The sequence below is a fragment of the Hylaeus volcanicus genome, chromosome 5, assembly GCF_026283585.1.
Source record: "Hylaeus volcanicus isolate JK05 chromosome 5, UHH_iyHylVolc1.0_haploid, whole genome shotgun sequence".
NCBI classification, from domain to species: domain Eukaryota; kingdom Metazoa; phylum Arthropoda; class Insecta; order Hymenoptera; family Colletidae; genus Hylaeus; species Hylaeus volcanicus.
Window position 1 is genome coordinate 4,156,915 of NC_071980.1, and position 71,833 is coordinate 4,228,747.

The following is a 71,833-nucleotide window of genomic DNA, read 5'->3' on the forward strand; positions in this document are numbered from 1 at the left end:
CTATACGATTTTTCTTCTCTGTGTCCGACCAGGTGTGTGTAGGTGCGCGAACCCTTTGCCCTGGCGCCCTTGCTTTAATTTCAAACAGCGTGTCGGTAATTCCCGCATCGCGGATGCCTGAAAAGTCTGAACCGTGAAATGTCTCTTTCCTTTTTTACCTTCTCGGCTCATTCCCTCTCTTTTTTTCACCACCACCGCCCCAACCCACAGGCCGCCGTCGCTCTTTCTCGCCGGTTGCAGCGACGCGCCGTTGCGCCGGCGGATCTTGAAAATTCACAGTTCCGGTGTCGAAGAGAGAATTCTCGCAAGGCAACGGTGGATTAAGGGATTAAAGGATGCGTGGCAGGCTTTGACGTTCTCGTTTCTCACTTCTCTCAGCGTTTTACGACAGGAGCATCGCTTTCCCGAATACCTCTTTCCTTTCTTCGCTCGCTATCCCCGATCTCCTCTCGCGGCCCTCATCCATCCTTCCCCCGTTAACCCCTCAGTTTTCCCTAGTTCCTCCACCTTTCGGCCCCGCGACGTTCCTTCGTTCCCCTTTGAGCCCGCTTTTTCTCGAATTGCCTTTGCTCGTTTCGCGTTAATGTTCGCCCCGAAATGGGATGCGCCCAGGAGGCGAGTTTCAAGCCCCGATTCAACGCGCGTCAGCTAGTACTGCTGTCGGTCGATGAAGGGATCGACGATCGGATGAAAGGCCGAATCGTTTGAGACCGCTAGCGAGTCGACGAACCGATGCTCTCTACTTGCAAAGCGATTGCTGATCGCGCCAGCAGACGCTAAAGGAATCGCAGACTTTATATGCATTGAGAAAGACATCAAATAAGTTTTTAAACATGGCGCTTGGGGTAGCCTCCCGCGAATGAGGATTTGGTTAACGAGGACTAATTAAAGGTTATCGAGGATCAACGTTATATTTAGAAATATATACTACTCGTTAATGTTTAATTCGATAACTACGTGAATCGTAAATCGACGTATTTACTTTTTCTGATAGGATAGGTAATTTGAGCTGCGAGGTTTTCCTCATAATCGATTCTTTTTTAATAGGTACATTGTTCTCTATCTCGGAAGCGCCGAGTGCTAAAGCGATTGCTAATCGCGCTAACAAACGCGAAAGGAATTGCAGATTCGCAGACACGCGACATCTCTCTGGCTCCTCTTTCGACGTGTCCCCGCCGTGACAAGGGCCAATAAGCCGCTACTGTGCAAGGCGTCGCTTGTGAAACTTTCCCGTCGAATCTTTTCAATAAGATTAATCAATTCGCGGACGAGTGGCCCTGATGTGCAAGGTTTCCAGGACGTCAAAGTCTCTCTGGCCATCCGCGACACTTCTTACGCGACATCTTCTCCGCTAACAATCGCCCCTTCCTTTCATCCTCGATAATTACCCCTGTTAATTACCACCCCCGTCACTGAACTTTCCAATCAGCAATCCTGGACACTGGGATATTGCGGCCGGAATATGGAAACCGATCTTACGAATACGACTTCACAGAGGATCGACGTTCCGCGATCAAAGGCACGGTAAACGCGACGGACACGGATGCAATTCTGTTAACGAAGCGCAAATTGCTGTTATTCTTTTCGATATTGCAGTTCTATCGAGAAGAAAGGCGGAAGCAAAGGCGGATTTAAAAGTATTTCAACGCCATCGTTGATACGTTCCCTTTGCAGCTGGGAGATAAAAGTGACAAAGTTCACCGAGGGATAGTTACAGATGGACCGAAGGAACGACTGACTTGAGAGATCTTCCTCTATTCCCCGATGGAGGAAATGTTTCTCTCGGTTCATCGAAGAATGGAGGGCAAGGAAATAACATCGAAACTTGATCGAAAAGCGTTTGGTTGCTGCCGGACAGTTGCCTATTATACTACCAACAATATCTGTTTTAAACTTGACGACTCACGCTCTTTTCTCTCGAGACGAAAGGCGACCAACAACTGAGCGACTAATCGAGTTCGATCGAGACGAACGATCGACAACGAGAGAATTGAGCATGAAATAATTAGGAAATTCATTCGATTGATTCAATGACAAGGAATTTGCTTCGGCTGATCACGCAATTAGACGTTTAATCGCGTTTACAAGATTGCTAATCTAGACGAACCTTTTCGAAGCTCTAGCTGTTTCCGACTGAGAAATATTTCATCTGGATTTTCCAGCATTCGATAAATTCGCTTCTTCCACGAGCTGGAAGGCAAAGGTGAGAAAGTTAACCGAGAGATAATTAGCGAACGGTTCCAGTCAGCCGTCGAGGCGAACTCGTATTAACGGTCGGTTGGCTAAATACCTGGCTTTGTCGAGCGTGGTAGGAAACGTGTGCGTCTGTACGTGCACAGGTCGTATTACTATCTGCGGTCTGGGAATAGTGGTAGATGTGGGATCCAATCGGGACATGGCCTGGGGGTAACGAGGGGATCCCCTCGATCGAGGAGGCGTCAGTCGTGAACCGTTTCATTGGTTCCTGACACACGTGCAGACGCGTGCATATGCGATACACGCGGATCGATTCCCGCGTTTGTGCGGAAAGCCATCTCGCCAAGTATCGAACGCGTTTTATGGGGTCTTCTAATTTGGAAGATCAAAAAATTCATAACTCATTTAACCCACGCGAAATACCTCCTAATAAGCTAGAAAGAGAGGTCAAAGAGGTCCCTTCGATGCGGCAACTGGCGAGATGTCTCGCAAATGGATTCGCTCACTTGCCATGCCTTAGCTACATTGCATATTCGGAATAACAGAATGACATTAGGTTGGTAAGAAATGAATGTCGGTTTTCAAACTTTCGATGATGAAAAGATGATCGAAGAAGTTTCTCGTGTTAGACGAGGCACATATACGCGCGAGAGCAGCGGTCAACTTTGACGCAATGAATATGAATGAGAGAGCAGCGACGCGCGACGACGTTCTTGAAATTGCAACGGTGAAATTTGAACGCCGCTAGGGGTGGCTCCGTGTCGACGAGCCCCTGGTTTGCGAGTGCCCATGGGAGAGGGTGCTTGTCGAACGCCTCATACCTTCGCCGATATGCCAAATCGAATGTGACGTTATAATGGAACCGGCATTAGCGGTTTTGCCGGCACGATCCAGACTTGAGTCGCCCTGGGAAAACGTCGCTGGAAATTGCTGAACTGGTTTCGTGCGAAAACGAGCGGGAGAACATGGTCGACAGTTCCTTGGAAAAGCGTGAGAATTCTGTCAGGACATCTCGGGGGTGAGCTGCGGGATTTCGATAGACTTGCTGGAAGAATTTTCAAAGGAATCGAGTATGGGCGATCATGCGTGTTGTAAGTTACGACTTGTAACATCAACTCGCTAACCATAAGACATACATTTTGAGCGAGATGTACGACAATTAAAACCAGGCTAGGGTCTATGCCGCGAACTCAGACTGCGAGGGAATTACCGAAAGGGTTGCCTGACTATTTACACAAGGGTGAAAGCAGCAATTCCATGGAAGGAACCGAACGAAAATTTCATGCTCCGCTGCGGAATAATGAAATCCGTAACGAACGATGGGCTCATCCTCTGCGAACACGAGACGATCGCCACGAGAGCACCGGCGGAATATTGGAGTATTAAGAAGAGAATAAACGTTCCCATTACCACCGTCGGGGATCATAATTGTGCCGGTATTCAGCGTAGTCGCGGAAGTACGTTCGAAATCGACAAGAAATAACGATCTTGTAGACACAATGCATCCGCGGGAACCCCTGAGAGAAATTCTTTCGATTCTCCCCTCGGGTAATTGGTCGCCGCGGGTGGTGAACTTGCTCTTCGTTACCGTTCCGACTAGTCGTTACACGTTTCGACGACTCGAGGACCGACAGGACCACGTAGGTCGAGCAGTTGCCAGCTACCAGCGGCGAGAACGATTTCCCTCGGCCTTTATGACGTTAGTTGGCAATCGGATCGAGCGCGAAACACAACCGTTCGCAGAGGCGATGACAACGTAGGGGAAAGCGACGGACGCACGTGTGAGCAGTCGCAAATTAAAAGAAAGCAATAAGAGTCACTTTAGCCCCGGAGACGGGGCACGATTGAAGCTTCCAGAGGACTGGCAGGCTAGGGGACAGGCGACCAACTCGACAAAAATCCAATTCTCCGCTGTTAGGAATCGAATGACTCATTTGTCGCTCGATTCGTCACGACGTGTCTAATCCTCTTCATCGTTCCCAATAAATTCTTTCGTACGAGGTGACAGGAGCCCCCCTTCGTTGCGTCGTCGATGTCGAGACACTGCAATGACTGTTTTCGGGGGAACATCTGCCGAGAACGTTAAGATACCATTCGAGTAATTTATCGAGGGATCTGGGCTCCGGGTGTTTTCTAAGTTTCTGTCGATCATGAGCACTGCCACAATCTCGGCGCTTTGTGTTTGATAGCGATTGATGAGCTTGGACTAAAAAACTAAACCTAACTACAGTTCTATTGACCCAAGTCCTCTCATTCGAGATAGGTATTCGACCAGGGTGAACGCGAAGTTGCCTAGTTGCGGTGGTTATTTCATCGCAGGCCATCGATATATCCGTTTTTTGTACGAGTGCGTGTCACAGAGTGACACAACCGGCCACGGACGAGGAAAAAAACGCAGAGCCAGTGGCTCGTCTACGCGGCGCGAGTTTCCATTGTCGTGAAACGTTCGTTCCCGTGTCTCGCTCGCTTCTCTCCATTGACAGTTCGAACAGAGGCGAAGTGTCGGCGATGGTCGGGGCGGCGATTCGAATCTCGTACTCAAACGCGGACCCCATTCATGGAAGCATAATGGGGTACGAAGGAGAATGGAGGGACCACGCACACAGCGTACGCGTTCGTGACAGCGGAGGCTCTTGCACCAGCCTCGCCACGGGATAGCTCAGCAGATACAGCCGTCCGCGAACGTGACTGTGTACGCGAGAAAACGGAAACCTGCGCCGATACACGCTCGCGTTCCGTGCATTGAATTTCCTGTTTACGTCTGCTGATAAATCCTTCATTGAACGTCGCGAATAGGTGATGCGGCTTTCGCGCCGAAAATTAAGCCATTCGGTCGACGTCTAACCAATGAGTCGCTCAATTTTAGTTTCTTCTCGTGGAATAATGAAAATAAAAGAAGCGTAGATGCAACGAACGCACGTGCAACGAGCTTTCAGTTCTATTTCAGTTCACGGAAAATGTAAAATGATTGAAACTGTTTTCCTGAAAATGGAAACGCATCCAATCAGCGCGAAACGGAATAAAATTTACTGGGTTTGATAAAGAACAAGTAACGAGCACGCTACACTGCGGGCGATTGTTTTGCTAAAAAATTACACGAGTAACGGTTGTCGACTGTTTGCTCGCCTATAATAAACGCGTTCGTCAGTCGCGAGAACAAGTTATTATTCATCGTTTTTAGCCGTCGCGCATTATCCGCGCAATATTTTCCCCAGGTGACGCTTTACACGTCGCGATCCGTTCGTACGCTAATGAAATAAAATCCCGTATTCCCGTAAAATTAATTTCACTCTTTTCCTCCGTTCGTTCTGGGAGAGCCGCCACGTCGAAATGAATTCGTAGCCAGGACCAGTTTATAACGAATTTACGCTCGATCGCTTGATTTCGCTCGCCGATTGCCCGCGTATCGAATCGGTCCCGATGTATAATAAATTGTCCGTCCGGATACCGCTGCATAAATTCGCGCGCCGCGTTAAACGTTTACGTTTCGCCCGTTGATTTGCGCGGTTGATAAATTTTCGATGCCGCAACGCGTCAACTTTTCCCCCCCCTTGAACATCCACGCGAACCCCTGGCCGCGGTTTCACGCGATTGCCTAACTCGAAAATGTAGAAAAGATCCCGCGAGGGAGACGAGGGGTGAGTGGGTAAATTTAAAAGGCTGACATTTAATGAAATCTAAAAAGAATAATAAAGCAACGAGATTCGAAGAAGAATATCGCGAACCACTTGCAAGGATTTAGAGAGAAAACTGAATCCACAAAGGTGGGAGAAACGGCTGAACCAGCGATCTCCGCGTCCACAAGGGACTTTTCGAAGTTGTCAAAGTATAAATTTTACTTGGTGCGGCGGTGGTGGGTGTGAATTAGGCTACTCTCCTGATGGCGGACGGGGACACACGGTCGGTACATGAAACGGCACAAAGTGGACGGTTTCTGAAAAGATAATGGAGCGGACGGGATACGTGAATGTAAGTGGAGTTGCAGGAAAGCGTGTCGAGCATTGTTCCGCGTATTACACATTCCCTGTGTCGCGTCTTTAGAAAAAACCCTCCGCCGGCGTTCGTAAGGCAAGATAGGTTGTGTACACGACGGAAGGTCCGCAATACGCTTTCCCTATCTCTCTTCCGTGATGCGAGTTTTGTGTTTACACCACGCAAAAACTGCTAGGGGAATGATGCTGCCGCTGGCACAAGGTGAATAGGATGCACGAGTTCTCGGTTCGACTACCATGTAACTGCTTGAAAAACCTGCAGCCTCGGCTTCTGGATTCAATTCACCCGCGTAAAATAGAGGATAGCGATCTTCAGTGGGCATGCTTTTATCGCGCGACTGATATCGCAACGTGTGCTCGACTCGGTAAATGAATTCGAGATCGACGAGCGAAAGTGGCCGTGAGGATCGTTTTGGGGTAAAGAGCAAGCATTTTATCTTTCGGGTTGATCTCGCGTAAAAGCGCGCGTTGAACGTCGACCTTCCTTCCGGACCTGTTTCTTTCTTTTTTTTTTCTTTTTTTTGTAAATAAAATGTCTCACATTTCCAGCCACGAGTCACCTGAAAGCGTAGACCTTGGTGGTGAATATGATACATGTGACAAAGTGATGCACGTTCGAGGCGGAGAGATTTATTAAGATTTTAGTAGGATAACAAATTAGGAGTAGTTTTCTAAGAAATCGACGTATTGCGTTCGAGCTTGGGAAATTGAAATGAAAAGTTTGTAATTTTGATCTTCGCCCTGGCGATACAAATTTGCGATGTCCGGCTTCAAACTTTTAATATTTTCGTCAGTACTGGGTGTCAGAAACGTGAAATATCTGTCTGTGTAGTATATTTCTATAGTTCTGTATAATACCGATCGACTATCCGTCTCTATTATCCGTCATCGTTGGGGCGAGGGGCTATTTCTTGAACCGTGGAATACGATCTTGGATCCGCCGGAGCGACTTAATAATCCTTAACAGGCAGGTCCCTGGTCAGCGACAATGGCGTTGCTAATAATTACTGTTTACAATTGATATTGAATCGCGGCGTCAATTTACTTACCAGCGACTCGCCAACCGTGCATTTTCCATAGATCCGCGGAACCTTTTCAGTTGGAGCCTTGGCGAAGGGGTGCAAAAGGGGGACGGAATGAAAGTAGTTTACAGAAATGCTTCCACCGTCAGGGTCAATTTACGCGAAACAGCGGCGAGGGGGATGGGTTCGCGTCTCCTTCATCCGAGACCCTTTATTCACGGTTAGCGAAATGAGGCTCGCTCGGCAAGAAAACTCTTTCGTCTGTGACACCGTTGCGCGAATAAGAACATCTGATCCGGTCAGCCGCGTTAATTAAGTGCCCATTTTGTACTGTGATAATTAATTTTCGTTTTCTTTTAGCTACGCGCATATATCACGGCTCCGTTATCGTCGAGGGATCGATGCGTCGCGGGAAGCAAGCCAACGGGGAGGAACAAAATTTCCTCAGACGAGGGTTCGATGTATGGAGACACGATTAGATCAAGAATCTCTAGAATGTAGATTTTTGAGGCTACTTTGTGTGTAGAGATGATTTATTTAGAAACCACATTTTTTTTTTCTTAGGAGCCAACGACAGGCAACATAAGTAAAATATGTTTTGCTCGAGGATATCACCAAGAAAGTATAATAATACCCGCGACTGGTATTATACATTTCGAACTCATAAAAATGAAACATCCCTTGAGTCATCTTCTCACTCCCGGGATCTCAAGAAATTCGTCTCGGGACGTCGAAGTACCGATTCCCCTCGACTACCAGACAGGAACCGTGTCTGTTTTTGACATCTCAGACGCGAGGACATTTTGAAGCTGGAAATACGATTTCACGTGGCGAACAGCGTCGCGCCGAATTATACCACAAAACGATGCGCAGCGTGCCATCGACGTCGCTATCGATCATCTAAATGACGCCGATCCAACTTTTTCTCGACTTTTCATTTCTATCGTCGAGCGACAATTTGCAAGATCGCAGAGGCAACATTTTCGACGTGGTCTCGACTGAAAACTCGCGAAGGCAATTTCGCGAGGGCAGGCGACGGAGCGAAGGGACAGGAGGGGAGGAATATTTGCAGTGGTCGACTGGGAAATTTCAATTACGCGTGTACCCGGGCTGATTCGATTATCGAGACCGGCTTGATTACCGATTCAATTGTTGAAACGAGTACACCGAGGAATTTGTTCCTGTTTGCGCTACGACGCAATCTATTATGCACCGCGATCCCCAAATCTGCTTGTTCGCACTCTTCGACACCTTCCCCAGGTGTACGCAGTCTGATAAATAACTAGACTCAATTTCTGTTATCGTGCATAAATTTAGACAAAAAGTGTCGTATGCACTATAGATCCATTTTATATCGTTAATCAGTTACAATGTTCTCCGAGTGTCACAGCTGATACGTGAGTCACTTATCAACAATAATTGAAAATAAATGCTGTCATTATCTTCACAGTCCATCTCATTCTCAATTTTATAAATGCGAACCACTTCGACAACGACCAGGGTCATATTTCAAACGAAGAGAAAGATTGATGCCAATACGACCATTGTTTCGTATTTCACAGAGTCAGTTGTTTATCAGACGAAATGTATATTATGGCACGGCGTCGGATCGTTCCATCGTCGCGGACGTCCCGTGCAATTTTCCCATCCCTGTTCTCGTCACTTTTCACCGCGGTCCTGTTCTTCCTCTAACTTTTATTCTCTTCCCGGCCCCAATGCGCCGTATTTCCGAGGACGTTAAACGACGTAATGCGGCAATTTCGTTAGGCGGTTGCAGCAAATTTCGCGGAGGTGCGAACGACGGCTGGCTCTTACACCGTAGGGCCATTAAGTGATCTTTCGCCGATTATTGCCGCTCAGCCGAGATTCCATTTCAACGCTGGAAAAAACTGGCGGGTATATTAACGGCAGGGAAACACGCGCCCCATCGCCCGTGAGAAGACACTTCGCGCGTTAATGTGCATGGTATTACACGGAATTGTGTACGATCCGCGGTAACAGCGAATTTTCGCGACCACTGTTGCGAAACATTACCCTGAAAACAGAGCGAAGGTGTCGTGGAATCCACGAACGAGAGGAATTTTTCGAAATAAATTTGAAAAGGAAGATAAATTGTGAAAAAAAGCGGGACAAAATTGTGAACTTAACGCATTGGATAGATTCTGCTTATTTACGATACCGAGAATGTAAACTAATGAAAAACTATATTAATATTTTCTTAATTAATTATCTCCTAAATAATACAATGAGGAAATTCAATTTCATTATATCGACAAGCAAATATCGACGTTTTCAGTATTCGATCTATACCGTGATCGCTAGATCAACGATCGATACATGTGCACCCACAGAGCAACGCTTCTGCCTTACCATCGATCGGTTCTACGCTACTCGAAATCGACGATACTGTACCGTGGATCGATACATTTCCTAAAGTCATTTCCAACTTGGTACCTGTAGTTTATCGTTCTCATTGGGTGACTCGCGATACAATGCGGAGGAAGTTAAATGAGAAACATAGAAAGCTACAGCTCATCCCGTAGGAACAGCAGTGGGAAACAACATTACAAATTCCATAGACCCGCGTCAAATTCCGAGGTAATTGCGTACCTTGAATAGAAAATATCCTCGACGAGATTTAGTTATTACTAGTTGATGAGAACTAGTTTTCTAAAGATAGGTCGATTTTCAGAACTCCGATGCTCGGCTAACCCCTTTAAACTTATCAAATTCGCCTTCCGCGTATTTTTCTTGCAAATCACTCCCATGGAACACCTTTATTTCCCGCTTGCCGTAGGAAATACTCCCCTAAAGCGCATCGTTCTCGTTGTTTCCTCGCCGAGCGCAGGAACACGATATTGCTATCAACGCGAAATTGAACCGAAAACACGCGCTGCCAGGGCCAGGAACGGAAACTCGAGTCGAAGCGTCTAAATCGCAACTTGATCTCCCCGAGAACCTGGGGAATCACGGGCGGATCTGGGGAGGCAAAGGATGGGCTGAGGCTGCACAGCGACGCAAATAAAAGGACGATCTCATTTTGTCGAGAAAACTAGGAAGCACCGCATTGCGGCAATATCGCGCGACCGAGCAAAACCACGGGCGAACCCGTCTCGGAAACAAGAGCACAATCGGGAGAGATGCAACGAGAGCTAGGAGGGTCTTGCCTTTGGTACGATTTAAGAGGAACAAAGGGAGGAATGCGGATAAACAGCGCCGAACTCGACGAGAAGACACGCGAAAAAACTGGGATCGAGGCGACCGTAAGCCAACTTGGACGATTCGGTGCTCCAGTGAGGAGCTTACGATGATCGATGCTCGCGGTGCGAGGCAAATCCTCCTATTCGTTCGTAATTTTTGCTTTCATGCTGTTAATAGTTCATTCAGAGAGTACGAAAACGTGGTACTCTAAAAAATTTGAACAGCGAGTCTGCGTGGGTATTTAAATAAACGAGTCATCGACGACCTATAGATCACCTTCTCTCCAAAATTTTGACAAATAATTAGACAATCTTTCCGAAAAAAATCTAATCATCCTATTCAATCTCTCATCCATGGAGGATCTCCAAAGGTCCTCGGCGTAGCTGGAAGAAGGCAGCGCCGTGCCGATCCCGCGGCGGATCGGTGCTCCAGAGAGGATCTGGCAACACGGGCTTGGAGGAGGAGTGATCTTGCAGGAGCATTGGCCACGCGGGAATCGGGAGGAGAGGGGGGTGTCCCGTCTACGTGGAAAGAGGTGAGAGCACACCTGAACGCAAAAGAGAACGAGAGGAGACGCGAAGGTGGCGGCGGCGGGACAGAGGCCAGGCCTGGTCCAGCGCTCGTAAAACTCGTCTCGTGCTCGAGAAATACCTCGCAGCGTTGAACTTGAGGAAACTTCCGGCCGAAACGGAGCCTTCCCACCTCCACTTTCGTTGCATTTCTCCATGTGTGCTCGCGGTGGATCTCGCGGGAGTACGTTTGTGTTGTAGAACAACGGGAACCCGCAGGGCAGAAGAAGAACCGTGCACGAGAAACTTTTTCGGGGAACAATGTTTCGCCCCTCGGGAGTGTGAGACGGCGTGGATCGACTGAAAATGCAGTGTTTCGCGCGCGAGGATAATATTCGTCCACGTGTACCACGGAAATACCGGCTCGCTTAGTGTTCTACCTCGAAACATCCCACCGCTCGTTCTCGTGCACCAACCACCAAGGTGAGAATCCTCAAAGCCGTGATTTCGCGTTTCTACGTAGCAGATCGGGTGCAGCGAACCTCTGTTCCCGTTGAACTGACTGGAACGCTTCGATTAGGATGCGACGAATCTGGATTACGTTTCGAGGACCTGTCATCGACTCCACTTTCCGTAAATTGTTTTATTTCAGCTGTGGTTTGTGACGTCGCTCTTGTGCACTTTTGATTTCAAGGAGCTAATTAGCTTGGCTTCCGAAGGTTCGCTACGATGGCAGTGCTGTGACGTAAGTTCGTTGGTAAGAGCGTCGCGAATACGTAGTGTGGAGGGTTTCTATGGCGTTCGGTGAATCAGTGCGTAGTCGAAGTGGCAAACGATTGGTCGGTTGTTTTCCCCAGAATGTGCCATTCAGCCACTGTGCTGCAGCGCACCACTATCCACTTATTGTTCAGTTCGGGTACTAAATAATTCGTGCAGCATTCGAACCAGAATCAAATTTACGCAATTGTGGGTTGAACTACTTCGCCATAAATCTAACTAGCCGAGAACCGGTTGCAAAAATATGTTACGTACAGATGTGTGTATGTCTGTGACTGCTTTGCTCTAAATCTCAGGAGTGATTTATCAGAAGAATCGTACTATCAAAATTTCAATTTTCGAACCGTAAAATTTAAATTAAATTCTTGTTTCTGGCCTCTAAATATTTTTTTTACAACTTCCAAGTAGTAACAGCGAGAATATTCGACGGGTCTTGGTGAATTTATCCAACAGTGTCGGGTTTTCTTGGGGTCGAAGATGTTGACGCAAGAGCCTGGGGCGAATGACATTGCGAGACCCGACGACGAACAGGACCAGTCGTTGGCAGAATTTTCGCGCGTGCACAGACGCGTACATATTTATTTATTCGGACGATATTGAACGCGGCGGGAGCCGATCGAGCTGGCGAATTCAAAACAAACAACCGCTACCGACCGCAGAGCAGTTCGTGCGCGATTTGTGAACGAGTTTGCGGCAATTTCTCCGTGCGAAATACGTAACGAGAGTGTAATTCAACGATTTTAATACCGACGCCAGAATTCACGGCATTAAAGGGTTTAAATGATATACAATTGAAAAGAATAATTCTATTTGCTCTTTTTGAATCGAGTGGACCTGTTGAGAGTACAAACCATTGGAATTCGATGGTATTGAAGTATTTCAAACAATTCATCGTTTTAAAAACGACGTTTCGAGTGAAGAATCCCTATTTGGGTTTTGAAGGGAGAAACTTTCTCTTGCAACTTTGTAAGTTTGTAAGTTACCTTTTTTATTAATTGAAAAGCTTCGTATCAAACCCATTTAAATAGTTCTTGTAAAATTAATATTTGATGGTTCAACGATTGGAGTGCTCCGATAATTTATTTTAAATAAGTATTATCTCCTCCTGTGACTATCGAAAGTCTGATGTTTGCTGGATTTAAAACGTTTCGCGCAAAACGATGGCGAACGCGTCGAATCGGAGCCAGCCAGGAAATTCGCGGCCGTTAACAAATTTTTTACGCCACGCGACTTGCTCGACCGGGAGTAAACAAAACCTACGGACGACGAATGGTTATTTGATCGAATCGCGGCTTTGGAATGCGAGATGCGACGAAGCGAGAAAATTCAGAGAGAGCAAATGACCGGCAATCGGGATTCTCCCAGCCTCTCCCCCTCGCCCCGTTCTGCGCCGCTTCGACGATACGCGGCCACAATCGAGGCGTGACGCGTTCGAAAACTACAAAACCCGAACTAATTAAAAGGGAATCAGCCAGCCGCCGTGACACAAAATCTCCGCGTCGATCGACCGGCCGCGATGAGAGTCAGGGGGGCAGAGAGACGGGTTGCGTCGCGACGCGGTGCAAATCAAATATTAATCGCGCAATTAGCGCCGATTGTACGTTAATCGGTTTTGCTTTTTTTCCTCGCGTCGACCGCGCACAGGATGCGACTGGAAAATGTTCGGGGGCGAATGACACGCTGTCATCGCGTTTATTCCCATTAATTTCGAATTAACCGCGGATTGCTTGGATTCGACAAACCGGCGAGCCGTCTGGCGATTAGAATAAGAAAATCGCGTGCAAGTTGATTTGTCAATTCGATATCTCTTCGTTTTTATTTAATTATTAGCTGTGAGAGAGGATGTTTAGAAGAGCCTCAATTTCGGAGGTTGTTTTGAATGTCCTCCTTTCCATTTAAGAAAGTGAACGTAAACTATCGTTATAGCGATAGGTTTCTTAATCAGGATGTGTTTGGAAGATCCTAGTCTTTCCTCATAGCGTTACTACACGTTTAACTAATTTCTTGCTTCCTTTGTAGTCGGTGATTCTTGGACTCGAGCATCATGGCAACCAGAGCTGTCTCTGTGGGGGCAACACCAGGGGCGGCAGGGGTGTCCGGCGAGGCTGGTCTAGCCGGTGTACCCAGACTTCTGGAGGACCTCGCCCGACTCTCGGAAGACAAAGACACAGCAGATATTATCTTTTTGCTAGGCCGGGATGAGGTGCCAGTGTACGCTCACAGAATCATACTCCAAGCGAGGTCAGTATTCTCTAATTCGAAGAAGAAGATCTAAATATCGTGTCCAATTGCTCCTCGACGCTCACAATGAGACAATTTATACTATTCTGCCCTTCCTCCTGATATCCTCAAACATCTCCAGGGACGTGAACAACTCCGACGCGTCCCCGCGATCAGAGCCAGTCGAGCCAGAAATTTGATTAAACGAACCACTGTGCCACGTGGGACCGAATTAATTGTTAATCGTAATTTTTATTAAACCAGCTCGTCGACACATCGATCGATCCGCAACGAGTCGGATTTCCTCGGAGACCGTAAACGATCCTGGATATACGAGCGAGAAATCACGCGGGAGAAGAACGTCGGGAAACTCGCGCTCTCGTATCCACGGGTTAAAAAGGGCGAGATACGTGCACACCCTCGTGAAAAATAAATACGTTTCGCGGCGTGGCCAGGACAACGAGATCTGCTACTTCTAGAAAATGGAGAATTAACGCGGGAACGTGGGACATTACGCTCTGCTATCTTCGCGACGCTTCTTGCAATGGAAATGAAACGGACTCTGCGACCACGGGTTTCCTCGTAACCAGAGACCCTTAAGGAAACGAGGATTCGAGTAGTTCCGAGATCTTTTACGCACAGGGAGGGCAGGAAGAAGTGCAAGTAGCGAATTGGGTGCATTTGTATTACCAAGAGGAAAAGATGTTTCACCTGTTCCGCTAGCGCTTTAGGGCTCGATAGAAACGAAGGAACGAGCGATCTCGAAGGGAGTTTTTCTCGGGAAACAATGTTCCAATCCGACGAACTAGGAAAATTCTTGGTCGAACGACCGGCGGCCAGAAAAAAAATCTCGAAGTCATCGAACTTGCTTCGCGCAGGAAAGAACAGGCTACGAAGTTCGCGGACGGCGATGAATTTTAATTAAGGGGCTGCCGGATCGTTACGGCGAAATGAATCGATCGAACGTTCTAATTAGTCCGACAATAAGGGAAGAGTGGCTACTTGGTCGATTCGTCTCTGGGCGTATTTTCGTCGGATGAATTCTAATTGTTGTAAGAAGACGCCGAGGGGAAGAGGTGGTTGGGTGTTAAGGGGTGCCGAGCGCCAAGGCAACGACATTCCGCGGGACAGGCCGATGCTAATTGTAAAGTCAATTACGATATTTCTGTGAAACCCCTTTTGATATCGGCGCAGGAGGGAAACGCCGGTTCTTTTGTCATCGGCCCCTCTTTTCCTCTCTGTCTCGCTTCGCCGACACCGGGCCTCGGAAAATTAAGTTACGCATGCTCGTGACAGGCGTCCGCGGGAGAAACGAATGGACAATACGCGACCGCACTCAGAACTCTACGCGGTGCTCTCCAGTCCGGTGAAAATCCTGACAAAGAGTCGCGAGGCCGTCCCCCTCGCGTTTCCCTCCCACGCCGCGTTCCCTTGTAATCCTTGTCATTTCGAAACGCGACTGGAGACGAGAACGATGCTCGACAACGGGAGAAAAGAAATTGAAAAACAAGCCCCGAGCTTTGACTACTCGATGGCACTTGAACGCGCAATCCCCGCGTTTGCCTGACGTTCCTGTCCAGATACGCGTTGAATCGATCACCGACGCTCGTGCGCGTCGCTCGCGAGACGCGGAGCTTCGTTTATCAACCGAAATGGGTTTGTACGCTATTTGACTTTGCTGATTAAAGAGTCTTTCGATTGCGGTCATAAGAGATCGGGAAAGTGGGCTTGTAGTAATATAATTGAAACGAATAGTAAGGAATTTAGAATCGGGTTTAGTTCGAGTAGCAATCTAAGCAAAACTGAAATATCTGTTTACCATCCAGGGTCTTTTGAGACCCGTTTTTACCGCCGCCATGCTCGGACCACGCCTCATCAGGGGATCTTTTCACTTTGTCAAGCATAACTAAACAATTCCAGCCACAAAACCCCACGCTGAGCGGGAAGAAACGGAGGAAACATTGGGAGGAAAAATAAAGGCACCGGATGCTTGGTCGCGATAGATGGTACGTGGGAAGCCGTAGAAGGGAGAAAGGAGGGACAGAAAGGCGGGAAAAAAGAGAACGAAGGCACGGAGAGAAGCTTTTCCCTAATCACAGGCGAACGCCGCTGCGGAATCAAAGAAAACCAAATATCAGCGAGCGACGCCGAGAAAAGAATAGGGCATCGCGCGTCTGGTGTGTCGGCGAGGTGTCACGGGGGTGGTAACGTTGGTTCACGAGCCCGACGCGGAGAGAGGATGTTAGGGGTAGGGGCCTAGTGGCGCAGGGAAACGAGGGTCGTGGCTGGTTGGTTTCACGGCGGCAAGGGTTGAATGTCGCCGCGGGCTCCGCTACTAACGACCAAGCGCGCGATTATATAGCGGCTCCCGTCGATTTCCGTGCAAAAACCGCCTCTGCTTCCGGTGCACGGGAGTCAAATTCGCGCCCACGCCTTCTTGTTTCCGCGCGGCTGTAAAACGACTGCTTTCTCACCGCGGTCCATTATCGCGATCATTCCACGATCGATTCCAATCTATATTATAGTCGTACGAGTGCGCAATTACGGACGGAGATGCGTGTCGGCGACGAAGCCTACGTTTTCGAGCGAATTTTTCCTACCATTCTGGAGGCACTTTAACGAAGGAATCGCGCTGCAAATTGCAAACTTCCACGGATCGGTCTTTTATCTTCGTGAATTTAGAACAAACGTCGCAAGACTCTTAGTGGAAATTATAATGATCATTACAATCCAAACATGCTGTACCAAAACCACCTGAACTCTAAGTCATGGGTCCTCTTCGCAATAAATCCAAACTAAATGTTGGGATCGAATACATCCGAATAGGAAAAATACTTTAATGTACTTGCAACGAAATTGCAACGAGGGTGCCTGGGAAGGGGAACCTTCGATACTTGAATATTTCCCTCTAATTTGCAGAAACAAATGCGCGCACTATCGCTTTGATATCATGCGCAGCCCACGTCGTTACCAAACTGCACGGGAAAGCATAAAGGTCGAGCCTTTTCCGTCCGTTAAAAGTCGATCCAACGGCGCAAAGTTATATATCTATATACATCGTTTCTCCTTGTGCAGCGCGGGGTGTTTTTAATTTTTTTGAGCACTAGTTTTCCTCTGTCGACTCGGCAACCATGTTTCGTGGGTCGGCCACGATTTTCCAACTTTCGCTCTCTTCTGTCGACGAAGCCGAGCGTTTGTTAACGCGTCGGTTATATTATAATATCAAAGCAACGCCCGTGCATGCCTTTTCCATTTGCGCTCGCTCTTTGACGGAGTTTCTTTTGATTCGATACGAGTCCCTGGTACGCTTTGCTCTCTCGCGACTCGCATCGCGGTCTCTCCGTTTCCCAGCGCGCGAAATCTTTCTGCGTCGCAAAGCTCAGTGGTATTAGAAACCATTGTTTCGCTCGTCAGTGTCTTCGTGGATACGCGAAAGGCCCGCTTAAGGACCTCTTCTCGTGTTTTCGGTGAAAAGAGAAACTATTTTTTTCTGTCTAGTACTATTTTCCTCTATTCAATTTTCTAAGTCGAGTATCTAAATTTGTAAACAGTTTACGTAGAAAAATAAGAAATACAAACGGATCGGTGTTGAAATTAGTTGCACTCGCCCCAACACTCGGGAAATAAAAATAAATACACAAACGCTACCCGTGCTCGCGATTAATATACAAAGTATTTTCGAAACAGTTTCCGCGGCTACGAAAACGTATAAAAGAGTACGCGTCAGCGATTCAGGCCGTGAAAAGGGTGCACCGTTCGTTTCTAGACTCGTCGATGCTGAAAGCTTTCCTTTTGTGTATCTAGTCGTGGCGCGCGAGGTGGGAAATGGTGTACGACAGAAAAGCCGAGATCGAATGCTCTCCCAATGGGTCATGGGGGATTCACTTCCAGTTCGAGGTGCCAGAAAAGATTCGTTCTCCCGTATTCCTTGCCGGGTCGCCGTAGGGAGAAAGGGTGCGAAGTGACTTTTCGAAGGTCGCCATTAATTTCTAGAGGAACGAAAAACTAAAGCCTCGACCGCGTGTACGTTACGAACACCTCTCGTGGCAACGGAGCCTCCTGACGAAGTCAATTAAGCCCTTTTGTAACAAGAAACACGGCCAGAAGTAGAGTGGTGGCGACGAAAGGTGGTGAGAACCGGTGGATGTTCGTTAGAAGGGCTACGCAGCCACGGCACAATTTGTGCGCGTAGCGTGATTCAAACTACTACTCCTCTTTCATTGTGACCCGCCCCGTCCGATGGTAATTATGACCGTTAGCAATCGATATCACGAGTCTAATTTCCACAGGTGCAAGAACTTTACGGCTGCCAAGAGAATCGGTACACCTGGAAATCCAACCCCTGTCCGTATGCCTCACGCTCATCCGGAAACGTTTCGTCAATTTATCCAATATATTTACACCGGCAAGGTAACTAGATAAAATATGTAGCGTAGAGGCTTCGATAGCTTCGTCTCCTCGTAAGATATTTAACCATCTCACTTTATACAAAACACTCCGAATATATTCTAAGACTTATAGATCGATAAGAGACTGCATAGAATAGTAAGGACCAATTACTATTAGATTCAACAAAAATATTAATTAACTAAAACTCTTCGACCCCCGAAACGACTGTCTAAAATTTGTAATTTACACGCCCGAGTACGTGAGAAAGCATGATAAAATGACGCTGGCAAAGTTTGTACGAGAAACGTGTGGTCCACCTTGTATAAGAATTCACCGACGAAAGTTTCCCACTGACCCAAAAGCACAGCCGAGTTTCAGTGTAACTTTTCCATATAGATCATGATGCAGGACAGCGGAATTTTCGAGATGCTAGGACTCGCTCAGGAACTCGGAGTTGAGGAACTTTGGAGAAGTTGCGAGGAACACGTGTCCGCCACTCTCAGTCCTGGAAACGCGTGTGCTCTTTTGACTGCAGCTCTGGATGCCCAAGAGCGAGTTCCTGGTAAGTTATTTATGGCATTTCCATTCAAAATTGAAGCACCGAATAGTTTCCACCGTCAAACTTGCTGATTATACTAAACGAACGCTGAGCATGGAATTTGAATTGCTCGGGAAACGGACGAATAATTTAATATTGTAAATGCAGGGTATAGAGATTTTGAAGAAATAATAAATTTGGAGCATAGCAAACTATTTCTTTTCACATTTGCATACCTTCTTACTTCGTTTCTAAATTATTGTTTGTAAATATCGATCCTAGGATTTAAATGACTTAAAATATAAAATTACTTTGCTTTTGCAAATACAAGAAAATTCCTTACTTTAAATATTTTACATTTAAAAAGTTTCATTTTAACTTATACCACGGTCGGTAATTTACCGACCGTGGTATTCACCATAATCGGCGTACCTCTCGTAGAGGCAGCACGTTATCGGTACATTTTACGTTTTCAGAGGTACCAACATCCTAACTTTTCTCCCTATTTAAACTTTTCGTTACTCGTGTTAAATTTTGTAAAACGCAATTTTCAGTATTTATTTTCTTCTCGATCTTATAATATTGGTTAAAAGTTTGCAAAACCTGCGATTATTTTTAAATATATAATTTAAGAAACGGATTAAAAAAACTAGAAGGAACAATTGGTATGACTACGACGCCACACTTTCCGCCGTCCGGTATTAACGAAGCACGCGTTTATCAAACGTGGACTGTTAATTTTTGAAAACTAACAAAAATGTCGTACAAAGGACCGCAAAAAGTTCAAAAGGTGATGGTACAACCCATCAACCTTATATTTCGATACTTGCAAAACCGTTCGCGTGTGCAAGTTTGGTTATTTGAGAACATAAACCTTCGAATCGAGGGACACATTGTTGGTTTCGACGAATATATGAACTTGGTGCTCGACGATGCGGAGGAATATCATATGAAGACGAAAAACAGAAAACCTCTTGGAAGGATCATGCTAAAAGGCGACAACATAACATTAATACAAAATACGAATCCAGGGGTGAATTAAATACGAAAACATAACCTCGGAGGACATTCTAGGATGAATGATAAACTTTATTCTCTTCTACTTCTCGTGAACATTGCGTGTGTGGACTGTAAACAACATGTGACACGAAAACATTCGACGAGGACAAAATTAGGTCTCAAGAGTTGTAAATGTCTTGTGTCATTCAGAACACTCGGAGTAAACAATAATTTCCTACAAATGTAATTGTAAACATCGCTGTTGTATCAGTATTCTGGATCGAAAGATGAAATTATTATCGTAATCCTGTACTTTTCGAACAATTTAAAATATCGTAGAACTGTGCGATGTATGTTGTGCTTGTGCAGATGACACAATTTTATACTATTGTTTATCTTTTACGAAATCTATGGATGTAAATATTACATGATAAACAATTAATGTAATAGATACAATAACTTTGATCAACTTATGTTTAATAAATATTTTTGAATCCTAACTTATACTTTATTAATAGTTATTAATTTACCTCCTGATCACATGTTTATCACATAATTTATGCTATAATTAAAGTAAACTCAGTAGAACTTTAGGATTGATAAAAGTTAAGTATTGTTTGTAAGAATATATTTCAATATTAATAATTCCTTATGAGTAATTTAATACTTTTTGTTACCACAGGTGGTAAAGGAGCTTGCTCATCCTTTATTGAAAGATGTTTTGCTTTCATTGGAGAAAATGCTGTTGACACGGTTAAAACAACAGCATTTTGCAATCTTCCAAAGGATGCACTTGTGAAGCTTATATCATCAGACTACTTGGGGTTGGAGGAAGAAGACGTTTGGAGAGCAGTTCTAAATTGGGCTAAATACCAGGTTCTTTTTCATTTAAAATTATATTCCGTTTCCGAGTACTTTGAATTCCTTGAATTCCAAGAAGACTTAATGCTCTGACCATGCGTATGTCGTGCAAGGTCTTAGACCTTATGTCACATACGATTATTACCGGGTCCTTGGGTCCTTAGGTTCTTGGATCGGAATTTAGAATTACGAGTTAAGGAACGCTTAACCGTACGGACCACACTCCTAGGCAGGGGTGACGCAGCCTACTCAACACTGGACAGAGGAGGAGCGCGTGAGGGTTTGCCAACATTTATCAGGAGTGATAAATCATGTTCGCCTGCTGCTGATCGACAGCCAGGTCTTTGCAGAGGAAGTAGAACCAACCGGAGCAGTGCCTATAGAGTTATCCTTGGAGAGGTACGAATTTTTCAATCCCGATCGATCAAGTGGCTCGAAATTCATAAGGTACGGTTTGCCAGGAAGTTTTGTTTTTCTTGAAGGCTTTCGATTTTTACGTTTTGTTTTAGGTATAGATATGCAGCTTTACCCAACAAATACGCAGAAATTTGTTCGGATAAGCGGTTACAGCCAAGAGTAAGTCCGTTTCTCTTTCCTGGGTCACAAATTTTATCTCGCGATAAGATGGGTTTTCAACGTCTCCTGAATCAATGGTACGGATCACCAAAGCAAAGTTGGCGTTTAGTGTATCGGTACGTGTAATGTATACGAATTAAAACAAGAAAGTTTACTTTTATTTAATATTATATACTTATTCTGTTCTGTTTTATAATATACTAATTATTCTTGTCGTTTACAGAGCCTCTAGTCATGGTTACTCTGCACCGTCATTTCATCGACATTGTGACGGAATTTGCCCAACATATGTAATAGCACTGGTATGTAAGTCTAAGATTATTAGAATTAAGATAAAAAATAAGACGATACGATTTTTTAGGGAACTCGAGGAGAAATTTGTGGTGGTTTCAGTGATGCACCATGGGGCAAGACAAATGCTAAAACTCACTACATCTTTTCAGAAAAAGCTTTCCTCTTTACTTTAACAAACAATCAAGATGTACCTCCAACGAAATATGACATTGTGAAGAAACCATTTGCAATTTGCTATCATCCAGAGTAAATATCACTACTTCTTTAACAAATCTAAATAGATATAATTGTATACAACTACATCAACTTTGTAATACCATTACAGTATCGGACCAATTTTTGGAGCTGGAGCTGATTTACTTATTTCTAGTAATTGCAATGTGAATATGGAAAGTTACAGCAATCTTCCTCACAGCTACGATGGCGAACATGCTTCCAATACTGTACTCATGGGAGACTACCACTTTTCTGTAGTTGATTACGAAGTTTTTACACCGAGCCATTCAGTTTCCAAATCGACTCATTAATAATAAATAAATATTTCTCATTCCATAAGATTGTACATATATAATTATGCGAGTACAACATAAAATGGAAGTGTACTATTAAGAATTAAAACATAGGAGTGCAATTTGTTGTTCGGTTCATAATTGAAGTAAATTTTATATTCGCACAGATTATATTACGCAGAAATGTAAGTTTTGTACTATTCAGAATAAACATAAACGAGTTATTAGGTATTTTCAGTTGCCATTGGTATTTTCACACGATGCAGATTTAATTGGTATGTTAATTTGATGCGATTGGCTCCGTTTACGTTAACGAGGAGGCGATTGAAATCGACCGATAGGGGCTTGCAATTAAAGACTTTGGCACTCGACGGAAATAAAGTATGCCAAACAAAAGTACGTGTTCTGCGTGTCGAACGTCTGATACGCTTCGGTACACAAATCGATTCTCAAGAAACTCGTTAATTCGCGTGGTAAATTACTATGTGAACGGATAGCTTCGAAATCTAATCTGTATTACAGTGGCGCGTTCGAAAGTAAACGTGAAATGTGAAAATCCACGGAAAAATGCGAACTACTGAATACGCATTAGACTATCAAAGGCGCCGATGACACGGATGTAAGTTCGATAAGTAAGATCGTGCCTATTCTACTTATCGTTAGCCAAAATTTAAATTTCTTTCTGCTACCTGTGACGATTCGGTGAATATTTGCTAATTAATTATATGCCACGGTAGGCAACGAATGTCGACTCGGCCAACTGGCTTTTCATAAAGATTTAGATACAACGTTCATGGCATACCTCCTTCTCGCTGTGTTCTCCTGGTACGACATGACGCTCATCTACCGGTTCAAACGTTTGTACAGGAATCTAATCAATGAGTAAATGAACTATTGTAATAATGTACTTATCGGAGATATTATTTGTAGAATATTTTCTCCAAGGTATAATTACGTGAATATTTTTTGTTACATCTTTATCGTAATAATGAATATTGAAAAATCAGTTCATCTTTCGTAATTGCCCGCCAAATTGCTTGCTCACTTAGCGGCGTTCTATTCCGATTCCGCGTTCCAGCGTTTGTGGTAGCTACGAAAAATCAAGGCGCGGAACGTTACACTCCGAATTATTCGCAAGTTTGACTATTTATACATGGGCAGACGTCGTTTCTACAGGTAAGTTATGCAATAACTATGAATATTGACTTTAGTTTACCCACTGCACGTAATATTTGCGGTCCTCGTGCAAGGATATTGCGAAAAATCGTGTAGGTTAGCGTACTCGCGCGAGACCGCGTTTCGTATTCCATGAGGGAACTACTTTCGCACGAAAATGTACAACTAACGAAACGACAAGAACACGTTTCATCTAAAGTAACTGATATTTCAACGCAAATCGTTAATATCCTTCGCGTGGACTGCGAGTGTACACGCACTCTGGGGAGAATTTATTCTCCGTACATGTACGTATATTCAGTACGAATATTTATGTTAAAGGGTCGTGGGTCAGCGTCGTCATCTTCCCTCCATTTCGAAAGATCGTCAAACATGAGAATTATCGTAAATTCATCTGCATCAAGGTTTGTTATCAAAAGTAAAATCTTTATTCTTCGGTTTCCAATTACTGCTAATTATCCATTCAAGTGTTATCGAGTCTTGCGAGCATATAAATTTATCAAATGTAACAAAATCGAATATCTTTCAACGATATTTGTCGAATTTCGCGTTAAATTCCGTTTGAAAAAAAATATCCTCGCTAACGTTGCGTTAATTTGTACAAAAGAAAAAGCACTCCGTACGATAGCTCGGCCTAGTTTCATGCGTTAACTAGTTCAACGTGGCAGTGAGTGGCTTCCGTAAGTCTAAGGAATCGCTAATTCTACAATTTAATGGTCGATGCATTGCAGGTTCTCACGGTGTCGTTACGAGGAGGTGTTCGCCTGTAAACTGCACATTTCGACCGACGATGGCCAGCCTGAATGCTAGCACCAGCGACGACGCTAAGAAACACAAGCAACACGAATGTTTTTCGACCTATGTATTTACAAATATAGGGCCCAGGGATTGGTGGGTTTGTACTTTACTTGCGGAACAGCATGGCTTTATAGTTGGTATATCAATCTGAAGCATAGTTTCAGTAACGTGGACGCCGAGAATTATATTAAGTGTATCAATAATATATTTGTATTCATAAAATTCGTTGTCGCGGCAAAAATACCGCAATCATCGATCGATTTACATAATCGTTTAAAATCGCGAAATACACCGTTCAAGATAATTGCAGGATTCCCTTCTTCGTTTTGTTTTTTCTCAACGTTTGGTATGTTTTCCTCGCGATCCTCTAATTAGTTTGAACGATGCAATTCGTTATTCTATGTACAAGTAAGTACTGGCCCGGGTCCCGTTCGCGCAGAAAAATCTTGCCTACTTATTTAACATTTACACTTTTGTCCCCGCCTTATTCGCTAATACGTGATATTTCGGTACAAGATGAAGTGCCCCGTGATTCGCACCCACACGCAACTGGGAATCGAATTAAATAGAATACATCTACAATTGCACGTGTCCGAAGTCGCTACCTAAATACGATCAACAATTATTAACCATAAAATAAAATACTGGCCATTTATTGACTACCTCGATAATCCTTCGATAACAAGAATACCTAACAAAGCATAAGTGTACATGAAATCGCTAACATCGCCTTCGTCGCGATGCTTGCAACGGTGTAAAAAATAAGGGACGCGTTCGACGTTACGCTTAACAAGAATATCTTAAGGAAACATACATATTTACAGTCTCTATATACATACAACAATCGTAGATTCGAGCATACTTAGGGTGAAGACAATAACTTTGTCATCTTGAATATTTCCGTTAGTTATAATGCAGCGATGAAATTTATCACGACGAACTTGCACCGTTTTGAGGAGCACTTATAGCGGCAGAACATAATTTTTTCCAAGGTCATTTTTTACGAGATTTCAAGGTCATCAATGGTTTTCTTTAACGAAACACTATATTTTTGAAATCTTTTTTCAGTTTTTGAATAAATAATAGAAACATTCAAAGTGGACGAAGTTATTGATTTATCCTGTTTAACGACACGATTGTTGATTTCGTTAACGCTCTGGGGTGGGACGTTGAATACTGTACATTATTCGTTGTATCGAAATTGTCATGGATCACTCTCTTGCTAGAAACAAGAGTCAAGGAGATCTCGGCTAGGATATTTCAAAGGCAGGCCCTATCACAGGGTAAATCAGCCTCAAATTTATAGAAATCTAAATTCTTCTGGGGATGAAACTCGGCACTACCAACTCTTCGCATTGAAAATTATTGCTTATTATAAAAAGAAAGACTTCTTAACATACCGGGGACTTTTAAAAGGGCGTGGAGGCCTCTGAAATGTTCCTCTCCGAATTGAGCGAGCCTTGGATGGTCTGTTCAGCGTGCTAAAAGCAAATCTGTGTTCGAAGCGTCTAGGTTCGGTCTCAACGGCTGAGAAAGTATCGTCCAGGCGTTTACCAGGAAGGATCCCGTCGGTCCGTGAGTAGGAGCACAGGAATTTCACCCGAAATCCCCGTGCTCTCCGTAATCGCGAGATTCGTCATGGATTCCAGCGGATACGGCCAAAGGGAGGGGGGTCGGGGTCGGGGTAGGGGGTGGACAGGTCGCGATTCTCATATCGGCGGAGATTCTTCGCGGCGTCGAGGGCAAATACGCTTGGGACAAAAGCAGAGAAGAGGCGGCGGAGCGGCGGCGACGGAGGCGTTTACATTGGCAGGCGTCGAACGCTTGTAAGATAAAGCGGTTGGCAACGTTCTACACGTGTACGCCGGTTTGTAACGCACGTTCCGAACACGTGCACCCCGCAGTTTGACGTGTTTATCAACCGATGCACCGATGTTGTTCTCCCTCTTCTGCGAACGCGTCTTCTCCTTCTCTCTTTCTCCCTCTCTTGTGCGATTACCGCGCGAGCGCGCGCTCGTTAATTAAAGCGGAGGACTCTCGTTAAAGTCGATTGGCTTTTGCGCAACCAGCCATCGATCGGCGACTCGCGATCCTCACCGTGATTACCCGGAATTGAGACGTTAATCCTTCATTCTTCCCAACCGCCACGGATATTTACGCGAGATTGCGCTCTAGCCAAGCGCATTTAACGATTCGGGCGCGAATGATTTGTCTCCGTGAGAACGATCGGGTAATTCCTGATCGGGCAAGAACGCAGTTAAGGATAACGCACGGTTCTGGGAATCGTTGCGCGACCATCGAGCACCCGCCGAGTTCGAGAAAAAACAGGGAATCGTATGGCTACAGGCGCGAACCAACGCGAATCGATGGATCTCGAGTGAAATACTCGCGTAGTTGGACGCTGGTTGAAAGTTCTGTTCCTTCTAGGACCTCGTCGTTAGGTCTATAGGCGCGGGTTTCCTTTTCGGCGGAGGGCTGTCTCGATCGCTGATGCTCTCCATGTCGATTTCGTCGTCCTCCGTTTCGTCTCTAGCGGGCGTCGTGACGGACTTCATGGACAAGTCCATGGGGTTGTCTTGGGGAGGGAGACAGTCCGTTTCCGCTGCTGGACTGCAAACAGGAGATCCATTTTCGGAACGTCCCTTGACGGACATCGGTGAACTCGCCGCGTGCGTTCGTTGGCTCTTCAACACCGCGTCCAAATAGAATCGCTTGGTATAGGTTTCACCGACATCCACACACGGTGAGGAACTTTGCCTGGATGTCTGCACGTTGTGGTTGTGCGCGTATCTGTCGTTGTTGTTGTTGTTGTTATTCTCGCAGGACTCCTTGTTGTCGAGGCTGATCGTGGTGGTGGTGGTGGTCGTCGTCGTTGTGGCGGAAATCGCGCTGGTGGTGTCCTCGATCACGGGTGAGTGTCGAAGTAGAGTAGACGGGTGATTTGGTACCAACGGGTGAGAAGCTCCGTGAGATGTCGCGTAGAGATGGTAGGGTGAGAACATGGTGAGACTTGGAGGTGGTAGAAAAGCTGGTGGTATCAGGGACATGCCACCAAGGTGAAAACCTAGCGGTAGGCTCATCATCTCTTTGCTAAGGGCCGAGAGATCGGCCACGGAAGGCTGCAGGTGCGAGTGCAGCGGTCTGAAGCCAGGGTGTCCGGAGAAGGCTGCTCGTCTCTCAGATATCTCCACGGAACTGTCGCTGTTGTGCGATTCCGGCGAGCTGATGCTGGGCGATGTCGAGTTCTTGTAGTCGTCCAGACCCAGCATCAGCACGTCGTCCTTTCGTTGACCAGCGTGAATTCCGATAGGCGGGCTCATCGGCTTTCGTTGTTGTTGCGCCAGTTGTTGACTCGGTAGGCTTTGCTGGTAGTGGTGCTGTTGTTGCTGCTGTTGTTGTTGTTGCTGCTGCTGTTGCTCTTGCAGCAGACAGTGGATTTTGAACCAGTTGGACCTGCGACCGTATCGCGAGCCCGACTTCGACATGCCCACGAGGAGACATTTCCTCAAGCGGCAAGCTTTGCAAGCGGTACGGTTTTTCTTGTTGATCACGCACTCGCCGCCATTTTTGCACTCCGAGATGCTGCTCAGATTGTTGTAGGATCTCCCAAAGAAAGACTGAAACAAACAAAGGAAATTGTTTGTTATTACGGAGTAATTTGAATTACAAATTTCAGGAACAATTCCTAGCGTGGTACTCTTAATAATTTCGAAGTAGAGAACTACCCGATGCCTTACGCAATACTAGGCAATCGTAATCGTTAATTATCGATACGCGCTGCACGAGCAGAGAATTTTTTGTTAGAAAGCTTCGGTTCAAATGTAAATTGAGAGTTGAAAGGTTTCGCTAGAGGATGTGCAGCGACTGTATAGCGTTCGTGTAACGCTCGTAACGAGTACAGCAAAGTCGTTAGTCCGCAACAGCGTGCTCTCGTTGTCTCATTCATGTTGTACGACGGGGAACCAACCGGTGTGGGCGCGTGCGGCCTACTGTGCTCGCGCTAATTGCCCAAATGGTGCAATTTCGTGATTCCGACACCACTGGCTTTCGTGTTCGAGCTAGAGAGTCCCCTTTCATTCGCGTACGTATATCCTCGCGTCATTTCTTTCTGATTACACCTAAGCGTGTCTACCATGTAAGGTAATTGCAACAGTCGTTGATAGTGCGTCTATAGTAAACAATTTTTTAAAAGAAATGCGTTGCTTTCAATGAAATAGTCTGGGACTATTGACTATGACAAACGAACCTTTGTTTCGAAAAGGCCTTAGATGCTTTTACCAATTCCATCCATCGAAAAATGTTTTTCGTTTCGACAGAATCATTCCGCGCCGAGTTATTCGAACTACGTTGGCGTCGTTCGAGCAAGAGAGCGAAACAGGTCGACAGAGTCTTACGAAACGCGTACAATTTAAGACCTCGTTCCTTATAACAGACATCGAATCAGCCTCGTGGCCCGAACTATGCATTTAAACTCCTCGATTGCTCCGAAACACCTACAGCTTCCTGCGCAACCCGATGGAAAATGTCGCCCTTCGCTGTGTAATGATTAGCCTTTCAACGGAGGACGCGACCGACGCACGTCCACTTTCGCTTTTTCTACTCGTACGCACACCATATTATTAATCGTATCTGGTTCGTTTGTTCCGAAAACGAGCTCTTCCAGTGGCACAGTGGTCTCGATGCGCGAAATCAATGTTTCCTCGCGGAGATCAGCGTCTAATGTCGGCCTAGTTATAGGCAAGGGGACAGCTACGGGAATACGCGCGACGCTTCAGGAGCGATGACACAATCGAGAAAATGCTACCGTTATTACATGCCTCTGGCGTACCCCCTCCTCGGCATAGAGCACACGCCGGGAGTTATGCAAACGGCTCCACTTTGAAACATCGCCGTCGCGTCTTTTCATCGTTGAACCTTCCAGCGATTGTTACGGTTTCCTTTCGAAAACTCTGACCCGCCGATAAATAGACCGGCTAATTACGCCACGGTGAACTTTCTTGGCGTTAAGAAGCGTATCTCTGACTCACGCCAGAAGAGAAGAGCGAAGAAAAAAGAACCGAGACAGGCTGAAATTCGTTCTCAATGGACGTATAACGAACCATTGTATCGTTTCCGCTGGTTTTCTGCTTTTTCACGCTGGCACACGCCAGCGAATAAACCGCGAATCGCTCGGTCGAGCTTCGACGCCAAGGATCCTCGTGGCCGCGCTCTTCAAAGTTTCACCTTCTAATACGGACACGAAATCGTGGGACAGATCTACGCGAAGACATTGTGGCAGCGCGAGCACGTGCACGTTTCGTCAATTCGCCTGTTCGTGATCCACGGTGCCCCGCTCCGAGGCGGTGCTTCCGGCGCTTCGCACTTGTCTGCCACAATTGTTTCCGCCCTAGTTCACCGTTACGTCAGCTCGACATTGTTTCGTTTCGTTATTTTCGTTTTCAGGCCCACCGTAGCATGTCAGCTCCCCCTTCTCACCTGCTCCCCACGGCAACGTTCGCTTTTACGCTCGACTCGCGGCCCGTACGCGAGACGCGGAACCTTGTTGCTCGGATATCACCTCGTGCAGGTGTAGGTCCTCGATATCGCGGAGAGAGTATTCGTTTATCTATTTCAGACATTTATTCGATCAAATCAATAGGAATGTCCCGTCGAGAATCGCAAGATTCGGAATAATGCGATCAAGCCTGGAAGTTTGCGAGATGAAAAGTGCACCCCCACAAGCTTGAAACTTTGTTACTTTGCGCAACGATCGTCGAATGGCTTCACCAAATGCGGTTGCTTTCGGGAGCTCGGTTGACACGCATGCCTAGTCAAACGTTTAACCTCGGCCACGAAGCGGTTCGTGAAAGCGATCAGCGTTTCTCAGTTTTACGAAATCGCGGAAAAGATCGCCGTTAGTGACTCGTGTTTGACGGAAAAAAAAGGAAAAAGCGCACGGGAAAATTCAACAGAAATTACGTTTTTTGTTCTTAACCGCTGCCATTTATCGTTCCTATGGTATCGTCCAGAACATCGAAAGAAAGGCTATTTCGACAGTGACACGATTAACAGTCGAGCTTGCTCTCGAGTTCAGAGAAATGAGTTTCGCTTTATTTACCCGTAAAAAAATAAAATGCGGGAGAAGACTCACCTTGCAGCCCTCGCAGGTGAATGCACCAAAGTGGAAGCCGGCCGCGGGCTCACCGCACACCTTGCACTGTTGGTTCATCTGCAACAGAAAATAATGGCTTTCTTTGAATGTCTGTCATAAACGAACGAATGCTTTCCTCCTAACAAATTTACGAATAATACAGGAAACAGTTTTGTTATCGAAAGATAAAACGTTAGCGTGTACACATAGACTGAGCAATTCATTTCTAGCGAGGGTATCTGTGTTTATACTAGTATTAGTATGGTAACACTAGGACTCAGTTTTCATCTTTGAAATCAGTCTTTTTTTAAAACTTCATTGTGTGAGTCAGTTACTCGGAACTTTGATTCGGATGAGCCGCGCGTAATAATTTTGCCAATCTCCGCCCCGGGATTCGTAATTCCAGCGACAATTACAAGCGTCCGTTACGGTGAACGACGAAACCGAGGGAAAACAACAAAATCGCGTAACGCCGTGTGTATATTTCTAGCGTTCGACGAAATCACAATGCAAGCCTTATCGTGCGCCTACGACCGATCGCATGATTGAGAAAGAGAAGAAGCTCGTTGCGCAATCCGTCGGTTTGCGCGAATCGCTGGATCGTGGCAAAGCGATGCGTGTTACGTTCAACGAGCGGAAAACCCTCCGTGCACTTGCTCTTTCTCTCTTTTTCATTCTTTTTCTGTCCCGCTAATTCCTTTCGCCTTCTTTAGCCGCTCGTCCGGAAAACAGACCGTGGTCTCGTTTTCACACCTCGTCGCTTTTGTTCCGCGGCTCGTTCTTCCTTTTGAACGGCCAAAAGTAGGCCCAGTTTCCCCAAACTGAGAACAACGCGAAGAACTACTGGTCAAGCACTGGGTGCTTCGATACTTGAAAATTTCAAATCAAAAGATATATCACGGAATTCTTAGGTCTCGATCTTACGCAAGAAAATAGTTCAAAGATTTGCATGCTCTTACAATCGGTTCATGGTTTGGTAATAGTACCAGTTTTGTTAGAAAGTGCAATACCGTTGCGTTTCACCAAGGATCTAGCAAATCCTGTCTCAGTGGATTCTGAACAACTTATTCAAATGAGATGCGTACTAATAAATATCATGTAATTGGAGACTGTTCAAAGGATTGATTGTACCACGTCTGAAGCAGGATCTGCAAGAGAAGCCTTATCGATCATAGCCGCTTAGGTGGATGTAGAGCCCCTCGGAGATCTAGAGAGGTCCCAGACTGCTTTCCTCTGTAGTATATTAAAATAAACTTTCCTCGGTAATACGTAGGTTTCTTGGTACAAAGCGCAATAGTTTCTTACATCGATTCCATCGACAAGGCATATCTAGGAGACCACGTCTCAGGCGTCGTACCGTTAAGTCATCGTTAAGCGTTTAGTAACAAATGATGCACTGGTCATAAGAGCACGTCAATTCTTCAGTTATCAAATTTCTATGACTTTGAGGCCACCTTGCAAGTACGAGGATTAGGTCGAACAACTTGACCCTACTTTTAGGTGAGAGCGCAACCTTGCATAATATTTCGAGCAACGCGTTACGGATTTTTCATCGGTCGTCAAACTACCTGTTGCCCGATACAGTTTTTACGACCGTCTCTGCACCGAGAATCCTAATGAACCTTTGGAATATGGGACAACAGCGGTAACCTACATACGTAGCCCGCGGGTGAGCCGTGTCACCTGCGGCGACTTTCATAGATGACAGACTGTCGCTAAATGGGAAAGTAAATCTCAGCTAATGGAAGAGACATCGATTGTTTGATCAACGGAGTCTCTCTTTCCTGACCTACACCCCACAGTCGTTGACTCTTCTCATTCGCGGACGCCCGACGCCTCGACGTGCCTACGCGTACTTTTAATTCCGCGTTCGATTCCAGCCTTTCTTCCCTCGACGCTTCAGCTTCCTCGTCGGCCACGACTTTCCTATCGTCGTCACACGATTCGTACGCTTCTCCCATCGTCAAGTCGGCGAGCTAGATTTACCGTGCAATCTGCCCTGAAAAATCTTGCCGTTGCGCGTTTGATCCATCTTGGCGGTTTGACCATCGCGTTGCCGCGCGTTTACTATGCAATCCGGGCTGAGAAATCTTGGCGTTACGTTTGATCCACCTTGGCGGTTTGACCATCGTGTTGCCGCACTTCTTGCTGTGCCAACTTGGCCTCAAAAGCCTCAAAACTCTTAGTATTGCGTTTGATTCGACTTGATGCCACTCCTTTGTTCTAATACTCTGGTTGGCTGATTATGCGGTGGAGATGGATTGTTCGTGCTACCTTGTTTACAAGGACTTGTCCGTAGTCTTCAATGTATTCGTTAAATTAAGAATCGAGTTGGATTGCGATAGAGTATCATTCCTCTTCGCCTTTTTCTTTAAATTCTGTTTTTGTTTGCAATCTTGATTATCCAAATGTATGTTTGGCACAAAAATAATTATCTTCAATGGTGCTGAGCCGATTTTTAGAGAATATTCGATCTGTAAGGTGGCGCGAATACAACAGTAATATCTGGATTAATCCAAGGAATGAAGTCGTTAAGAAGGTAAAAAAAAAAAAAAAAAAAAAAAAAATTGAAACGTAAATCGAAGCAAGAAACAACTTCTTCACGGGATTGTGCCAGCAGCCGTTGCTAAAGAGCATTTTCGAATCGAGGGGAAAAACTGGCGTATCCGTGCGATGAAGCAATCGTCGCGGTTTGCTCGTTGGACCTCGACGGGCTGCCCCGCGCGAAATCGAGCGGGCGGAGAGGAAGAAAGAGAGAGCGTCGGTTAATTGAATTTAAATGACGACGTATTCTCGTTAAATATAGCCTCCAGGCCTCGTTGATATTTGAAGGGTGGGGGGAGAGCGAGCATCTTCGCGTCCAGATCGGGCACGGCAGAAGGATTGTTCTGTGCTATTAATTACCGATAGATGCTGGCGGATCGATAGCGCTGGAGTCGAGCAACACTTCTTCACGGTGCGCCCGAGGTATCGCAACCTGCACTGATTGCAGGTGTGCATCCGGTAAGCCATTCAGGGGGTGCCTGCATACTCGAACGTTTCACGTTCGAGCCGCAACGTTTATGCCGTGTATATTGTTACGATCGCGTGTCGCAACCGCGTCGTTGATACCGAGAGTTTACGGGGCTTAATAGAATACGACGACGCGAAAAGAATGATAGATGATTTAATGTTCCCTTTAATAAATGACTTTTAATTACGACCTCTCCGCGGGCACAATGAGACGGTTGATTAATTAAGCTCGCCTCCCATTTGCGTCCGCGGATCGTGTTTAGGAGTTACTTAACGAAAATTGCTGCTCCTCCGTGGCTAATGATCGGAAAATATCGAGACGGTAATTATTCCTGACGAACGCCAGCTTCGTTCGAACGATCCCTCGCCATCGATGACGGAAAATGTCAACCCTCCTTTGCGAGGATCCTATTTTGCTTCGTTGTCGGCGGTATACCGAGATTATCCCCGTCGAGTTGTCTATGGGGACAACTGTGCAATAAAAAGGTAACCCGCTACCCTAGTGCTTTGTTTGAGTACGATTCATAAAATTCTGTAACTTTTATGTCTGCCGTGTTATGTGGGAAGGTCGCCAGTCGACCAAGCCGTGAGAATCGTAACGAGTCACTGCATGGTCGTAACTTTCAGCGCGATCGGTTTGCTCTCTTGTGATCATCGTCGATTCCATGGAAAGACACTCGAACGGGGGCGAAGGTGCAATCGTCGAGCACGTTTGAACGTTCAAAGGGATCAATCGAAGTTCCTACGTTGCCGCTCCGGCGATTGTCCTCCTTTCTAGAGTTGACCTTCTCGATAAAGACACTTACCGCCTCTGATCTTCCGCTTTGAGAAAAGAATGGCATCGATCGACGATCTTGGCAAGCCGCGATCGATCTCACCTGCGACGCGAGGCGTCTAGACGCGGCACGGAGGTTCCTTTCGAATTAGCGGCTTTTTTCCTGCATTTGCATGGCGCGTGAAAGTCGCACGTTGATTTAGCGGAACTATTTTAAATGACCGACGCCTCGTTACTTTCGTCGCGGCGGCGGCAGCAGGGAGACGAGAAATTTTTTCTCACGACAAGCACGGTTCCGTTTACAAAGATTCAGGATTACGCTCGGACGATTCCTATTACATTTTTCATTGATTTTTATTTATATCGATAGTCGAACGTTACAATTATTTATCATTTCGATTCGATAATTCTTCACGCATCTGTGTATAATTCACAGATGATACTTCCACGATTTGTTCTCAAGACAGGTGATTTTCTTATTTTAAACGAAGATTAGAAATAAACACCACGCTTTTCGTGTTTACTTTTCAACGTTGGATTTTTGAAAAATATGAAATCTCTTGAGTGGTCTTTTAAGCTTCAAGCTGCTTACCTACGACCCTCCTCTACTCCCCTAAAGATTGTAAAAAAATTCCGAGCCGATTTTTTGCCCTGCTAGACCGTCATTCGCCTTTTTATTGGCGAAAAACAGCTCAGGGGTGCTGAGGCAAAGTTGTCGAGCGGATTTCGAGGGTGGCCTACAGGTCATTTTTTTACTGCTCACTGTCAGCCATAATTCTCGACTGTTTGTAATAAAAACTACGGTCGTTCATACTTTGTCTTGTCCGTGCTATTATTTTTTCGATTATATTATTAATATAACGTACTCTAGATATGTTTTGAAAATAACTCAGTTAATGTCACGTTGCTTAATTTTAGTCTTATCTTAGACGAACGGGGTGAAATCGTTGGCAAAATCGATAAGAAACTTTAGTTCTAAGCTAATCGATGGTTGCGCTAGTTCAGATTTGGCGTAACCCGATCTCATCTTCTGGTGGTAACGCGATCCAGTTTACAGAATGCAGTTTCCGGTCTTTCGAAACGAAACGGCGTTCCGCAACGCGTGCTCCGACGATCGGCCTTCGCGCGATGCAACGTGGACCGTTTGTTTCCGATGCAATTCTATTATTCTCGTGTCCAACGGCAAAAGTACTCGAATGTTTATGGGTTATGGTTGTCGTATATACATGATAAAATTTATTGGTATCAAAATTCCACGGCAGTGTATACCACAACTGTATAACAATTCACTGGGAACATTGTGCTCGATATCGTCGAGATCGCGCGCTCGATACGATCTTTCAGCGGCGTTTAATGAATTGAATAATTAATCTAATCAGGACACCCGAAGGCTGACAACAGAGGCGACCTTATCGTTCTCGTGAATTCTCATGCCCGACGTGTATCGTTGAAATCTTGTCCAACCGTGACGCTTTTCGCTCCGTGTCACGACCAAAGACAAAGAAATCGGTCGGCTACACGCGCTGAAATTATGAAACGCACGCGTCCTTCGATTCGTCTGCTCGTAGGCGTGCGCGATACATTTTTACTTGCTCCATGAAACAAACGATCCGTAGGCAAATCGCGACCGCGTTCGAACAGGTGCCGTGACCAGCGTTCAGAGGCGGCCAAATTTATTGATTTATTTTACTTGCCTTTGGTAAAGGAGTTGTTTACAAAATAAACGTGACCAGAAAGTAAACAAGGTGGATACATAGCGAAACAATAGAATGGAACGTAAGTTATTTAAAATTGAAATTAAATACCGAGTAATGCATAAAATATAATGGAAGTAGAATGACACGTAGCTAATAACAAACAACAAGCTGATACGTACAAAAAATGATTTCTTATTTACTTTGTACAAAAGTTAGCGAAAAAAAAAAAACTATCTTGTCGAAAACAAAATACTGTTCGAAGTAAATGGACACAAACGTATATAAAAAATGACTACACGGTCTTTTCATTCATTTATTATTCGAATAAAATTTTGCCCACCTCTGCGCGCAGTGCCATTCGCGTGATAGCGTTAGAAGTCCCCGGGTGTCAGATTCGGGAACAGGTGTCCCAATTTTGGATCCGTTGCCCCTCGTAAACAAGAGCACGTACCTTGAATGCGACGGTGGTGAACGTTGCCAGAGAATCATCAACGAAACAATCGTTAGCAGTCCCCCTTTTAGGTAAAACACACTATCGAGCACTTTGTCACCATAACGTATCGCCGAACCGTTGCGATCACAGATTCGCGACACTGATCACTCGATCGCTGTCACCGTCGGGTACCGTGAACAGTCCAAAAGTCTTTACAGTTTCGACGAATTCACTCCGTTCCCGACGAAACCGTCTCAAAACACACGCCAAGCGCGAATGTCCATCGGTCGGTCAGTCCATCAAATCGAGAGAAAATCCTTCTCGTCAGTATACGCGGGAAACTTCAAGTCCGAAGGTCGAAGGTTCCTCTCGACGAATCTTGCGTTCGCCTCTTTCGAATGTCACTCTCGGTTGCTGGGATTGTTCTCGACAGCGAAACAGATCCACTCCGTTCGGTTGCAATCCAATCGTAGAAACAGAGTTAGCTTCTAATAGTGGCGAACCAATTTCTTAGTGTTTATCTTCACTGGCCGAACAGGACACCGGCGAAAAGGAAACGAATCCTTTGGGTCCGCGAACCGGATAACGGAAGGATACACGGAGGAAAGAAGAAGAAGAACAAGAAGAAGATTCTTGACGCGGCGATGACCGTTAGGTGAATGACTTTGGAAGGCGAGGGTGTCCACGTCGATTCTTGAATCAGCCCCCACCTCCGATTATTTTCTGCGGTCCCACTTCGTGTCGGACGATCGGTCGGGGCGCTCGTTCGTTCGCTGCCACGGCTCGTGCGCTCTCGTAAGTATACTTCGAATGGGCCTTATGGGCACACTGTGCGTCGGATCAGCGGAGAAGCGTGCAGGGTCCATCCGCGGCACAGGTGGGCCGCGGGTCCTGTGCCATGGCTTTGGTGGGGGGTCCTGCTGGACGACCGGAGGGATCCTCTCGGGGCCACGGGGAGGGGGCACAAGGGAGGGGCCTCAAAGCGCTACCCTCTCTTCGCCTCACTTCCTCCTCCTTCGACAGAACCTCCTACCCTCTCCGAGATCTCGTGGACCGATGAGACGCGGGTTCGCGCGCCGGGGCTGACGGCGTACGATAAGGATCCTGCGGTTTCGGGGACCTTTTCTCTTCCGCTACTCTTTTTCAGTCGTCTACGGATCGTTCGCGAGGATGAGATTCGTCGAATTTCTGAATCTTAGACTGTGTAAACAAAGAGAGGAGCAAGGTTGAAAATCACGTATCTATCTTGTTTAATTAAGACGTGTTCTATAACAAATTACAGGGGGTATTAGAAAGGTTCCTTCGCAATGCGGCTATCTGCTAATGAATCATCGACACTTGATCGTAGCTTTTCAAGGCTTCGATGGGTTTTAACAGATAGCTACACAGAACAGGAACTTTCCTAACAACGATTATGGGGTCACTAAAAATAGATGCATTAGATAGAAGTTGACATGAAAACGAGTATGCCGTAACCGTGGAAAATAACCAAACGGAAAAGTAGAAATTTAATGTCACGAATTGGATTTATTTGTTTTTAGTTAGATACAAAAATTTGCGAACGTTTTTCACACCTTTGCATCACAACGCAAAAAGGAACAAAATATGGTAGATCGAGATTCAGCGGATAGCGCTGTCGTAAAGTTCGTTCCAGGAATCAATTTCTCGTAGGTGGAAATCGTATTGAACAGCAGATTAACCTTGCCTCTTCCTATCGTCGGTAGTTAATTTTTTATCTAAACAAGGCACAAAGTACCTATTCGTATTACTCACGGCGCAGATCAGTGCTAAAATTAGTTTAAAGAAATAATACCCCGTACTTGCGCAGAGTAACACAATTCTCGCTACGTGTCCTTGAAGATCCAACCACGGCTGCTCGTAGATCATAGAGATCTTAATGATCGATAAGAGCTTTGGGGTTTGTGTTAGTGATATATGGAAGCATGTTCAAGCATTCCACCGTCGCCTTTCATTTATTCTATTTTAGTTTCACGAAACTAAACGTGTTACTCACGTTCCCCGAGGAGGGAGAACATATTTCGGAAAGTTCGTATTTTCACTGGATTATCGATAAACACGGCTCGGACTGGAGACACGATTGCCCTATGCCAATTAGTAATAGTAATGAGTGTGTTGTTGTATGACCGACGGCTAAAGTGCAATTAACCGAACTCGATGGTTGGAACGATAATTAGAACGATATCAGAGTCATTTTTGAACAAACATCACAAAAATTAATAGTAATCTCGTATTATTCAGGCTCTAAGTATCACAGAAAGATAATCACAAGTTGTTAATAAGGGAAACAGGGTTATTATATCTCAGTGTAACTTTCCATACAAAGTCATAACGTAGACACTGATAAAATTATTAACGAGCTTTCTAATTTAAAAGCAAGGAAAGCAACAGTTTTGAAAAGGTTGTATCTACGTTTAGTATTCATATTTAGAGTTATCAATTTTGTACTCAATTGTAGACAAACGTTTCGAATAGTATTTATTATTTTCTTCGGCACCAAAAAAAAATTGTTAATCCAAAAAAGCTTCGGTCATGCTTTTAGTCATGGCTGCCATTAAATTAAGAATTATACATTACCGAAGAGCACCGTAAACACTATTTACTAGTAATTAAAGAACGATAATGCCTGGATCGACATTACGTATAAATAACTTGTGAAACATGCATACGCGCGTATATTCGCACCCCGACGCATTAATTTCCAAGGAAAGTCAATTTAACTACATGTTAAGCATCGGTAAGATTAGCGTTCTCCAGCCAACTGCGAAACGGTTTGTAAAACACTCGTAAAACCACTTTTTATGAGTAGATGAAAGTTTGATCAGGAGTGCCTGCGGAAGGTACGAGCTCGCTCCCCTTTTCCGAAGACTAGCCAGAGGTAACTCCGATCGCTAGGGAGTTCCGCTTTTGTTTCCTGGAATATTGAGGGGATTTCTACGAAAACGTGGTGCTTTACCTAGAGCTAAATGTGTGCTAAGCTCCCCTTCCCCAGAATCGTCTGGGGCCCCGAACTGGCGTAGACGGTTTATGGCCAGCACGGAACAATAGGGGGCGTTATTTTGTTCTGTGCGAAAAAGGACAGTCGTAAAGTAATGATGGTGGTCGTCGAATCGCTTAATCGGTCCCAGGGTCCCCGAAACTCGAGCTTAGCTCTAATTAAAAAGTATGCGCACCTCTTGGCAGAGGGCACGCCGTAAAAACGCACCGTTATAAAAACTGTCGCAAAAATATCCACGATTTTCGTCGCTTCGCTCGCATTTTTACGACAGACCATTTTGTTAATCTTTACGAGCGCAAAGTGCCCGTGTTCTATTGCATGAAATCGCCCGTCCCTCGCGCTCGTTGAAAAAAAAAAAAAAGGAATGGGAAAAAACCGAAAACGAATAAAACAGGCCCACACGTTGATACGCACCAATAAAATTTCGCCGGCCAGGATGAGATCTGGGTGCAAGTTTTTCGGCTCGCTTTGGTTCGCGTCGACGGCCAAGAAATTTCCGTTAATTCTTTCCAGCGGGAAAGAAGAAAGCGCGTTTTCTCGCTGCGAGCGTACAACGCGTGGCGTTTTACCTTGAATAACAATGGTCATCGGCCATTATCGCGAACGTGGCTCACATCTCTGCGGAAAATTCGAGCTTTCGTTTTCCTGAGAGATCCTGCTTCCGTTCGGGTCTTATCACATCGCGGATCGGCTAGGACTCGTTCTATTTGAGCTTTACACTTACGTAGGTTTGGAATTTGTAAACAAAAGTGGTCGTAGTTATATTAATTGTTAATTAACTACTCTCTCGTTACTTAGTTTGAATTTCCTATTAAATTTGGCTATAAAATTCATGGAACTAATAACAATATCAATGAACAGAGAAGGTCACGCGTGCACAATTAATTTCAGTTTCCATAGACAGGAAAAGGGGTGAAAAATGATAAAGGTAGTACATGATTGTGGTAAACCTTTCCACGTGGGTCTCAGACAATGAAAGTGTCCATCTCTTTTTGACCTTTTCTCAACTTTGTTGCGAGTTGCGACAATCCACGTCCAGGATCATCTCGCAGCAAGATTCCTGCTGGTCGAAGCAAAGATGCGAGTACTTGCAAGCGATCGCAACGCTAATCACGAATGCAACGTTTGTACCACAGGTGGCGCCACGTGCACCAACTCCAAGAAACACGCCAGCCCGGCCCCCATTCAAACGAGCTAATTAAAGCTTTTTCTTTCGCCGCTGCTGATCGAGTTTCTTCCCAGGGTGGCGCGGAATTCTCACTGGCGGGGCAAAAACCGAGACGACGGGTACGTTCGGAGCCGATCAATTAGGGAAACGAGACGCAGGAATGCGTATCGCAGACTTTTTGCAATCGCGTTTTCCCGCCTGAAATCATTAGGGCGACCGATCGTCTAGACCAGGGGTTCGCAAACTTCTTAAACGTTGATCTAACAGCAAATGTTGCCTCTTATTAAAATATAGATGTACACGAATTTAAACGTGACTGGTACAGAATTTGGATTAGGTCTGGATCCTTTTGAGTCAAATAACCGACCTAAAAACCTCCACAATAGCGCCGAAACAATAGTATTATAGTAGTACACCACATTCTTGAAACTATTCGCATAAAACCATACGTATTTCCATCTATATGCGTTTGCAAAGATAAATAGTTTTACACGCGTTATGTTGCTTGAGCGGAAACATGGCACGTGGTATGTTACCGTAATCGATGATGATAAGAACTATCGGGAGTACTGATTCGCAAATTTCTGCAAAGTTAAGACAATGAGAAACAAGTCGGCTCGTTGGTCTAGGGGTATGATTCTCGCTTCGGGTGCGAGAGGTCCCGGGTTCAAATCCCGGACGAGCCCGCGGAATTTCTTTACTTTTACTTTTTACGAACCCGTACACTTTCACGCCGTGCGAGATTCTAAACTCCGTCTGGCGGTGTAAGCGTGTGCAGTAATATCTCGTCTCGAATAACGTTCGAGACACAACGTTTTGCGTTGCCTCTAACGGTACGCTCTTCTTTTTCTAATGCTGATGCTCGCCTCTTTTCACAGACAACTTCTTCTTTCACACGTCGTTATGATAATTACATTCCGGCTACGAGACAAGAGAGTGTAAACCTCGATGATAGGATAATTTCTTTATCTTCCTTGTGTATAATAGATTGTGATGATCAATGGTGCCAAAGGGTGAGAGGGTGTAATTTATGAAATACAGTTTATAGTCGACGACAATTGCATAATCACAACATTCGACTAGTATCGTCATACAAATCAAATGAAATCAGAAATTAAAGTAGCAAGTATTTTGCAGTGATCTATCCGTGACATTTACAGAGAAGGAACAATAGACGGTATTATAAGACTAAGAGATCGCGCGAGTAAAAAAGATTAGAGAACGCAGCCCTAGCCGATGGTGACATACTAGAGAGCCAACATGCAATTTTGCAACGTTTGTTTTACAAGACGAGTCAGAGTCCTCCTGGCAATATTTACTGTGTAAACAATTTGGACGTCCGAGGCCGCGTTCTGTTTTTTTGCCCGCAAATGGGACAGCCTCGAAGCCGTCGCTATTGTGCATCCAGTGGGTCGCGAATCGCGCACAATCGTAGTTAATTCGGGGCAAAAGCGTTTCGACACTTGACAGGCAGAACCAGCGTGAAGAGAAAAAAAAAACTGCCGTTCGTCGTTACACAACGATCTCGAAGACGCCCGAAAAGGGGCCATCCTCGGTTCTAAAAGTGAACGTTTGTCCAAAAATGTCCCGAGCAAACGGGGCCACAGCGTCGCCATCTACGTCGCGGCGACCATAGTTCTGGACGACCCGCGTCTTGTTTTGGATCGTGGGTTCTTTTATCGCCGACAGAATGGAATCAGGATGGGCTTCCATTCTGTACGCCTCTTTTTTCGGCCCTGGTGATTAAGTAATACGTAATTAATAAAGGCACCATTTCATTCTGATTTTTTATCGTACACGAGAACACGCTTCGTGTAATTACAGCCCTCCCTTCCCCTCCAGTTTGCCCGTAATCTTGTACACATCACGCGTACGACAGGGTCGGTCGTAAAATTCTGAACGTGCAATTAGGGCCAAGTCGTTAATTTATTTTTCTCTACGCGAGGCCTACACTTTCAGCACCGTCCTCTTATCGTTCTGTATCGCGTCGGGGCCGCACGTCGGCCCTGCAAAAGCGTTGCTAATGTTTATGGATCGCATATCAATAATGCGAGCGCCATCGGGGGATATAAAATATAATACGTAATAAATAATGTTTCGCGTTATCTTGATCGGAGGTGTCTCGATTTCATTTCGCGTGGAATTAAGAGATACTGCAAACGGTATTAAAATAATGTAGGAGTCACGTATGACATAGTAATGGTAAGAAGAATGGGAATATTATTTAAGAAGAACTTTTAACGTAATAACCATTGTACATGGTTACACGCTTTAATAAATAACGGAACGGACAGCGTAAAAGGCACGAGTTATTAATTATTATGCCAGGTAGTTTCTGGAGTTCCCTAGGTGAATTTCTCCTATTCAGTGCAAAGCTCCACGCATGACCGCACGCTCGTTATTACATATGCTCGGGTAACTACTGGCGCACCTGCACCTACGTAGGAGCGAGCTGCTTGTGGTCACCCGGACGCTCCGCGGCCATCTCTTTCAATTACCCGGGTCAGCTCGAGGTCGTTGTCGTTTATGTTCTTTTGAAGGTCCCTGCGACCAGCCACCGGACCGTTCAATGATAAAATAGCGACACTCCGACATTAAACAGTTTTTTCGCAAATAAGAAATCCTCCCTTGTGTGGGTTAACCGCAACCACGTTTTGCATCTTAACTTCTCGATCTCGAGTAGCTTTGGAGCTCTCTAAAGAGTTACGACAAGGTGACAGGATGACATGGTAGCGTCTGGAAATTCTTTTCGAGGACCACATTTCTGCAATGCGTTAACAGCCTTGCACGATAATATGTTTACTTAAAATATGTGTACGTGAAGGCTTGTTGGAATTGGAATAATTTTTTTTTCAATAATACCTAACATACATCCTATTTTACAATTTCTGTAAGGTTCACAAAAATTGCTTCATATATTTTGTTTGACAATAACCCTTTCTTGACGAAGCAAGGAGTCTCCAAGGAACAATAAAAACAAACGATACCAGGTTTCCTGGCATCCCTTAAGCAACAGTGGGAATCGATAGTCTCGCATAATCGCGATCGCGAAAATTTTCCAAGAACCTGGACTCTCAAAGGCGCGCCGCCAGATGCTTCTGCTCGAGCTAGACTTCTCCAGCGATCGACGCGTAGCAAACACGAGCTAGAGCCAATTTGACCGCGCTAGAGACGTCTCTGGTGTAATCCCCGTCGGTGCTCGAAGCAACGGAACGAGAGGTAGCCCCAACTATCCCAAGTATCGAAGAAGCTCCACCGTTCTGAGCATCGAGACCCGCGGTGCGTGGACGAGGTAATGTGGGAGAGGTCGGCGCGGGTCGGCTGAGGTCGACCGCTAGCCACGCATGCCGGAATACAGGGTGCTCGTAAAGTTCCGATTAGAGAAGACGAGACGAGACGATCGTTCGTTGGCCCGTGCACCGCCACCACGGAAGATAGGATTCTCGGAGTTCCAGGTAATATCCGAGCGTTTGGTCTCCGGTCGAGGATCGATACGCCGGGGGTTTCCAGCGTGGCGGGGACCCTGGGGTTAAACGTCGAACGTATCTCAACACCGCCAGGGGGAAGTCGTCGTGAACGCACACGTAATAAGTGTACGGACCCCAGCCTCGGGACGACTTGGCCAGTTTTGTGATTTACGCAAAGTAATCCCATTACGGGTCGCGTCGCTCGTTAACGTCACTCGAGCATCTCTACGAGGTTGAACGACGTTCTTGCCGCGGGTGAACGCACCTTATCCGAGTGCAATCTTGCTCGGACGACACGGGGAAGGGTATTATTAGGCGGTGCCAAAACCTCTTTTCTCCTTCATTAGATATTGCGTGTACGGTTGGTTACATTTATTCGTGCTCATCTACAGGGGAAAGTCACTAGAGTTGGTTTCTCCTTGGAGCAGTACCGCTTCGTGGGATCCTTTCCCTCTTAGAGGAAAATAATGTATCACCTTCCTCCATCTTTCCTCTGTCTCGAAAGACTACAACGCCTTTACCCTATCAATTAGCTGAGCTGTTCGGAAGCGTTTGACAATATCGAATGATCGGAGCGAATCACTCCAACGGAGACGAGAAATTTCGATAACGTCGCGGTGCACTGACTAGCAGCAGCAGCTCATGAATCCTTAACGTGAACGTCGATGAAATTCCAAGCATGGGTGGTCGTCGAAAGAAGTTCACGAACCGGGTCGTGAAATCCCCGTGTTGAAACACGAGTGGTGATTGAATAACGTTAATAACTGCTTCGACAGTCTGTAGCTTTGCTCCTGGTCGGCGTATTTCGTGTAACTCCTGCTAGAGAGACGACGCTCGTGGACGTTTTTACACCTTCTTTACGCGACGTTGGACGTCCATTCGCGCGAGAGCCGCGAGAACAGGTGGCACTCCCTTCGAACGCGATAAAAATGCACGTCGTAACGATTCAAACGATAAAAACGACGAAGATACGACGGAATGTCGCGTCAACGTTGGGATGTTTAACAGCACTATCTCTGCGTTTAATTTGCCGTACGCCGACGGCGTACGCGTTACAATGTAACACTTGATGGGGTTAAAGTGTTTACGGCGGAGCCATGTACACGGTGTTCGCGAATAACTTGGCAGATTGAAGAGGAAGACGTCAGAAATAGAAGTCGTAGATCAACCGTTTCTAACGAGGAACGTTCGCTGGCGTTACTCTCCGTTTAAAACCATAAAAATTCGGTTAAGAAACTTGCTTTCATTAGAGGGTGAGAGTTTCGCGATCGTTCCTCTACATTTGCATTGTAACGGCAATATTTAGGTCATGTCTGCTACAACGGTTTCTCGAGTATTTCAACCAAGTAATCCATCGGAGGAGGTGTAGGACGAATCGAAAGACACCCAGTGTATCGAACGGGAAAGCCGTCTCTTGGCTGAATTTTCCGGCGCCGCAGCGTAACGTTTGGTAATGGTCATGCGAGGCGACAGCCGGGAAAAGCATATCTCTGTCACGGAGGTTAATATTTAGCCAGGCATCTGGGAAAACAAAGTGAAAGGAGCACGTACCATCATCATCCTTCGACGATCTTATACGACGACGGCAGTGCCTGTGCTCGCGGGTTATATGGCCTATGAATCACATGCCGCGATGCCCACGTTTAGCCTCTAGAGCTAATTGAAACTTTTATTCGTAATTACGCTTCTCTCCTCGTTTTTTCTTAACACGCTTCACGGCATATCCTTGCAGGTAATCCCCGCCCCGTGTGTATTCCATCGTTTGCAAAACAGCGGTCGCTCGAGACGGTTCGCCTTAAAATAGCGTCTGACATGTTCGTCGGTATCTGCACTCTGGAATTACTTCGCGTACACTTTACCGCCACTTCTGCCGCGGGTAATGAGCATTCGCTCATGCGTTTCAGCCGCGATACCCGATTTTACGGCGTTGACGCCGAAAGGCTTCGAGGATTAGATCGGACGTGATTAGCAGTGGCATTTTTCCCGGGAGACGTTTTCAACTATCTCGCAATAACCGTATACCACCTCGCCACGCATCGAAATCACCGGTAACGAGGATCCTTCGCGCCTCCGAGTCCCGATTCTTTCGCGTTTGTATAACTGTTTACAACCTCGTCGATCTTAAATCAATTTCACGCGTGTCCCGCGAACGACAGCGGGGTATCTCAAAGTTAATCGCGCGAATTAATTGCCACTGAGCGGCGTGCCGTTCCGAATTCGAACGGTTGACGGACGCACGGATCTGCGATCTCGATTCATCCGTCGATCGCGATTAGCTACGATCCCCTATCGGTCGATTCGCGCAAATAGCCGTGAGACGTGGAGTCCGATGCAATGGGAATCGGTTAAGTTGAACGGGAAACTAGGTCCAGACTTTTTCTGTACCTCCTACCAATTTCTTTCCTTTGCTTCTTCGGCTAAACGGGCCTTCTTTTTGAGTTTATAAAAAGGCTTTCTACTGCCACCGCGACGGTTAAAATTCGTGGACAACCAATCTCGAGTAACCGTTTCGTGGCTAATGAACATCGGTAACCCTTCGACTCGTCTGCTCGTCAATCGTTTCCAGCTGGATTTCGCACTTTGACCGCTCGTCGTGTTGCCTCGGCTTCGACAAAGATGGAGATATATATCAAGCGTGGAGCGCGAGCGGTCAAGGCTCACAGCTACCCTCCGTGAGGTCTTCATCCGGCTACCGCGACATTGAGGGATATATTTCCCTCTGCACCTATCCCGTAGACCCTGTTGAGGGATGGCCTCGACGTAAAGCGAATCAGAGCCGATGCTAATCACTCGCGCCGTTCGCCGCGGCAACCAAAGTTGCATTATCCGCGCGAAAAATAAGAGGAGCTGCTCCTCTGGCTTCATTAGCATACGCTCACCGCGAGCGCTTTCGTTCGTACGCTCGTCATTAGCTCCGAGACGCGATTAATAATTGCCCACAGTTAACAGTCGACGCTTAATTTCTTCGCGGTGCGTGTACGCGCCTCGACGCCTCCTCGTTGCGTTGGGGCAGGGCTGAATTAACCTCCTTGGCTCCGAATTTTTTCCTTTTGGCCGAGCAGAATGCTCTTCGTGTTCCTCGAGTACAGCGATATATTTTATTAGTTATATCGAATATAATTATTATTATGATAGAATTTTCTTATTTTTCAAGAAATAAGTTTAATATTTAAAAAAACACTTTAATATTATCGAGAGCCACGCACTATAGCCCAAGAGTCTACTAAAATCTTCATATAGCGCTGCGTCAGAGCCGCGAGTAATCGTGGGTAATTAGCCCGTGGAATCCAGGTATCTTTATCACCCACGACGGGATTATCCCGGTCGTTTAGCGTCGCGAGGGTCTTTTTGCCGCGGGTACGTTTTCATTTACGGCTGACATTATATTTCACTCGGTACGGGCCGCCAGTAATTCCAATTGAGACGGATAGGCCGATGCAAGACGCCGTTAAACGCTTCTCCAACGTTGATTGATGTGTTCGAGCGTTTCTCGGAAAGTCGTCGCGTGATTAGAGAAGCCTCGCGCGGATGTAAACGGCGGAGAGGAAATTATCGATGCAAACGAGGCGCCTATCGCCGCCGATCGTCTCCACCCATCCGAGGAAAAAAAAAACCTAAACAACGCGCAACAACGTGTTAACCCTCCGTAACCCAAATTATGTTTAGCTTCTGAAAGGAATTCCACGATGGGAGCATTGATAAATATGTGATACATTTGCCTTTGAAATATATATTTGCAAAAATCAACTTAACTGGAAACGATAGACCAAGAATTTCGACTCGGGTTTTGAAAAGTCGGATAATTTATGAATCCTCCAGCCGAGGCGCTATCGTGGAGATGTTTGACAATGGCGACACGCGTATCTCACGATTACGGATACCGAGAGAACAGTCAGTTCGGAAGACACGAGAGTCGAAGTATTTTTCTCATCTCGAAAGCGAAGCGCTGCTACATCCGGCTACGTTTCTCGGTATACGAATCACCGCCCCGCTTGAATAATGCCGTCTGGGACACGGGCTGTCCTTGCTAAGTTCCAAGGATGTTCGAGCTGAATCCGAGCAAACGAAATTCGTCGTTTCCAACCAACTCGAGTACGTGTAAGTGGCAGTTGCATCAAGAACACGAGAGCATACATTGTAACGAATTATCGCACAACCGAGCGGCATCGTAATTAAGAGTTGCGCAACCGGGTAATTGAGAAACCAGACGCCTTTACAAAGCGCTACCTCGTCGACACGGCGTATCGTATCGGGACGCTTAATAATAATATGGTTCCGGCGATGATCAAACGCGCGCACGCTCTCGACAGCGGCGTAATTCCCTGACGCGGAGAGGATCGCGCTGAATCGATTCCGTCTCTCCTCTCGAGCTGACCCCGTGCCTGACGTAATCGCGATTACAACCGATGTTTTTCGATCTCGCGTGAATTTATTACCTCGTGATTGAACGGAGAAAAAACCGTAAGTGCCATTTAAAAAAAAAATTGTTTTCCATGAATAGGATTGCCATAGTTCACTGCGATTCGATTAGTTTCCAGCAGTGACGGTGATGTCGGATGTGCCAGGAGAAATTGATTTTTTTTTTTCATTTACAAAATAATTTTTAGCCGATCTTAATAGACAACTCTCTGTGGTCATTGCTGAGAAATAAAGGTGGATCCCCTCGTTCTTGAAAGCTGTAACGATACCTTTATCACTCAACTAACGTTTACTCGAGATGTATACTTTTTGAATTTGTTGTTAACGCATGATGCAACATCGTGGTCCACGAGAGGGTCCATTTAATGGCTACGATGATATAGGCGCGGCAGCGTCTTCGCAAACGCGCCTAGGCTCGCCTTTCTCTTCCGCGAAACAGCGTTTTAATTATTACTCGGCGCATTAACCCTCGCGAACCCGCGGCCACGCACCTGCATGGAAGCGCGTGCCCCCTTTGCGTGGGCGTGCGCGAATCCGCGAAGACGGGTCGACTTTTCCGTGTCGTGATTTTATCGCCAGATCTTGCGGTCGTATCGCGCGTATAGTCGAAGGAAAGTGTGAGAACGTCGATTAAACTGCGTTTCTGCGAAGGCAACGACATCGTTCAAGGGAATTCAAGCTGGCTCCGCGATAAGGACGAGTCAGATAATTCCGCGATACTGTCCATTTTTTAACAATGACTATGCTAATTAAAATTTCTTCGTAAGTGTACCAGAGTCTTAGGAGTACCTCACGTGGACAGTCTTTCTCCAATATTAATTTCCTCGAAGTTCTTCCGTCCAACGCTCATAATTTTATCGTTCGAGTCTTCCTTCCGGTTACACCATGCTCCTCAACCAGGCTCTGTACCAAATGAAAAGACTGTAAACGCGTTTCCAAACATCTTGCCTCACTGCCGCGACAGCGACGACCGCGAGTCGAGCTACAGGCAAGGTAAAGAGGCAACCGTCCGGTTTCCTGTCGGCAATTACACGATCATTGAATCCACTAACCGTCGACTATGTTAAACAGGTCGCCAATAAACGCCCACACAGTTGCGAATCGCCGTCGTTGCACTCGCGCGCGCACGATCGACGACACCTTCCTTCGAATCGTCGTTCTGTCGCGAGCTTGGCAAGGAGGAAGGAGGAAGGTACATAAACTGTTAGTCCGGAGCTTTATAATATTTAGCAGTTATTTTAGGGGGAGTTCTCGAATGATTGCCCACTGTCTGTGCTTTTACCTTCCTGGTACTCGAGCCTCAATTTAAATACGGTAGTAAGCGACAGCGGATTTAGATTCGCCGGTGTCATTTGTTAGGGGGACCCTTTTTCCACTCGGATAATCGTCCTCTCCGGGAGAGAGATAGCCAAGCCCCAAGGTGTAGTTGAAATGGTAGCGGCTGAATGGAGCACTCCCGACATGAGCTTGTTCGTTTCCGAAAGAAGTCCGCGGCCGCAGAACACGGTGGTCCGTGCCGATGCAAATGCAAATGAGCCGCGCCGGCCCATATAGCGGGCGTGCATAGTGGGTCACATTAATCACCCAAGGGGACCCGGCGACCAAATCACTCGCTTTTCGGGCCTCCCTTTAACCTATCCCGTCCGCTTTAGCGGTGTCCAGGCCACGGAACGGAGTGTCGCAAATATTATCGCGGATCCTGGGATTCTGCACGACCGGTTCCTGTCGTCCCTTTTCGAGATAATGGCAACGAGCCTAAAACGACCGGGCCCTGCACGACGCGGTTGTTCGTCTTCGCGAAAATACTTTGTCTTCCGTCCACGGTCAGTTTTGTAACTATTTGTTTCGCCTCGGTCCTGGAATTCTTATTTCTTCACCAACGGGATTCCTACGGGGACACTCTCGACGCGCGCGAGCCACCCGAGCGTCTGTTGTCAGTTCCAGAATGTCGATGGGGTACCTCGTTAAAGGACCTCCGTCTCCTTTTTTTTTCGCGTAGACAACCTCCCGAATTTCATGCGACAATTACGCGGGCAAATTGTCGGTTCAAGTGGAACCCCTTTTTTTTTCCTATCGACAACGTAAGAGTACAAATTTCATAAGTAACGAGTATGCTAACGTTTTACGTAATCAATAGATAGAACATTCCTCAACCCTATCGTCTAACGAACGCGTACAGGAAGACGATCGTTAAAAATATTTCCGCTTCGTTCGTTAGAGACGTCAGAATTTAAGAAAACGTCGAAAGTGGTCCAATTATGGCAACCTTCCCCTATGCCGCACCGCGAGCGAGCAGGTTGTGCTTACAGGACCGTATTCGGCGCCACTTAAGCGCCGACAAACTTATCCGTAACTACTCCGCGGGATCGGCTCTCTCTTTAACTTCTCCGGGGGTACTGGCCGAACACGGGGCAACGTATCGAGAGCAAACGGCTCTTCCGGAAGTCTTATATGGTAGAGAGTTAAGTACGGACTCGTACGGTTGGGAATAACTCTCGAGAATGGGCCCTCGGGTGAGTATCGAGAAGGAGTCGCACAGTGGAAATCGGCAGAGAGGAAAATGATGCTTTTAACGAAGCAATAACCTAGGTAAAGAAAAGGTTATAGACTCGTAAGTGGCCACTCAAGACGGTAAATGAAAGCTTCGCCACCTAACGGTCCAGAGCTTCCAATCGCTGAATCGAGAAATGATTCCACGTCGATGATTCCAGGTTTAGCTTTCCTTATGCATCCGCTCTATATAGGGTAGGATACGCTACGTAGGATAGATTAACAAGACAACACAGGCTAACAGTGACCTTTAATAAAATTTCAACGCCCTATATACATAAGATTATTTACGATCAGAATTACCTATTGATACGACCTGGAAGGTGTATATTTTCTCAACTACTCAAAGCTCGAAGTTCGAACTCCTCTTTGAATAATAACAAGAGATTTATACTGTCAGAATCATTTCCTTATTTGCTTACGAGCTCTATCGCAGAAGATCGTTGAACTCGTCTTGCCAGTGGTTATTGCGCTCCAAGATAAATATCATTTCAATTAGAGAAATGACTTTGACATTTACGGCACTGTTACGCGAACGAAGAGACACTGCGTTTAAAATTTCGTTCCACCTATGCCTGGCTTATTTCTTACACGCGTTTTTTCCCCCCCCTTACGGTAGAATTCTGCGCGGTGTTTCCAAAGATACTGAAGACATTGACGATAGTTGGAGCAGCGGGGTGCCTCTGATCATCCTGTTGGTTACAACACCACATCTTTCATTAGCTGAATAGAACGTTGCGAAATCGTGATTGAAACGATGCTAACGCAAAATGAAGGAATAAATATGATTAAGATAACATTCGTCGATGCTTTTATGTTTATTAGATTTTCAATGGAATAAGGCAAACATGCGCGATGCCTCCGCGTATTAAATTATGATCTTGCAGAAATAGTTTCCCAGGGTGATCTTCAAAGAAGTAATCACGCATGATTGAATCTGTCCGTTGGAACATCGATACTGCGAAAGTTGTGCACATGTTCGGGGAGCGGAATTTACACGGTTACTTACAAAGAAACTGTGTCATCGTGTCAAGGATGGACAAAGCTTGAACAAAAATTTGACTGTTCGATCAAATGACCATCACGAATAAAATACTATTTTCGGGTTTGACGCAAAACCGAGCGTCAAAGTTCGAAAACCGACATTAATTTCTCACCAACCTAATACGCATTATTTAAATAAAATTCGCTTATGTTGGGCGCCTACATGCAACGGTGCTCGCTCTGGGTAGTGTTCGGTTTCCCCGAGGAGTACCTCCCCATTGAGGGCGACGAGGTATCGCGCATATTTCTTCAGTGTCCATTTCCTAAAGAATCCGTCGACATCGTCCCATTATTCCCATTCGCCTTGCTGCGAAACAAAGCGTTCCTTTCCCCCTTAATAGTCGCAGATCTGATTGCGAGTCCTACAAGCTCGTTTCTCCGTGCGCTCGCTGCAAACGATTATTCCAAAAAAGTCCCTTCCGATTACGCGCACTTAATAGGCTCGGACTCGCACGGTAATTGCGAGGTTAACTGATTTTTAATGACGGGTCTGTCGATTGCTACCGCGACCGCGCGCTTCTTGTTCTTCCTCTCCTTTCTGCTCCACCTTCGTCTGCCTTCTACCTACTTTCTTCTCTTCTCGCATCCCCTTCAGCGAGATTCTCTCTCGCGAGTTCCCGAATTTTTTCTCTCGTCCATCTTATTCCCTCTGGACACATTTCCATAGATAATTTACATATGGTGGAGGAATAACTATTCGCACCTCAGATATCTTCGAAACTATAAGTTTCACAAAAATATTTGCTGAGCTAAAATTGCACAGTACGAGGAGGCCATCCGGTGGGGATAATAGTTTTTTTTTGCAGGCGGAGGTACTCGGAATATTTGCTAATAGTTAATTGCCACTCTGACCACTCTGAGAACCACTCTGTATAAGATTGACAATGTGACTTAGAGTTTAATTCCAAATGGAGTAAATACGTTTTACAATTTGTCCTGACAAGATAAAAGAACCTCAGTCAGCCCGTCGATAAATATACGTTAGAGTTACGCAATCGTTATTGCACTAGTCGTGACTAGTCTTTAAATTATTAAAGCATCCTCTGACGCGATGAAGACGATCGTAACATTGATCACAGCTGCTGCTATCCGCGCTAATATATTAGGTTCATTTCGAATTCAAGGATTCGAGAGCGGAATCGATAGAAGGAAATTCATAAATAATACTAATAAATTTCAAATTTTTCGAAATCCAAGCGCGCCTGTGGAGAATTCCAGGCCCGAAGGAATCCGGGCAATCCAGTTACCGAATCCTAGCGATAGTTCTCGACGAAATTAAACCACGGAAATGGGAGTGGAACCTTGGAAGTCTAGCGGCGTTCTGGACATCCTCGATTTTTACGAATGAAAGGGAAGAAGTAGACGTCTGGTCTTCTGATCGCCGACTGGCAATCTTTGGACAATATTTCTCCAGGGCGACGATACCAAGGTTGCATAATGCAATTACCATTACGTAGCTGGCCGCGTGCTAGGTACGTGTATGGTCTTCTTTAATCGGCGTGGGCGTTCTTGGTAGGAAGTCGGGTAAATCCGTGACTTTTCAGACCGTCGATTCACACGATACTTTCGGCCGTGACGGTCACCTACTTCCAACGTCGACGTAGAACTCTAAATCACCGTGTCAGAGATGGGCAAACTCCTTATTTAGATAGCAATTTCGAATGGCAAATAAAAGATAAACGATCTTGTCTAGTGCACGTTAAATAAAAGTAGTAGCGTATACAGAAGGAATTCCAAGTAACGATACCTGTAGAAATTTTTAATTAAAATTTGGAATATTCAGAACACATCGAAGAAATTTTCATCGACGTTTCCTGATCATATAGAATTTCTCGGACGCTATCAGGCAAATTAGATCACGATACCTCAGATTCGCGACACTTTCGAGCAAGGAAAGACGCCATATTTTCTCCTTGACGAGTAAATTACACCTCAGCCGTCATCCTTCATTGACACGCAAATCGTTGTACGTTAACATCGCGACCGACGTGTGGGTACGACAATGGTGCCGGAAATGATTCTCGATTTTTTCTCGTTCATCATCGCGCCGCGAAACTTTTTACGCGAAGGGGGTTATTCTCGTCTACGATGAGGACAAGAACGATCGCGTTGAACCGAGCGAGCGAGATTGCTGTTACGGAAAAAACATGGTCAACAATGTAACGGAAATCGCTCCTAATACGTTGACACCCATGCACATTATTACCTTAATGTTTCTCGTTGGCCTCGTCGAGGGTCTGCCCTCTGTTCCAATGGCCCATTCAGACGGCAGAAGAAGTCCGAAATCCGGTCGTCGGAACGAGCCATTGTGTCGCCACAAAACGCGTCTCTGTCGTCGTCGACAAAAGACTCGCTTGCTGCTACCGTGCGAATGTTGCAACATAACAATCGCTGCAACGATGCAACGAACGAATGGTGATGCAAAGTAGAGTCAAAAAACAGAAAACCGGGGGAAACAACGCGAGCAACGAGCCGCATCGTTTCCTTTCGTGCCGTCCTTGTTCCTTGGGGGGATAGCCACAGAAATGCAAAGCGTCCACGCAGGACTCCATTGACGGATAGTCTCGGCTTTATTGGGCGATGCCCCTCGGATTGCTGCAACATTGTCTTCCACAGAAACAACAGACACGCGTTATACTTTCTGCAGAGTTGAGAAACCAGACCAACCCTGACGTGCTCGTCGCATCTGTCCTCAAAACTGGATTACTAAGACGTATGATTATTTTATATATAAGTCGACACAGTTTTTATTCTCCTGCTTGTAAAGAACTAGGTGGACCTAGCCAAGAACGACCAACGCTATTACTAAAAAAAAACAGGGATGACGTGCGCGGGTACTATCAATAAGCATCTGATAACTGGTGGCCTGTAAAATTGGCGACGTTTACGAGATCTCGGTTAAATGCGTCAAAGTTGCGAGCCGGTCGCCGGTTGGCCGGGCCTCGCGAAAGGACGTTATTAACGTCGGTACACGGGCTGGCAAATAAAACGAATTTCGTACACACGTACGTCAGTGGCGGCAGTATGCAAATGCCGGATAGGAGGCATAAAGCGACCGAACGATAAAATAAATCGTTCGGGGCGCACGCGATTCGGTGCACCAATGGCGCTGCACAGCGCCGCGGCGCGGCGTTCGATATACATTTAAACGACATAGTAGTCGCACGATGAAACTTTATGGACGCTATTAAGCGGTGCGCATCCGAGGCAAGAGGCGGAAGATCAGGCTCGATAAAGACGTTGCCAGGACTCTGTAGTACGATGGTTCCAAACGCCCGAAAAATGATCAGAAATGATACGACAAACGAGCTTCGTGAAGGATCGGTACGATTATTAAAAATACAATGTGGCAAAACTTTTACAAATACAGTTTCATTACTTTTGAATCTCGTAAAGAAAAAAGCGAATTTTGATCGTCACTTTGACGGAATGCCGCGCAGCTACGATACACATTTAAGCGACATAGTAGTCGCACGATGAAACTTTATGGGCGCTATTAAGCGGGGCACACCAAGGGAAGGGCCAGAGATCGAGTTCGATAAAGACGTTGTCAGGGGCCCTGCCGGGCTGCCCACCCCTTTCGGGGATCGCCTCGTCGACTTTTCGGGTCGAACCTCGAGGTCTTAAGCTCACGGACGCTCGGCGTCCTCTCGCGCCTCGGTCGACGCGGACGTTAGTCAGGATTAGAAGGGTTCACCCATTGCTCCGGGCTCGACTCGAAATTCGTTAACGCAAAGATGTATTCACGGGCCCCCTCGGTGGGAGGGAGAGCGAAATAGAAAGGGAACAGAGCCACGAGAGCGAGGGAGCCAGCTGGATCTCGGTTCGTGAAAAGACGAACGAAAGGACGCGGCACATTCCATGAGATCGAAAGGAAGGCACGAGGAGAAATATTTAGGGCTCGTCGGTATAATCACGCCGTTGGAAGATATATTTTATTGCCTGCTCCGGGAGTACCGTACAGTCGCCGAGAACTAGCTCCTGGCAGGTGCAATCGCTAGGTCCGAAGACGGGGGATAAAACGCGGTTACTTCGCTTTTCGTAATTTTTAATTTGAACCGATAGATATTTCGTAAGAAACTAGTGTCTGAATATTTTTGAGAGGTAGTGTATGTTCCGCTATGGTCGAAAGGTTCAAAAGAAACTGAGTTTTCTATTCCACAGTAAAGTACACGATCGTTTTATTCTTATGCTAGATCTCCGATAAAAGCCGGCTTCTTTCGAGCTACTAAACGCAATCCCTTGTCCTCTGCACGCGTAATTAATGGTTTCAAAGGGGGATTTGGCGTTCAGCGGGTGTCCTTTATTTTGACAGAGAAATATTTATAACTATATTTTTGCCATGGTCGGCAGCAAGAGGAAAGAGGGGATCACCGCGGGCTCGTCTTAAATCCGATCGCTCCGCTTTATGCAAAACAGGCTTTGCATAGTATTTGACGCGACGACACGGACGAGGATCAATGAGACACGCGGCGATAATTCGTACGCGACGAAGATCCCTATCGCTCATTGAAAACCGTAGTTGTGACACTTTCAATCATCGCCAGTGCAACGACGTCGTATCGAAACCCGAATCCATTTTCCCCCAGGCTGTCAGATTCTTGAACTTGCAATGGCGAATATTGAATTGTGTCCTCGAGGTCGTAACGATACGCGATGACCCTCGGGGGCTGTAACGGTGTTTGCAGCTACAGTACGGGCTTAGGGTAACCCCGAGGTACCCAAGCTACAGGGGGGCCAGCGGGCCCCAATAGATGAGAAGTAAGAGATGCTGTAAACAGTATTAAAATAATGCAAGAGTCATGTAAGACGATGATAAGAAGAATCGCAATAAGCTAGTAATAAGTAAGCAATAGTGTAATAACTTTGTATAATAAGTTACGCACTTTAAATAAACGAACGAACGAACGACGCGCGATGAAAGTGAAAAAATGAGCCGGGTAAATCTGCGACAGTCTCGCTCGGCTGTGCCCCGCAGAAGGAGGATATCGCGGGCCTCGCAGACAAGTGCGACGGAATCCTGGCACTGCTAGATGACCGGTTAAAGGTCCAGATCCCCGCGAGAGAGACCGGAGAAACTAGTTTCGTCCGCTTTGTCCCTTTCGTTTCACGGCCACCCTCGAGATACGACACGGTACCGACGCTCGCGCACGGTTTCGACCGCAAAACTCGTCCCGGACTTCGCCGCCGCTAATCGACTTAGGTAGGCAAGCATATCCCGTGAGTAATATCATCGCATTAACCCCGGCCCGGTCGGTTGCACGCATAAATAGAATCGTCTTTGGCCTGCGAGCGCGATCTCGGGCCAAAGGGGGTTAATATAAATGCGTGTGCGCGCGGCGGGGTCAAGTCCTCTACGCTAGATTGATACTTTACGCCAGTGCTTCCCAACAGGTGTGACGCGAACGGTGTACCACATCGGCCACAGCGTGGTCGTGACAAATACTTAGGGGAGGCTCGTCGGGACGAGACCATTTCGACGTTTTCTTAAGGTCAATGCTTTCTGAGAAGCAAGCTAAAAGTTTTACCATTTTTATTATTCCATACGTGCTCCATTAAATGCTTTTCACGATAGTGAAAATCGAAAGGGGAGGAAGTTGCAATATTTTTCTTTTTCTTTGTTTCGTTAAACTTATCTGGACCTTGTAAAAAAATTCGTTTCAAATCTAGCAGAATAGCTCGACTTCGGAATCACAACTTATAATTTCTCCGCAATTTTATCTTGCACTATTCAAAAAGGTATGACCCTTGTCGCCATGCAAAAACGGTTGGGAAGCGCTGCTTTTACGCGATCGCGCGTACGTGTTCCTCGCGGGGTCGGCGCGTGTGTGGTCTGCGAAAATGGCTGGAGATCGTTAGGCGTGAGGGAGACCGCGTTACCCGTTCCGACCCGATGAGTAATTGATTTTAAAGTGCGCGACACTTTATACTTGATTCGCGAATTACACGCTATTCACGCCACTTTGCCTCCGCGTGCACGCGATAAAACCAGGAACGGAAGAATTATTGGAGGGATTAGAGGGACGCGGAGCAGTCGCATACCGAGGATACGGGGATTCAATTTCACGAGGACTGCGTTGTTCGCGTTTTACATCGTCGTTTCTAGATGATCGGAGCTGATATTTAGCCCTAAAGCCCAATTAAGACGGAGCATGTTTTGTTGCACGATTCCTCGTAAGCTGGCTAGCAAGCCAAGCATACTCTCACGCATGTTTTTCATGATTGCTTCTGCGGAATATTTTCTGCAGGTATGTTTCTAGCATGCCGCGATCCTTGAAACATATAGGACGAACTCGAGAAGTACATGTACCATATTTGATTTGATTGTTCGTGATATTTCAATAGAAACCTCCAAGGAATCATATAATTTTACAAATTTTATGTTCTCATAAGTTTATCCTGTGTAATCGCTAATAAAGTTTGCCTAGATTTTCGATGTCCCATCAGAAGAGACATTCTAGTGCAAAGGGTTAAATTACCCGTTAGAATGAAATTGCAATAACCTAATTAATCGTCTTCCTAACGAGGCTCCCCCTTAAAGCATACCATTACAGTGTTCCATTCGAACAATTCACCGTCCACACGAAGTATATCTCAATTACGGGAACAGAGCGCGCATCCCGCCGCAGCTTCCAGCCAGACCGGGACCACCTCGAGGACGTCGTTAGGAAATGTCGCAAATTGGTCTAATTAGCGTTCTCGTTTGTATCCCGTAACGAGACGGGATCGCGCGCAATTAACTTTTTGACTCCGCTCGAGAAGCAGCCGCGGGAATGACGAAGGAATTTCCCAGACATCGTCGAGGGTTGCTCGGCCGAAACGAATCCAACGCGGTACCTCGGCAGAGAAAGTGTCGCAGACAAAAATCGCCAGGAAACGGGCAGGTCACGTAGCAGGCGTGCATCGTGGAAAAACGTCGACGATTACCCGTTAGAAAGGCGTCGATTCGTGAGGGAAATAACAACTAATTAGTCGCTTTCGTTAGAAGTTCGTTAGCGGATTTGATCATTTAAAACACGTACCACCTATTTACCTGTATCGCGTGTTTCCTTGAGTCGGCCATTTACGCAACCCTCCCACGCCCTGACGGAGATGAGCTGAGCTTGCCCGTGCTTTCGTCATCGATTTGCTTTCAAACTAAATCGTTCGCTAATTCTTGTAAATAGATCGCCAGCTTGTCTTGGAGTGAAAAATTCGTATTTTTTAAAATTCTAGCTTATCAGATGGCAGATGGCTTATCAGATGGATTTCGGGATTTCCAAGCAGGGAATTACCTGCGTGGAAGATGTGCGGCGATCGTTGATTCGCTTCATGCTCATGTGTATCACCGCGTCCGATGATTCATAGATTTCTTGCCGTTGGCTTTCCTAGCGGCCGTCCCACATCCGTATCCACGTAGCGCGGATGTAAAATTGCGCGCGGAGGAAACAGTGTGGCAATCGTTTTGCGAGCGCCTTCGCGAGGATTACCTTGCGCGCGCCTCCTTTGCAATATCGCGTTTCCGTACGAAATGTCGTGTTCACGTCCTATTCAACAGGCTAATGCCGCCGTTGTTGCGATTCCAAGCTTGTCGTGTAACCGCGAATAAATCGATGGTCTCCTCCTCCCTCGATTTAATTGACCGTATACACCGCCATTACCGATTTCGCTTTCGTCGTCGAGGACCGTCTTTGAATTTCAAACGCGGATTCTGATCGCTGGTAAACAATAGGCGGCACGCTGGATTCCTTGCTGTGAAACTAACACGTTTAGTTTTTAGAGAGTTTTCTGAAATTTTTCTAAAACCGAGCGTTAGTGTTTCGGAAAGTTCAAGAAAATCCATCTTTCGAAGTAGGTCAGTCATGCAAATTATCTCATTCGTCGAGTTATCGATTCGATCTCGCCTTCGGATCTATTTGAGGCTGAAGATCGTCCAGGGGGCCCCGATTCGAAGTGGATCCGCGGTACGGTTACGTACAACGACGGAGACGACGTCGAAGTCGACCCCGACGCGGAGGATCCTGAGACAATGGGCGACCGATTGCGCAAGATCTCCTTCCGCTGCCGGGGCACAGTGTGTTCTCCGTGCACGAGCCACGGAGAGTGTCGCAATCCTGGCGAAGGCAGGATGTCGACGAGGCTGCTGGTGCACGGTTCTATGCCCATGCCGATCCTGATTCCGTTTGGACATCCTTTTGGTCTCCGTCCCTCTTCCACTTTCAATTGCGTCGTTCCTTGCACACTACTAATCTCCTGACAGCACCTTGGTGACGGCAACGTCGCGTCGTCGCTCGAAGGATCCCTCCGTGGTTAACTAATTGCAAAGATTTACAACCATTCGTTTCTCGTAATCTTTGAAACTATTAGTATTCATAAATTCTGAAAAATGTGAAGATATTTTGTGTAAAGATATTTTGTACTTGAGATATTGTTATGGAGCAACGTACTCTTCGACTTTCCTCGCAATCGGCAATCGTTCTCTACGTTAAATCAACATTCGTAACTCGAACGCAACATCCTTGATCCAGTTCACGTATGTTCTCAGTTCGGTGCTCCGTTCAGAGTCGTGGCTTCGACGTAGGTCCCACGGGACACTCCGTTTAATATATTCGGCGGTCGTCCCCGTAAATCCAGTGGAATCCGACGAAACAGCGTCTTGAATATTCGATGAGAGGGTGTTACAAGCGTAGCGTCCGCGTCCTAGATACTGCTACAGGCGGAGATGGGCGAAATTCTGATCTAGATAACAATATATTGTCCTTTGTCCTTTGATACATGGGACCGGAGAGACCTTAGTTTTAAAAATAAATTCTATGAACGTCCCACGGTCTTATTACTATCCGTTGGTTTGATTCGTTATCGAATATCAGAATAAAATTTTGCTTATCAGCGATTAGAGTCACGGGCGTTCTCCTCTCGTCAGGACGTTGATCGTGCGCCTTCCTCGCGCAGGCTCCCTAGTTACCGGAAGCGAGACGGCAGGGACGACAAGAGGGGGTTATAAAGAGGCTGCGTTTCCGGCGACGGAATCGGCAAGGACGAGCGGGGACCTCGCGCCAGATGCATCCTTCGCTGCACAAGCTAGCGGTTTCTTTTACGTGCCCGCGACCGGCCGCTGGAAAACGGAACTTCGCGGCTGGTGCACACGAGTACCCGTGCGACCTGTCGTGACGACGCGCGCCTAACAATACGGCTAACGCGGATTTTCGTAACGCACCGAAACGGGGTCGCGCAGATAAATTAACCGACGAATACCGACGACGTCGTCCCCTTTCAGCGCGTTCGGAAAACGGAAACCCTCGTAAAAGACGGACGAGCCGATTGCACCGCGTCGTGTCGCTCGTTGTTCGATGGTTGCCACCCTCTTTAAGTCGTCAAATAAATGTTGTGTTCTCAATTGTGATCTATCGTCACCGGTACATTTGTTTCACCCTCGAACACGTTCGCGATCGAATCTCGCAATAACTTGTCTAAAAACACGGTGGCTCGATCTCTGACGAGGTTCTCCAAATTATTCTTCGCGCGTTTCGGGCTCGTTAAAAGGGACAACGAATGCGCGCTCGTAAATGCGAGCTGCGTTCCCTTTTCTTTGCCAGGAGGAGGCGACCGAAGAAGCTTTTCTTTTAGCTATCGTTCCGAAGGTGGCGCGACGGAACATCGTTTTTGACAGACCTGGAACGACCCGTGCACTCGTTTGGAGACCATGTTCTTCGTATTCATGTATGCGGCCACGCCCCGGTAGTGCTGCACCAGGCCTGCTTCTTGTCCCAGTGTCTGGTCTACTTCATTAGCGTGGTCCGTGGGAGCATATACGCTTACCAGGACTTTACATACCGCATGAGTTACCGGACACACCTCTGCATCGATCCTCGTCGAAGCCATATTTCGTTCGTTCGGAGCAGATCCCCTTCGATGGATCGACGAAAATCCTAGGTAAATCGATCAACCACATTCGACGTTTAAACGCCTCCGTCCTTACTGCTCGTTAAAAGCTGTAAACTGTGGGTTGGTAGAAAATTGTTCGCTGATTCGTATTAATAAAATAATTTTTTGGAAAAAAAATTTAACCGACTTCAAAAAATGTACAGTGAAAAGTATGAAATAATTTCTAGTTAATTTATATGAATACGCACTACCTCTAGATATATTTGTTTAAAAGTATGGGAAAATGCAATGAAAAGCATGAAATAATTTCTAGTTAATGCTTAGGAATCAGCATTATCGACCGAGCACTCCATATTATCGACAAAGTGATCTTCATTATCGACAGAGTAATCTGCATTACCGACAGAGTAATCTGCATTATCGACCGAGCACTCTACATTACCGACAGAGCAATCTACATTACCGACCGAGCAATCTACATTACCGACCGAGCAATCTACATTATCGACAGAGCAATCTGCATTACCGACAGAGCACTCTACATTACCGACAGAGCAATCTGCATTATCGACAGAGCAATCTGCATTACCGACAGAGCAATGTACATTACCGACAGAGCAATCTACATTACCGACGGAGCAATCTACATTACCGACAGAGCAATCTGCATTACCGACCGAGCACTCTACATTCCCGGCAGAGCAATCTACATTAACTAATTGCAAAGATTTGCAACCATTCGTTTCTCGTAATCTTTGAAACTACTAGTATTCATAAATTCTGAAAAATGTGAAGATATTTTGTGTAAAGATATTTTGTACTTGAGATATTGTTATGGAGCAACGTACTCTTCGACTTTCCTCGCAATCGGCAATCGTTCTCTACGTTAAATCAACATTCGTAACTCGAACGAAACATCCTTGATCCAGCAATCTGTATTACCAACAGAGCAATCTGCATTATCGACAGAGCAATCTGCATTATCGACCGAGCACTCTCCATTACCGACCGAACAATCTGCATTACCGACAGAGTAATCTGCATTACCGACCGAACAATCTACATTACCGACAGAGCAATCTGCTCGGTCGGTAATGTAGATTCCTCCGTCGGTAATGTAGATTGCTCGGTCGGTAATGTAGATTGATCCGTCGGTAATGCAGATTACTCCGTCGGTAATGTAGATTGATCGGTCGGTAATGTAGATTGCTCGGTCGATAATGCAGATTGCTCTGTCGGTAATGTAGATTGCTCCGTCGGTAATGTAGAGTGCTCGGTCGATAATGCAGATTGCTGGATCAAGGATGTTTCGTTCGAGTTACGAATGTTGATAAATCAACAACGTAGAGAACGATTGCCGATTGCGAGGAAAGTCGAAGAGTACGTTGCTCCATAACAATATCTCAAGTACAAAATATCTTTACACAAAATATCTTCACATTTTTCAGAATTTATGAATACTAGTAGTTTCAAAGATTACGAGAAACGAATGGTTGCAAATCTTTGCAATTAGTTAATGTAGACTGCTCTGCCGGGAATGTAGAGTGCTCGGCCGATAATGCAGATTGCTCTGTTGGTAATGTAGATTGCTCGGTCGGTAATGTAGATTCCTCGGTCGGTAATGTAGATGGCTCTGTCGGTAATGTAGATTGCTCCGTCGGTAATGTAGATTGCTCGGTCGGTAATGCAGATTGCTATGTCGGTAATGTAGATTGCTCGGTCGATAATGCAGATTACTCTGTCGGTAATGTAGATTGCTCCGTCGGTAATGTAGCGTGCTCGGTCGGTATTGCACATTGCTCTGTCGGTAACGTAGAGTGCTCGGTCGATAATGCAGGTTACTCTGTCGGTAATGTAGAGTGCTCGGTCGATAATGAAGATTACTCTGTCGATAATATGGAGTGCTCAACTGGAAGAAATATTCGACAAGATGCAAGAGGTTTCACTCCGAATCATCAAGCCATCTCGGCGTAATCGGTGAACAGACATTAAAAAAAAAAAAAAAAAATAAAAAGAAAGGTACATGTCGAATTGAGTAACCTCCTTTTCGAAGTCGGTTAAAAAGGTGACGCTGGGTCAAAGCTGACCCAGTATTATCACGAAATGAATAATCGTTTGACGAAAAGAGTTTCTTTATTAAAACTTGGAGCTGCGTGAAACGCGACCCAGGGATACTACTCGCGAAATGAAGAATTAGCAGGAATAGTAGGAGGTTAATCGAGAAACTTGACGTATTGGATGCTCCGATATTAATGACTCGGAACAGTAGCTCGATGAACTTTCGCCGCTGTTCGCTTGTTTCAGCGTGTAGATTCACTCCCTCGAGGTATTGACACTGATTTATGAATCATCCTGTACACAGAATACTTATTCTTCTGTATCGAGTGTATTCGTATCTCTTTATTACGAAGATATATGAGAGGATACATTGAAACTGCAATAATTGCGCAAACGGTGAGACGCGGCCAAGCTAAATCGGTGTTTCGAAAGGAAACCTCGTAGCATATTAGAGGACATTGCACGGGATAATCGGTTCCATCGTTGTACGTCGAGTCAATGATATGCTGTAGTAAACTTTGTTGCAAAGTCGTGCCAACCGCTTAGTATTCAAACCGCGATTGCCCTTTCAAACGCGCAGACCTTTTTGCTACATTTACGCAAACGCACGCGGCAGGTGTTCTCGGTTTAATTGCAGTGAAACGCGGCTGCGACTGCGACCCCCGGTTACGAAGCTTCTAATTTGCCAGCTAACAAGAGTACGTTCGTTGTGCCTCACCGGGAACTATCGTAAACCCATCCGAGTTTGATTTACGCTTCGTTTCGCGATGCGGTGTCTCAAAAGGGTCATCCGATTTTATACTTTTCCATCTGGGGTACCAACGAACCATCGCCAAGGGAAATTTATTAGCCGGCAAACGCACTGTTCAGCTAAAAATGTCCTCCCTTTGCGGGAAAACTTCGATCAACTTTGTCTCTTTGCGCAATTAACGGCATATGCGTTGATCCTCCGTTACGTAACATGCCTGATCGGGAGGCAAGCAAAAAATATTCTTGTAAATTTTCTTGAGGAACACATCCAGTAGCCCTGTAGATTTAGTTACTTGTCGTTTAGAGTGTTAATCTTTGGACGTATAAATAATCCTGAGACTTACAGTTCGTTCGATTCCCCGATTCTCTAGCATGGTATTCGCCGAATGATAAACATTCGTTGCAAGGAATTCAGCGAACAACGAATCCGTGGAGACCTGTATCAGATTCGGTGGAAAAAATTCGAATGCTCCTCGACACGTCGTAAGTCGTATGGCGAGGCCATAAGTTGGACCGTTTCGCGCGTGCCTTTAGTGATGGAGGATGAAGGGACCAAGGACTGGAGCGCGTATCTTCGATTCCTCTCGTTGGACCCATGAACGAACGTAGAGGGAAAAGGGGATCGGATCGGGACACGGCATGGCATGCCGTGCATGCCGTCGTGTCGACCTGGAGATTAATGGTGCTTTAATAACGTTAATTGAAGCCCTTAGAAGAATCGATACGGCGCCGATCGGACCGGTATCGTTTCGAGATACCGATCGATCTTATGATAAATAGTCAGCGGCACTGCGGGCGACCGCTCCGACGCCTTCGCCCTCGAATGAGCACCGATCGAGAACCCTTGCCCTTCCATTTCAACTCTTTCTTTTATTCCCCCAGCCCAGCTTGCCTCTCCTCGATCCTCTTTTCAACCCAAGCGTCGCTCTCCACCTACGAAGAACAGAGCCCGCGGTTGATCCCTTTGTAGCACCGATCCCGTCATTTTCACGCGGATCAATGACTTTCCGCCAACCTGTTAGGCGAGTCTAACACCGAGGATTTATGCTCGATCGAGCAGTTTAGTCGAGTTAGGATGAAGATTACTGGACATAATAGCGATCGACAGTTGTCAATGTACCTCTTATGTACGAGTAAGTAAGTTGATCCGATTTTATGTTCTTCCTAATTTTAACGATTCAGATGCTCGTGAATGAATTACCAGTCAACGTCTACGGTAAGTCTCTTTACGACACGTACCACTTAGCCAATTTCTTTCGTCCATAATCTTCTCACACGCGATTAGAAAAACGTTCGCCACCCCTGACCCAGTCTATCGACGATCTCAGCTTCGCGCAAGAGTCGAAACGTAGTGGAAAGCATTTGGCTCGACATTTGCGTGACGGACCGAAAAGTGGATTGCGCAAATCCTGTTCGTCGAGCAGAGGCAGACCGAGCAGGATGAGCGCATTTCACCGAGAAACGAAACACCGCGTTGCCTGGAGCCGCGGAACGCGTAATCTTTTCTATCTTGATAAAGAGACGAACTCGCGAGAAGGCGGCGGCCGATTCGGATCGGCAAAGTGTCAGCTCTCGCGACCATGACCCGCGGCAATAAAGCAGCCAACAATAGACAATGGCGGTCCCATGCTCCACATACGCAAACCACGGCAGGCACGCGCGTTAACCGAGCGCGTAGGTTAACCTCGCGCAACAGAATCGAGCTTGCCTGTGCGTGAGCTGCGTGCAACGCCGGATGAAAATTCTCTAGATCCCCGAGCTACAGGTTTTGTGAATATACAAGGAATGTATACAAGTAATATACAAAATTCCATTCACCAATAACAAATGAAACGACTTATTGCTTCAGGAGTTCCTCCAACCAATGCAGGTCCTTGCGCTCGAGCGCCTAAATCCCATCGCGGTAATCCTGTCCCGGTCGCGTGCACGTGCGTGTGCGGCGCTCTTCACCGTCGAGCAAAAGTGTTGTCGCTAATTGTCGTGGCGCAACCGCGGCATTGTCCGCGGATTAATCGTCATGAGAAACGTCAGAGAGCGCGTTCGCCATTGTTGGCTGGCGCATAGACCGCCAGGGGAGGACGGGTAAGAGCGTGTCGGTTTGGTTTTCGTTGCAAGTGTTACACGGCCTTTTACAATTCGGTGTGCGAAAGTAACATGCACGATAGACGGGACGAATAGGTGGGCAGGTAGGTGGGTAGGCAGATAGATGGACGTGCGGATAGATAGGTGTGCACGTAGGTAGGTGCTCCTCCCTGTGTCGTGGCCGTGTCGTCGTGATTTCCGCGTGTGTGTTCGCCGGTGCACCGTTGACCGAGCTTGAAATCAATTCTCTCGGTCGGTGTGGCGCGGGGGAAAACTATTCGGCCCGAGTTTCCACCGTCGATTGCCTTTTGTTCCGAGAATTGCCCGCCCGACGTCTCGACCCCGTGATCGTTGTCGGCGTGAAAATTACAGCACGCGGTGCTGCTGACAGATTGACAGTAGGCGCGATAGGTAACGCCGTGTCGTTCTGTCGCCGAGCACTGGGGCCACTCGTTACGTCTATATCCACCATCTAGACTTCACCAGCAATGCAGAACCCAAGAGCAACCTTCCTTGCAATCGCTCGTGATTAGAATTTTACGGGGACTTGGATTAAATGCAAAAATTGAGAGCACACATGCAATTAACGTCGGATGGGAACAATCGATGGAATTGACGCGTTCGTAAAGAACACGCAGTCATCGGTTTTCGGAGGGGTCTGAAAGGAACAGGCGGATATATCGGGCTCGTGCCACCCACGCGAGGGCTTTTCACGCCTCTGACGCGACTAGTTCCTTTGCCAAGGCACCGAAAGCCGTCGTCGCTGTTGGCCCTTCGGATATCTCGGCCATGACAGATAACACAATGGCTCTAATACGGCGTACTGTGAAAAGGGTAAAGAGATACCCACGACGACGGCGCCGATGAATGGTGGCCCCGTGCGAGGAAGAGAGAGAATGGGGCCTTATCGGATCTCCTTCGAGTTGCGGCCCAGCGAGCAACTCTTTGACAGTGGTGCCCATTGTTCCACGTGGTTTCTTCGCCCCGTCCGTTTTCAGACCGCGACTCAGTCCTTCGATCCTCTTGCATACAATTTCCCCTTCGATTCCTCTCGAACGGTCGAATTTTTTCACTCCTTCGACGAGTCGTTAACGAAAGGTCGCTGACGAGAGTGACCCTCTGTTTCATCCGATAGACTGTTCAGGCAAGGTTGCCTATAGATGTAATATGCGAGAGGGTTTAATAAATATCGATAACGGTAGCTGAAAAGTTCGTCATCTGGCGCAATAATTTTAACCTGTATTCCACTGAAGGTAGAAACTCGGTGTCGGTATCACCGACGAACCGCTGCACTTGACAGAAGAGGAGCATTGTCTAGTGCGTTGACTCGAGAAGAATGGACGCATAGTACACACACCCACGCTATGAGCGTGTCTTCTTTTTCTTACTCGGGGAGGTTTCTTTTGTGGAATAGAATACTCGCGACCGAATGGGTCCCTTCGTAGCTGCTGGTCAGAGATAAACAGAGATTGCCGATTAAGTAACTTCCACTTCGATTTAATAAAACTTAGAGCTCACAGGATTCGATATTTGAGTTCTTGAATCAACAACCCGTACATCCATAAGATTATCGAAGACTTACCCGGAGGTTTGGGCGACAAATCTCTCCGATGTCTCGTTTCCTGGAGTATACGACTCGTTTTAGATCGTTGCTGGCGGTGATTTTCTCGCGAACGGTATCCCCGTCCGCTATCGAAAGCGAATGCAACGCCTTCGATTACCACCATAATACGAACGCCTCCGTGTCGGTTGTGCATCATCGGCGCTGAATGACTTAATAAAAGAATCCCGATTACGCCAGTCGAGATTCCAAGTGTCGCGGCCGAACAAAGGGGCGACCGATCTCCCACCTAGATCCGCCAGACTAGCGTTTCCCGCGGAGTCTGGGGCTAGTAGCGCGAGCAGAGGTGCGAGAAAAGACCTTTCCTGGCCAGCTAATGGCACGGATTTATGTGGGTTAGGGCGTCGACTCTCCCGTATGCAAGAAAATCTCACTTGCTTCAAGTCAGCCGGAGCTCCGTGACTCATACGCGTCTGCCCACCTAATCCGGTGTGCCCAGGTCGCTCGCGGTGTCAGCGAGCGAGACTCGCTCGGGAAGGGGGCCTGACAGTGGAGGAAGAGGCACAATGAAACAGGCGAGAACGACAAGTTGGACGCAAAACACAATGCGGGCGTGGGTCCTAGCATCAGGCAACGGGGCCGACGAGGCGAATCTCGGGGCCTTTTTTCCTCCGCGTCTTCCTTCCTTTCCTCGTAGATTCTCCCTCCCTCGCCACTCGTTTCTTCTAACATCGTCTCCCCCCGATCCGAGATCTCCTACACTTTTCCTTTCGTTGAGACGCGCTGGCGCACAGTGTGTCATGTTTAATGAATTACTCGTAGAAAGGTGTCATATATCGTTCAACATTTGTAAAAGTAACAGTTTTATTACTGTAACGATATAGCGAAACTGTTCGTTTTGAAATATAGTGGAGCCAGACCTTCTCGTTAAAAATAAATTCAACTAGATTCGAAAAATGGCACATAGCGTGCGAGGCTGTCTTGTGCAAGCATTTCGACCCAGCACCGCGGAGACGCGCTTCGCGCCCTCGTTACTACGAGCGCGGAAAGCTCGCGCGGACCTTGAAACCGTTTTCCAACCATCGAGATCGACCTGCCGCCACTCTCTCGCTGCTCGCCAGAGCGAAGCGAAAACGCGTGCTACTCTTGGGGAACGAGCGCAGCCTTTCAGACGCGACCTCGTCGAATACGCTTTTCGAGTGTGCTCGTGCCGCCGTGAAATTTATTGCAAACGACGCGATCCCGTTTCCCGATCGCTTTGAGAATCAAAGGTGCCCCCTAAATCGTCACCATTCGATAGCTAGAATTGCTTACAAAAAATAACCATGACAATCATTGTTGTATTTCGCTGTAGTCGTTATTTTAAGTCGGTAGGGGTGAGGTAACGAGGTCGAGGTCCGGGGATGACTAGCAAGGATGAAATCATCAGTTCTTGAAATGTTTGCTGCTAGAGTTTGATTTGAAATGTTTGACGAAGTATGAGAAGGCGGTGTTATCTTAAACTAAAAATAATACAGATTATGTTGGCATACAACATCGAAAGCATTAATCAAGAATTCATTAGCGAGGTTATCGATTCATCGGAAACTACACTTGCAATGTGTAATCATAAATGAGTAATAATTTGCAACCATTCAATTATCGATTGCCGATGCAGTTCTCATAAAAAATTTATGAGTTCTTCGCGCGAAACTATTTCTAGATCGATAACTTCGCGAATGAAGACGCTGGTTAGATGAAATTAGGTAGGAAGCCGCGGCTTATCGAGTGATTTAATCGTACACGTCCTGTTCAATCTGGCCACGGATATTTATTAATATCGATGTCGCGTTAATCGTCCTTATCGCGTGCGCTTGTATATACGGCCGCTGTTGTACGCCCGATCGTCGTGTTACCAGCGTGTACACTCAAGAATGCAGGTATACACAACTTGAGTGCCGTTCCGGCTGTGATTTACGATTAGGTAGTCCAGAAATCGACAGTACATAGCCAATAAGAAGAAAATAAATGTTTGCAACAAGGCCTGGCGGGCACGATCTACGACTAAGTAAGCTGATACGCTCCCGTGAGCGAGTTCGATCCAGCAGGTTCTCGAAACACGACGTGACCTTCGTGGGCAAGATGCATCTGGAGGGGTAACGGAAACTTATCCGATCGAGAGTGACGAGAAACTTAACCGTTGCCGGCTGGCGGCCGAATCAAATGCCATCGTCGAATCGGCAATGTAAATGCGGCATTCCCGTCGATTAACGATAACATTAAGTCAAACATCGTAAAGCACGATGGGCAAAAAGAGGAGACGAGGAGGTGCCTGGAACCCGAACGTGACCGAGAATCGAAACAAAAAACACTCCCTGAGGCCGTGGAGGCCTTTCCCATTCCCGTGGTTCGCAATAAAACCTTAAAATGAAAGCTCCAAGTGATTCGTTCGCAGGGCAAACACGAAAGTGGCCTAGGTTTCTATCTTATCCGCTCTCCTACCTGTCGGCCATTCCGATTTTATGGCACCCAAGGGGTGCCAGCGGCCGCGAGGGCACCTGTTTGGTCAAAAATGCTACGCTTACGCGGGGGGAAGGTGATCATCGACCATTGTCGAACGGTGTGCTTAGGACACGTTTTCAGCGATCACAAAGCGCCGACCGAGGAAATTAATCCTTAGTGTTCGAGACGTGTTTGCCAAGTCGGTGCCGTGAATTGGACGGGTGTATCGGCTTCTGCGTTCTTGCAATCCGCTTTTAGCGGCGGGCACACGCTTCGGGGCACGATGATTCTTTATTGCTAGCGTTTTTCAAAGCGAAATCTGGCCAATGACGGCACCAGAACGCTCAAAGAAGAAATTGTCCACTTCGTAAAATTATTTAAGATGATGATATCCTATTTTATTTGAATTCGCAATGTTTCCAGGGACTCCGCGACGCTATCGAAAAGATCGTGTTTCCCTTCTGCTCGTGAGAAATCACGAAGGCGACACCTTCGAACAATGCTTCGGTTACACCCACGCGTTATTCGACGTGACATCGTTGGCGTTACCCATAACTGTCCCGAGTGGCTCGTCATAAACTGTAACGAGCTACCGTGCACCAAAGATATTTACGACCACGTAAAACGAAAATTTTACGTCGTCCCCCTGTCGTTATACTTCTCAACCTTATTAGGAGGACGGTACCTTTTTCTAGCCCGGAAGACCATATAAGGTACATGTTTTGTTACATGTGAGTGTTCTTACTATCGACCTAATTTCTCGACATCCGTTACCTTGACTCGTCACATAAAACTCTCTGTAATTATATACAGGTATTATTATATAATACACTCACACACACATATTTATGCTCGCACAGACAATCCTTCGGAAATCCTTCGACCGTCCTTCTAAACTTATTTGTCTTATCTGGAAGCGTCGCGAAGTTGATCGATGCCCCTATGTCCGGATTCCGGCAGCGGCTCGCGAGCATCATCACGTGCGTTAAATCGGTTATGATACGGCAGCGTTCGCGCTGGAATTTCGCGTCGTCGTACAGTCGTCCATGTTGTTCGCGTATGCGTGTGCGCGTTGGGTGCGTGTTTTGATCGTGCATCAGCAGATGACACTTGCCGCCCCGGTCACGCACAAACTATATTCGTCTCACTATCACAGGGCCACCGAGGCACACGGACTTGAGAGGTGACCGGCGGTGTAACGACGTTCGTTGCGACTTGTGACTTGTGTGACAGCACACAGCCAGCGAAACATCGGGAGTCCAGCCGAGG

General features: G+C 46.4%; 3 protein-coding genes and 1 non-coding gene across 8 annotated transcripts; 3 read left to right on the forward strand and 1 right to left on the reverse strand.

Moving 5' to 3' along the window:
* The first annotated feature begins 11,072 nt into the window (after nt 1-11,072).
* On the forward strand, nt 11,073-22,328 carry LOC128876669 (serine-enriched protein). Of its 4 annotated transcripts, none has more exons than XM_054123205.1 (10): nt 11,073-11,403; nt 13,717-13,938; nt 18,207-18,327; nt 18,703-18,868; nt 20,526-20,719; nt 20,934-21,151; nt 21,214-21,396; nt 21,504-21,582; nt 21,642-21,820; nt 21,900-22,328. In XM_054123205.1, exons 2-10 carry the CDS (start codon nt 13,742-13,744, stop codon nt 22,099-22,101), a joined length of 1,539 nt encoding a protein of 512 aa, XP_053979180.1. In that variant the 5' UTR covers nt 11,073-11,403; nt 13,717-13,741; the 3' UTR covers nt 22,102-22,328. The 4 variants fall into 4 exon arrangements, with proteins under 4 accessions (XP_053979180.1, XP_053979179.1, XP_053979178.1 ...); XM_054123204.1 differs by lacking the exon at nt 11,073-11,403 and adding an exon at nt 11,749-12,671; XM_054123203.1 differs by lacking the exon at nt 11,073-11,403 and adding an exon at nt 11,749-12,663.
* On the forward strand, nt 19,503-20,347 carry LOC128876672 (probable small nuclear ribonucleoprotein E). Its single transcript, XM_054123210.1, has one exon. It carries the CDS (start codon nt 19,602-19,604, stop codon nt 19,884-19,886), a length of 285 nt encoding a protein of 94 aa, XP_053979185.1. The 5' UTR covers nt 19,503-19,601; the 3' UTR covers nt 19,887-20,347.
* Nucleotides 22,329-23,991: 1,663 nt separating the features above from the next.
* LOC128876671 (knirps-related protein-like) lies at nt 23,992-36,902 on the reverse strand. 2 transcript variants are annotated; one of them, XM_054123207.1, is made up of 3 exons: nt 36,012-36,902; nt 30,188-30,265; nt 23,992-27,674 (listed from the first exon to the last, which is right to left on the reverse strand). In XM_054123207.1, exons 1-3 carry the CDS (start codon nt 36,027-36,029, stop codon nt 26,481-26,483), a joined length of 1,290 nt encoding a protein of 429 aa, XP_053979182.1. In that variant the 5' UTR covers nt 36,030-36,902; the 3' UTR covers nt 23,992-26,480. The 2 variants fall into 2 exon arrangements, with proteins under 2 accessions (XP_053979182.1, XP_053979183.1); XM_054123208.1 differs by having other exon boundaries at nt 36,123-36,901.
* A 4,000-nt stretch (nt 36,903-40,902) lies between these two features.
* On the forward strand, nt 40,903-40,974 carry Trnap-cgg (transfer RNA proline (anticodon CGG)). Its single transcript has one exon. It is a non-coding gene; the product is annotated as a tRNA-Pro (tRNA).
* Nucleotides 40,975-71,833: the final 30,859 nt, after the last annotated feature.

Excerpts from the sequence above, each read along its gene's own strand:
- LOC128876669 (XM_054123205.1), top strand. The coding sequence starts at position 13,742 with ATGGCAACCAGAGCTGTCTCTGTGGGGGCAACACCAGGGGCGGCAGGG. Across the intron at positions 13,939-18,206 it reads AGAATCATACTCCAAGCGAG|GTGCAAGAACTTTACGGCTG; the intron begins GTCAGTATTCTC and ends TAATTTCCACAG. Across the intron at positions 18,328-18,702 it reads AATATATTTACACCGGCAAG|ATCATGATGCAGGACAGCGG; the intron begins GTAACTAGATAA and ends TTTTCCATATAG.
- LOC128876672 (XM_054123210.1), top strand. The coding sequence starts at position 19,602 with ATGTCGTACAAAGGACCGCAAAAAGTTCAAAAGGTGATGGTACAACCC.
- LOC128876671 (XM_054123207.1), bottom strand. Across the intron at positions 27,675-30,187 it reads TCACCTGCGAGGGCTGCAAG|TCTTTCTTTGGGAGATCCTA; the intron begins GTGAGTCTTCTC and ends TGTTTGTTTCAG.